The sequence below is a fragment of the Microtus pennsylvanicus genome, chromosome 5 (assembly GCF_037038515.1).
Source record: "Microtus pennsylvanicus isolate mMicPen1 chromosome 5, mMicPen1.hap1, whole genome shotgun sequence".
NCBI lineage: Eukaryota > Metazoa > Chordata > Mammalia > Rodentia > Cricetidae > Microtus > Microtus pennsylvanicus.
In genome coordinates this window covers 77,577,310-77,649,398 of record NC_134583.1, presented here as the reverse complement: position 1 = coordinate 77,649,398, position 72,089 = coordinate 77,577,310, and the positions used below count along the sequence as shown (strand labels likewise).

Sequence of the window (72,089 nt, the reverse complement as noted above, 5' to 3'; positions counted from 1 at the left end):
CAGACCAAGATACAGCTCGGACACCCAGTTATTATTCATGATTTTAGTGAAAGGGTTTGTGGACTTACTGTGTGTGTGTGTGTGTGTGTGTGTGTGTGTGTATGTGGAGAGAGAGGGGGGGGGGAACCAGAGATCAACATTGAATATCTTCCTCAGTCACTCCAACCTAGTTTTTGAGACAAGATAAACCTAGGGCATGCTGATTGGCTATGTTGGATAGGATCCTACTGCCTCAACCTCCTCAGTGCTGGGATTACTGGCTCATGCTTTCACACCCTACTTTTTATTAAAAATAGATTTTCTCCTTCACCTAATATATCCTGGTTAAGGTTTTCCTTTCCTCTATCCCTCCCTTTATGTCTCTCAGAAAACAAACAGGCTTTTAAGGGGTAATAATATAAAGACCTGTAGGGTAGTGGGTAGTGTGTGTGTGTGTGTGTGTGTGTAGTTAAGTTACATAATTTAAAGAAGAAAAAACAAGACGAGAAAATAAAAGGAAGAGCCGTAACATGACGTGAGACAGAAACCTCCAAAGATGCTACTGAGTTTACTTTCTGTTGGCTGTCTCCTGCTGGGCACACAGCTTACCCTTAAAGACAGCTGTTTCCCCAATAAGACTCCCTTGGAGGAAACTAAATTTCCATTGCTAGTGGCTCTCAATTAGAGGTTGCTTCTGGGTTAGGGATGAGGCATATGTCCGTTTAGCTGCAGGATCTCAGCTGGTGCAGATCCATGCAGGCCCCGTGAATGCTGCCTCGGTGAGCTCTGTGAGTTCCCATGTGTTTCAATGATGTTAATTTAGAGTTAGAGGGCCTTGTTTTCTTGGTATCCTCGGTTCCTCTAACCCTTACACCTTTTCTGCCTCCTTCTTAACAGAGTTCCCCGAGTCCTGAGGGGAGGGATTTGATGAAGACACTCCATTTAGGGACAAGTGTTTCAAGGTCTTTCCCTCTTGGCATAATGTCTGGCTCTGGGTCTCTGAATTTGTTCCCATCTGCTTCAGGAAGAAGCTTCTTTGATGACGGCTTAACAAGCCACTGATCTAAGAATATAACAGAGTGTCATTAAAAGTCATTTTATTGATACTTTAAAAAGAAAGAAAGAAAGAAAAAAGGACTGTAGTGTTTGGTTTTACCCTAGGTCCCTGGGCTATCTAGTCTCAGCTCACAGCTCTGTAGAGTTTTCATGTCACCTGTTAATCCGTTTGCAGTGAACCTGATGCTAGAGGAAGTTCTCTCTCTTCTCTCTCTCTCTCTCTCTCTCTCTCTCTCTGTGTGTGTGTGTGTGTGTGTGTGTGTGTGTGGTGGTAGTATACATATCTAAGCCTCGGGTCACTTACCTTGTTTTTTTTGGACAGAGTCATTCACTGGTCTGGAACTCAGAAATTAGACTAGGCTGCCTGGCCAGTGAAGCCCAGGCATTCTGCCTGGCTCCATTTCCTCGGTGTTGGGAGTATACTTGCATGCCGCCACACTTGTAGGTTTTATTCAGATTTTAGGGATCAAAACCCTGGTCTCATGTTTGCATGGGATGCTCTTTACCAATTGAGCTATTCCTGACCCTAGAAGTGGCATCCCCTGGTCGCTCCACTAAATTGCAAACCTGGAAGTCAGAAGACATGTACGCTGACATTTTTGTTCCATGCACCAAGCACCCAAAAATCCTGAAGGCTCCTGACAGCAATGCAGCTAGATGCCCATTGAGTTCCAGAGTCAGTAGGACTTAGGCATAGGATTCACAGCTCTTGCATGCCATGTGAACTCTAGTAGGTGGGTGGAACAGACTCCTTGACCATAATTCCCAAGCAGGACCGAGCCAGTAAGGCTGTAAAAGGCATTACCACTTTTGCCAAGATACGGAACAAAAGACATTGTGCAAAAGACTACTTAGTGATCCCAAGAGGTGTAAGTAGTTCATTCACAAGGGTTTTCTGTCAGGCCTTGGAGTCAGCTCTCTTCTGTTGCCTGAATTGAGTCAATTTCATCAAAATTGAAGAAGCAGTTGTGCATGTAGATATAGTCTCCGATGGCAAATTTAATAAAATCCAAATGTCACTTCTTGAGGGAATCAGACCACACCACCAATTTTATCTTTATTGCCAATTCAAGAGTGCGTACATTTTCTTTTTCTAAAAAAAAAATGGACGTCTTAGTTAGTTTATCTTCCTTGTCTTACGTAGCAAAGGAGTTAGGTCTCCTAGCCAAGGGCAAAGGAATAATCCCACCAACACCCTTGGGTGGAGCATAGCTTTAAGGGGAGCAGTTTCCACTATCTCATCTTTTAGTCTGATCCTGTGATGAATGTCAGTGTGTGAAGCCCTCTCTTAGGACAGGAGGCGTTGTCACAGAAGCCATTCGACATTTGCGTGTCATTTAGAGTACAGAGCAAAGCATTTCCCCAATGGACCAGCGAAGAATAGAGAAATGAAGTCACTGGTCCTCACTCCATCGTTGATGAAGCTACCCCTGTGTCACCGAGGACTCCCAGGACCCTGAAGCTTTACTGTTCTTCTTGCCAAGTTTTGGGCAGAATACAGAGGACAGCGCTGAACACAGACAGACCTGACTCCTTGCAAGTCAACGCTGCCCACCGTTGGCTGCTAGGGTAGCAGTCTCCCTCCTGCATAGCTTTGGGTCTCAGATGTTCCCTAACATCTGAGCCTTCGGGAGATTTTCCCATGGCCTTGCATGCTTCCTCTCACACTCTAAACGAGGCTTACCCACTAAACCATAATAGGGTTTTCGTGCTTTAAAGGCGATGTCCCCACACCATGAGTCAAGCGATCTTATCCTGGCTGTTTTCAGTATTTGTGGTTCGTAAATGAACTGGATATGCGGTAGGAAGGAATTACTAGATTTGTATCAAATTGTAGCTCTGGGACCCATCACCGTGTGATGCTACCTACTTCCCTCTTGCTTTGTTTATCACAGAGAGGAAAACTGAATTAGCAGAAACTGTTCCAACAAAGCGAAAAGGATCCTCAAGCCCCTACCTCTCTGACCTACTGATAGCCTGGTCTAACTCCATATTTTCTCTGAGATGTTTTACTAGATCATTTTCATTGTTAAATTTGGGTTGGATTAGAGACTTGTCACCCATCATTTATCCTGCTTGGAAGACAGTCATTTTTGCTTCCAATATAATAACCTTTGTCTTCACTGAGATCTTCTTTGATAAGTAAAAACACAGGCATTCCTTTGTCCCTTGCAGTTCTAATGTTAGCAACTGTGGTGACCAGCGAAAGAGTCCCCTGGGGCTGCCTTCCTAAGCCCCTGGGAACAAGACTGGTCATTCATAAATTGCCTTTTGATCAGTTACAATGGGAAGTAAGACACAAATCTTTGAAAAGAATTATTAGAATTTGAATAACATTTGCCCCAAACACCTAACGTGCGGCCCTCTGGCAGGCTTCAGATTAACAACTGCTTTTAAGCACAGAACTGGGAAGTGGGGACACCAGGTCAGGCTTCCCCTGCTACTCCACAGTGGTCCATGACTCTCTTCTGAACACCGCATCTCCCCAGTTTCATGAGAGAACCTTTCTGAGGGAAAAGACTGAAAAAAATGGAAAAAGAGATTCACCAAAATGATTTATGATAACCAATGTTTAGAAACTAGATAATTTTATAGTTGATTCAGCGGCTGATTTGGTCTTTGTAAGTGTGTGTCATTAAGGACAGGTTTAGTCATTTTCTTCCGGGCACAAGTGGCCCTTGGCAGCACGGTTGGGTATCCTCCCAGAGTGTGTGTGTGTGTGTGTGTGTGTGTGTGTGTGTGTGTGTGTGCAAAAGACACATGGTTGAGACCTTTAAAAATAAAATAAGCACACAACTGCAGGAGCTCTGTCACCCCCCGTGCTGATTGATCGCAACGCCAAACAGCTTTATTCTACTTAATAAGAAATTAGATCACAACGGGGATTTGCAGAAATTACCTTGAAATGTTTGTATGTTTGAATGATTGAGCAATTTGTACTAAAAATTACATTACCCAGGTTTGAATCTAAGCCTGTGAACAAATGCATGTTGGGCTAATCAGAATTCCAGAAGGAAAACCTTCCAGCTCTCAGCCAGGGTAGAGGGCAGGGACAGAACAGACCTCAGCTCTCTGTCCAGTCCTGTCTAGATGACCCTTCTAGCCACCCGTCTGGAAGGACAGCTACGCCGTTTGTTTGGGACTAATCAAATCTTAATACTCACCCCTGGATAAACTCAGAGCCTGGGACAGCAACCCCTTAATTATTCACCGAGGTTCTCTATTAAAACGCACTTTGCATACCAGTTTCAGAGACAATGTCTGGCCCACTGAAAGTCTTGTGCTTTGAATGCAGCTTTGGCCCTGAGAATTCCAGGCACCCACTCTTTTTCACTAGGAGGTAGAGACCTAGCCTCACGCCTGGCTACTCGAGCAACTCCCTAAAATCTTTTAAGTCAACCTTGTGTTGTAGTCAACGGGGGAGGATTGACCCCTAACCTCCCAACAACCGCTCGTTTCATTATTTATCTGAGGGAATCAGTCGGGTTTTGTTCTTCTACAAAAGTCCCTGACACTGGGATATTTTTAATAGCGGAAATTTTTCATTCTTGTCACTATGCCTTTTGAAAATACAGGTATTTTCATACATCGTGCGGCTAATGAGTGGAACTTCAGAACCCAACCTTTGCTCAGAACCTGTGGAAGGCGGCTGGCGAGGACCGCGGAAATTAATTATTGAGCTCCTTATTGTACGCGCCTTTCTGTTTGATATTCTCCAGCACAGACGGAATCAGACAATTAAATCGCTCCTCCCCCTGCTTAGCCACAGTGCTCCCCATCTCTTCTCCACTCCAGAGGCTGGTTCCAGTCTGTCCACAAAGGGCCCATGTGGGGAGATGGGGAGGCGGAGGCCATAGCCAAAAGACATGGTGCTTTCTCAAAGTGAGGATTTTTAAAAGGCCTCCGCAAATGTCCCTCTGGATGGTTGCTTTCTAAAACGACTTTCAGGCCCATTTGTTGCCAGCATCTCCCAGGGAGGATCCAAAGGCTGAAGCTGCTGTACTGTCTGCCCAGGGCCTCAGCTTGCCATCCACAGGGAGCTTTGAACCCTATCATTTCACCATCTCTTCCTGTTTCTCGGATAAATACAAAAGCTCTCCTAGTCACCAGTGAGGACAGCCAAGCCAATTAATTTGTTTTATTGGACAATAAAGCTGTCATTCTGTAAACTAGGGTGATTACATCTAAATCTGAGACAGTGTGTCAGCACGTCTGATCACATCTGATCACATGATCAGGAAGCCTGTGTGTGTGTGTGTGTGTGTGTGTGTGTGTGCGTGTGTGTGTGTGTGTGTGTTCCCCGCACCCTCACCCGCACGCATGCGCACCCTGGGATGGGGTAGTTGTTTTGTTTGAAGTGTGCCAGAGAAGAGAACAGGATGACTTCTTTAAGCTCAGAGAAAATGACACTTGAGTCCTTCCCCTCCAGGGTGCATTGATCACTCTGTTTAGGGATCATGTGTCCTCTGGAAGACTCAGAAAAGCCAGTGTTTGGCAGGTGCAGCCAGCCCTGAAGATTCATGGGCTGTGTCTATGGAGTCAATATTCCAAAGCCCTGTATCTACATTGGGCTTGTGCCCAACTTTCTGTTTGCATTATTCCCTAAACAAGCTAGGGTTACAACTGCATGGAGCCAGTTCTTGCAGGGCAATAAGGGGTGACTCTGGGAGTTTGAGGGGGGCGGGAGATGGAAAGGATACATGCATATATTTACATCAAGTTACATGTGATTCCTGTTGGGGCCTAGGGCTAACATCCACCGATATCAGGAGTGGACACCTAAGAACCCCACTAGGAATAGAGAACTCACTTTGATCAGGTGGAGGAAAGGGTCTGTGAGTCCCTCAAGGCCTGAGGACCTTGGAGCAGCCAGACTGCCCTGTTCTCATGGTCTGCAGAGGACACTTAGTGCCAGACTCTGTTATAGGGTCAGAAGTCAGAGTTCTGAGGTCAGAGACCAGTGTGCTTTGCCACCCACAGGGTCTCCCCCAGGATGAGTGAATGCTGAACTTTCTGGCTGGAAGCCCGAATTTCTTCATAATTCCATCAGGATGTGCCAATCAAGCCGGGGATTGGATTTCAGCAGAACACTCTTTTCTCATACTCTCCAGCTAGTTGGGAAGGGTTTTCAGATCAGAGATATTGCATTGCAGCGACACTCATGCCTACCGAGCAAGTGTAATGTACCGAGCAAGGAAAATGGCCGGTTCCCTAGGCAAATGCATGATGAACAAAGCTTGGAGGCCCGTGCACCAAGAGGGGTTTCCCCTGCTGTTGGGACCACACTTTCCTCGTTCTGTTGACTGCAGACATGCACAAGCTGGGTGATGCTCCTGCATCGCAGCTGACAGACCTCACTTTGCACCCTGCTGCTCTGTGGCTCCCAGGAGCAGCGTGGTGTGGATTTCTTAGCACACAGCACCCAGTGTCTGATGGAGGTGTGGGATTCTGGTAGTGCGCCCTAGCCCCTCTAGAGGACCACGCTCAATAAAACATCACATCCCTCCTTACCTCCATGACTCTTCTTCCACTGTCCCACAGTTCCTGTGAGAAGAACAAAGAATGCACTCCGGAGAGGCACAGGCTCAGTATCATGGAGACAGGCAATTCACACAAACCCTCACACACAATACTCCTTTTCATGCACAAACACAGGCAAAGCATATACACACCCAGACATTCCCACACCTGCTCCTGCACACGCTTTTGTAAGTGCACACTCACGGGTGGACCTACTCTGTCATCCACTGTGGGCTACTAACTTCATGCCCCTTCCCATGCTGCTCCCCTCCTACCCCACCCGGGGTTAGAAGAGATGCCAAGGTGCTGGAGCCTGAAAAGTGTCAGTGCGGATTCATTAGCGACTATAGGAATTCAGGGTGTGTCTTAGCACTGGGCACAAGAGCTAGGAGCTTGGAAAGACCTCAGTGTTGCCCGCCCCCCCAAACTCTAGGTAAGCTGGGGACCTCATTGATTGTGCTCCTGGTGTGGGGAAGGAGCCTGTAGCACTCCCAGCAGGAAGTCAGAGCTCTCAAAGTTCCTGACCTACAGCCCTTGCATGTCTCTCTCTGTAGGAGGAAGGGGAGAAGAAGGGATGGAGATTAGAAAGAGAAAATCAGAGAGCTACCAAAACTCTCCTGCTTCTACTGCTCCCAACATGCACACACACACACACACAATGCATATGCACATGTGAGTTTGCACACATGTGTATACACATGTATCGTCCAGGCAGGTGAAACAGTGATTTTTCTCTCCACATGGGACTACCATCTCCAGCTCATCTTTTCTGTGGAATGAAAGGCAACAGGGATCCTGTCGCTGGGTCAGAGAAAGAGCTGCCTCTCCCCTGCACGGATCACCTCTGTGAAGCATGGTTGCAGAAAGAAGGAGGGGCCGGAGATATTTCTTCTCCCGTGCTTCGCATCTGCCCAACTGTCACGCCCTCACCTAGGAAGACTATGTCTGACCCAGCCACCCTCCCTCTTGAGACCATCTGAGAATCTGAGATGATGGTCGCAGGGTTGACCCCATGCCCTCCAAGACCATGGCACGCTGGGGTCAGGAGCCTCAGCATGCTGGGTTGTCTTCCGCTGCCCTCGGACTCCTCTTCCCTAGATGCTTGTGGGACTATGCCGCCATCCGTAGCGCAGAGGGGATTCGGGTCTGTTGCCTCAGAGACTGTAGGCTTCAAGACGAGAGATCTGAACTGTCACTTTTCGTGGGGTGTGTTGGCTTCATGCATATTTAGCCACAGATCTAAGACTTGTATTTAAATGTATTACCTGGACACAAAGAATGACGAAAGGGAAAGTCCGAGCTGCACGCTGTTGTGATTGGCATGAAGAAAAGCGACTGCCTATCCACCTGCATTCAATTCTCTTCCCAGTGCGGCTGCAGATTCGGGCCCTCAGGACCACAGTTGAGCAGGGCAGGCCATTGTGCCCAGGGAAACCCCGTAGGATGGCCCAGTGCTAGCTGCCTTCATCCTGGGCAGCAGACCCTCCTCCCAGCCTGCTTCTGGATCCAGCGTCCTGTCACTGGGGTGAGAGGAGTTCGCTGATAGAAATATCAAGAAAAGAGGTGATGGAACAAATTGAGAAATTAAATTGTAATAAATTACTGAGGCCAGATGGTATTCTTCTGAGAGTTGTTGAGGAACGAGGAGCGAAATAGCAGGCAACTAATAAAAATATATAATTTAGCCTCTAAAGTGGCAGTGGTCACCAAAGCCTGGCCAGTCGCAGAGCTGGTGTTCCGGGGCAATCACAGGCCACCGATGGTGTGGGAGCCTTTTAATTATTTTTCTGTTGATGCCTCAAAGCCATGGCATATCCAGAAATGCCCCTGAGTTTGAGCGTTAATAACTCAGAAGCAATGATAAATGGTTGTGTGGAAACCACGCCAAATTATTTATGTTGGGAAGGAAAAACAAACAAAACAGTAACTAGGCAACTCCACAAAAGTTCCAACTGGAAAATATGTCCATGCCATGTATCCAACAAAGCTCGCAGCTGGACTTGTTGGGTTCTCAAGCCCCTACTCCCTAGTTTCCCACCAATAGTAGCCTCTGCTTCCGGCATCTCTGTCATAGTCTTATGCCTAATACCCTGGCCTGTTTTGAAAACCAAACACATTTTTAAAATCTTTAAAAGTAAAACAACAGGGCTTGGGAGAGGGTTCAGTGGGTAAATCATTTGGCACATCCAAGTGAGAGGACCTGAATCTGAGTCCAGGCACAGCTCAGAGATGGGAGGTAGAACTAGGAGAAAAAGAGAAAGACTGGAAAGCTCACAGGCCAGCCAGCATAGCTTACCCTATGTGGTGGACAGACGGAGCCTGTGTCAAACACGTGTGGATGCACAGCATATTTCTGGCACATGTGTTCCCATGTTCACACACACACACACACACACACACACACACACACACCACAGACACACACAGACAGAGAGATAGACAAACACGCACATATACACATACACTGGGCGAAAACATTTGTGGTAAATATGAGCAGACATTAACCTTAACGTACAAAAACATGGCATGAGTCAGGAAGAAATTCTTGATATTTCACTTAATAAATGGGCAAAAAAGATAAATAATTCACCAAAAAGAAAACACAGGCAACTAACAAGTAGGAGAAATACATGCTCCGTGCCAACTAGATACAGAACCATGGAAATGTGAGCAAAGTTAAAGATAAAATCCTCTACCTGCGGGGTTAAGAAATTCTGATGGGTGAACAAGGCGGCTAGTCATTTCACAGGATGCTGGGAAAATGTGTGTTTCCATGATCTTCAGGGCATACACTTGACAGGAAGTTCCATGAACCTTAAAACCCTTGTGCGACGTAAGTCACAATCTGGAGACAGCCAGAATACAAGCATGTGATTTCAAGGCAGTGATTTCTGCCTTTGTTCAGAACGGCCCATCATGAGAGCCTCTCCTGAGCTCTCTCTGAGCGTGGGTAACTAGGAAGTGAGGCCTCTCCAGTGCATGCCATATTAGTCAGCCTCTGAGACTGCTAAGGGCTGGGGAGATGGCTCCTTTAGGAAGCGCTTGCCCTGCAAGCATGAAGACCTGGTTTGGATTCCCAGGACCTATGCAAAGGTGCTCATAATTCCAGTGTTGGGATAGGGAGACAGGTGGATCCCTGAGGCTAGCCGGCTAGCAAGCCTAGCTTATTCATCATCAAGATCCAGGCAGGTGAGGGATCCTGTCTAATAAGAACTAAATTAAATTAAACTACTTTAAAAAAGTAAACTGTTCCTAAGGAATAACAGCTAAGGCTATCCTCTCGCCTCCGTACTTAAGAGGATGTACACGCATGTACACATACAACTTGCACATACACGATATTAAATAAAAACAGATTATAAGTCTGACATGTTGCGGATCTTGAAAGGTGTGAGCCGAAGCATCCATCGTGGATGTCCGTGGGTGGGTCCGTGTGTAGCCGAGCCTCACTTCCGTATAGTTTTCTTACTCTCAGCCTTGAATGTCAAGAGCGGGTCACTCTGGCTCTAAGAAAATCAATTTGACCAACCAACTCTGATGCCTTCATTTTCCACTTCCCAAAGCAACCTAAACCATATGTTTAATGAGGCTCTTCAACTCGGAGAGATTAAGCTGTTACCTAAGTCAGGAGCAAGTCAGCCATCACGCCTGCTTATTGCGTCTAATCGCGGCATCGGCTTCACCTTGCTGGCTTGATTTTTCCCTCCCATTTAGCAAATGCTTGCTAAATACCAGGTGTTCAAGTATGTTTTACAGCAGCGAGCCAAATATTAGCCAAATGGCACCAACCAGGGTCATCCCCCATCTATAGATGTGAACCGCACGTGGAAGCCTAGAGGGTCCGTGGGCAGGCCTATGTTGGCACATTTCTTGGCGCCTGATGGCTGTCTTCAGAACTGGGCCCTGCCATGTACCACATGCAGAGGATTCTGGGTCTCGAGCAGGGTGTGTGCTAACAGGCAAGAGTGCAAAGAAGAAAAAAAGTACAAATTATGCAAGATGTGCCCAATTTCACACAATCCTGAAAGTTTATTTGTATATTTTATGGGGGTGATACCCAGTCAAGAACAAGGGCATGTATCTCTCTGCTAGGAGACCCATGCCACTTCCTCTGTGCTTGGAACTTCTGAGTCAGGAGAGACAGGCCACAGGAGCAGAGCCCGGCTTAGGCGCCAAAGGTACGTCTAACCCACACTGTGAAAGAGACGCCCACCACACACAGCTCTCAAGTCAACGCTCTTCAGGGATTTTCCGAACGTGCTCTGCTTTGGATTAAGCAGGTCATTTGGGCTGGGGTCGTGGGGAGCATGCACACAGCCACCACAGATCTGAGCAATCTCCTGTGAGGTCTCTGTCCTGGACACAGCTCCACTCAGGACATGTGTCAGGACACTGGCAGCTGCAGACCGCCAGCTCCTGTCTGGCGGGTCGATTAGTACAGCCGTCAGGTGTCTTGCAACACAGGGCCTCTCCACCGCTGCCCTCGCATCTGATAGGTAAGCATACAACTAGTTAACTCCCTTCTTTCTTTCTCCTTTTCTCACCGACTCCGCTTGAGGCAATTACAGCAATCCTGCATTTGTCAATCACATCCATTCGCGCATGGTCTCCTGAAATAATTATCAGGTGAGTGGCATCTCTATGCCTGGAGAGCCGGCTCGGAAACCACAAGCCCCAGAGTATTAATTACTGAGCGCAAAAATTTGCAGAGAAGCAAGTCTTTTAATGGTAGAACTGACGTAACATGATTGTTTTGATTTTTTTTACTAACATGACAATCATTGCTGTCCCCCTGGTCATCACCACAGATCAGCGTGAATTATCTGGGGAGGCCATTACCAAGCCGGGTACCATTTGATAAAATGAGGCGCATGCTTCCTGGCGCGATGTTTGTTGATTTTCAGAACACAGCCAAGCCCGAGAGTCAACAACGGGAATGAAAGTGGACTCTGGCAAGCGGGCCAGAGGGGTGCTCTGGCGTGGCGGAGCGAGGCTTTGGTGGCTCCGATTTGCTGCAAGAAACACTTTAAAGAAGGTGTTTCTTCCTTTCTGGAGGCTTCCCTGTTCTTGGCAGCCCCGCTCCTGTTTCTGGGGAACACAGGGCATCAGCATTTTGTCGAGTTTAACGTTAAAGGCATGGTGCGCCTTTTCTGAGCTTCAGTTCACGTCATCAAAACACATGTGTTGCTTGGTGTGGTGAGGCAAGCCTGTAATCCCAGTACTTGGTGGCTGAGGCACACACACACATACACAAGCACACACACACACACACACACACACACACACACACACACACACACACACAAATCACTGCAAGTTCAAAGCTAGCCTGGACTACTATACAGAGAATTTCAGGTCAGACTGTACAATGAGACCTTAAAGTCAAAACAAAATCATGAAGATGCCTATGCCACCACACTCTGCCCTTGAATAGGAAGGAAGGAAGGAAGGAAGGAAGGAAGGAAGGAAGGAAGGAAGGAAGGAAGGAAGGAAGGAAGGAAGGAAGGAAGGAAGGGGACTTTGTTCTGGGTTGTATGCTGTCTTCTTGAACAGAAACCCACTCAACCGGCAGAGATAACACATCAAAAGAAGATCCCAGAACCTGTTCAGAGCATTGTGTGGGGGAGATGCTTGGAGGCTGGCTTCTGTTGTAATCAGTTTCCTCCTCTGACCTATACCTCATGTAAAATCTTTCCCCTTGCTTCTCATTCAGAGATTCTGTCTCCTCCCTCCCTCTATGTATTTCCTAGGCTTAGAATAGACTCTTATTCCCTAGATGCTAATCTCACATCCCAGAAAGTCTGGGTCCCATTTAACTGGTCCCCAGGGTACTTTCCCAAATATCCCAACTCCATGGCCTCTTTCAGTCCTGGGTTTTATCTTCTAGGGGGTCCATTACAAGGGTAAGATGCAAAGAACACTCTGGAATGTGCGAATGGGCAGTTCCTGGCCTCCTTGCATGTGACCGCCATGCTGTGAGCCATGTCCTCTGGAGCAGCATCGTTCTGTCAGCCTCTCGCCAGCCCCAGCTACCCAGAACCTTCTCCCTCCACGTGTGAATCACAACCGCAGTTTCTGCTAAAAGGAAAGGCACACTTTCTATTTTCTACCTCTCGTCTAGCTGTTAGAACATCAACACAATTTAAACTTTTATTGGTTGTTTGTGGAAGGTTTTTACTGGAGGACAATCTCTTGGTTCTGTGTGTTCATTATCTTCTAAGAGTCAGCCAGGCCCATCAACCGTGAAGCACCCTGTAAACTCCCCGGGCTCAGTGATGTCACCTAGTCAGCTAGAGTTAGGGTTTAATGGTCACCAGAAGTGCAGCTCTTCCCCAGGCAAAATACAGTGGCTTCTCTCAGTGTCAGTGGCTTCCACGGGTGGCTCATTTCTCATTAAAAGGTGAAATAGAAGCCAGAAGGGATGGCACGCATTCAGATGGAAAGGAAGGCACAGTAACTAAGTCGTGTCTTCTATTTTTTCTTTTCTGTCTGCAAAAGCTGAACTAGAAAAATCCACATCTTGCCCTATTTCAAACTCCCATGTAAACCCTGTCCAATGTAAATTCCGCAAGCACTGAATGCAAATCTGGGAGATTCTCTCCCAGCTGTAGTGGAAACACTGCCGAGTCGGAGGTCCTCAGAAGCTGGAGCCGCACATTCTACTCCATGGGCTCACACAGCCATCTTTGTGTGCTTGCTGGACTCTTGTCCATGCATACAGTAGGCTCTTACTGAATGACAAAGGGACTGTCACCCGCCAGCCCTATGAGGGCCCCAGAATCCCAGTGCCCTTCCTGCTGCCTTTCACCCTAACCTGAAAGGCGTTCTGTGGATGCTTTGTCTGGGTACCACAGTGTGTCCCAGTATCCCGGTCCCTTGGGCACACTGGTCCTATAGGGTTTCATAGGGGACATCATGTTAACACTGGCTGCAAGAGACAGTTCAGGCTCCCTTTGAGAAGGGACTATCACGGCTGCAGGTGCAATGATGATGTGACCGCCATACGTGCCGATGGCTCTACTTACCCTTGCTCTCCTCAGCTTCTCAGTCACAAAGCAGGACCTACATTCTACCCAAAATCAGCAAGGGTTTCATGACCCATCGAACCTGGGAAATAGTTGGTTAATAAAAAAGATAAAACTTAGGGACCTTTACAGGGTTTTACTCCGAGTCCAGAGCAGATGAATCACAGCACCGATCCACGAGAAAGGGACAGATGCCCGTAGCCAACACGTTAAGCCAGACCACACCTATGTGCAGCACCACTCGCATCATCAGTAGTCCATGGAGAAACTTCGGAAGTCGCTGTATCCGTGGAGCCTGCTGCCCGCAGAGTTCTTCAGAGCAGCTGTGCACAAGTCTTAGCATCTCCAGGGGGCACCACTGCACACTTCTCTGAGACTGGCTGAAGGGGCAGGCTGGGAAAGAGCAGAAGATGCCCAGACTCATGGAGACACAAAGAACAGCTTATCAAGAACTTCATAATGAGGATGGGTTTCTGTGAGAGTAAAGAAAATTCATTCATGTTGGAGCAAATAAGATGGAAAATTAATACCAACTGGTTCTTTTAAACTTTATTTTAGTAGCTCCTAAAGTTATCAAGTTACATAGGTATATAGGTGGTTCATATAACATACATTTGATGTAGGTGGGTCTTCTTTCTATGTGTTGCTTTCATTGGTTAATTAATAAAGAAACTGCTTGGCCTGATAGGTCAGAACATAAATGGGTGGAGTAGACAGAACAGAATGCTGGGAAGAAGGGAAATGAGTCAAACACCATAGCCCTCCTCTCCGAGATGGACGCAGGTTAGAATCTTCCCGGTAAGCCACCACTTCGTGGTGCTACACAAATGATTAGAAATGGGTTAATCAAGATGTGAGAATTAGCCAATAAGAGGCTGCAACTAATGGGCCAAGCAGTGTTTAAATGAATACAGTTTCCATGTAATTATTTTGGGGCATAAGCTAGCCAGGCAGCCGGGAGCCAGGCGGCAGGAGCAAAACCTGCAGCTCCTTCTACATACATTCATTCATTTATCCGTTCAGAGACAGGTTCTCTCTGTGTAGCTCAGGTTGGCCCAGAACTTCCAATGTAGTCCAGGCTGGTCTCAAACTCATGTTCCTCCTGCTTCTGTCTCTGGAGTGCTGGGATTATAGACATGTGCCTCTGTCCTACCTCATGTGTTTACTGGACAGCACTGGACAGCACTGGTTGTGAATATAAGCTTACTGTTTTCTGGCTCATCTATGACCTCACTCAGCTCAACCTAGAATAGGGAAACCCAGATCCTTTTTACCATTCTCCATATACACACAGCAGCAACCAGGCCCCTACAGGCACTGTCTTTCTAGCTAGCTTCCTGGGACTGTAGCCTCTCCACCCTGGGGAGGATTCAGTGGGAGCAATACACTTGTAAAAATGGGGTGCATGGTCTATCAGCATGCCAAGCCTCCTGGTGCTCAGGCTGTCTAAGCAATGGCCATGCAGAAGGCTGCAGGCAGGACAAAGACGTGCTTTCTCTAAGTGTGAACAGGCATACCTCCGTGTGGGTTCCTTTGAAACCTCCATCTGCAGATGTCCTTGGAAAGACACCTTTCAAAGTTCAAGCCTGCAGTTTCTAATCGTGGCAATGTGTCCGGGGGATTATTGCCAAGGGAGGTCTGGCCTGAGCATGGCCTTGTGGGAAAGAAGTCAAGGTTCTCTCTCTAATTCAGAATCTTGCCCTAACTAATGAAGACCAGGGTGAGAACAGATAGAGATGAAAGCAGAGGCTGGGACTTGCTGTAGGATGGCCCCAGGGTAATAAATCGTGGACAGCTCTTATGACCTTAAAGGATACTCAGTAGGCACTGTACACACTCCTGGCTCAGCCACATGACCTTGAGTGAGACAAGCAGCTCCTCCAATGGGGAGTGGGCCTTGGAAGGAAGCATTTTAGCCAGCTCTGTGTGGAGCTCATTATCAAACACAGCTCACACATGGGCTCGTAGCAGCACCATGGCTTGGAATTCTGTTAATTGTGCTGGTCTGCTTTGGGCTCTAGGCAGGCTTCTAAGCCTTCCCCATCCATCCTCTCTAGCCCCTCCAAGGAGGTTTGAGAACCCTCGGCTGGGACAACAGTCACATATGGCCCCCTTTCCCCAATTGAGTAGTGTCAGTGAACACCCTTCATCCAGCCATCCTCTGCATATTCTTTATCATCCACGGGGGCATGGCACCCCTCTCTGCAGATCTCTGGGAAAGTTTTTGGTATTGCTTTTTATAATCCGTGGGTCTCTTGGGACCCATAAGCATTTTCTCCAGGAAGACCAGCATGTTTTTCTTCAAACTCTTCTTCCATCCCTTGCAGTCTCTCATAGACTGACTTTTGCTCAACAATAAAGAACAATCAGAAGGGGCTCAGGGTGGCTCAGTCAATAAAGCACTTGCCTTGAAACCACGAGGACCTGAATTTAATCCTTAGAACCCATGCCATGAAAGCTTGGTGTGGTGGTGTGTGCTTGTACTACCAGCACCGGGATGGCAAAAACAAGAGGATTCCTATGGCTTATTAGCCAGTCTGTCTAGCCTAATTGGTGAGATCCAGGCCAATGAGAAAATCTGTACTGAAAGTAGTGGAAGACGCCAGAGGTTGTCCTCTGCCCTCCATATAAATGTATACAGACACACGCAGCAGCAGCTGCCTCCATGAGGGATGTGGGAACTACAAAGGCCTTCAAAGGGTGTGATTTCCAAATGGGAGGAAAGGTTCTGGCTCTCAAATACCTCCCAGCACTGCTCTGATGAGGAGAGGCTCTATGTGGCATTTGTGTGATATCGCACAGAGTCCCTAAAGCCTTACTTATCGTTACTGTATTCACTGTGCCTGACCCCGCGGAAGGAGCAGGCCCACAATCCGGACCACACTATCAAGAGCTTGGGTGGAATCCACTGGCCTTGAGCTTGCTCCTTTGACACCTGGTCCAGCCTGATGACCTGGGCACAGGTGCAGAGCTGAGTGTCCAAAGATCTGTGGCACTTCAAGATTACCCTTAAGCCCTTTGTCTGGAGTTTCTGAATAATGGGCTCTTCAGGCATCCCTTAGTGGTGCTCAGAGTAACTGTATTTTATCGTATTTCGTTTTAAAACTCGTTTAAAAAAAAAACGTATACAATTTGTTTCGGTCATATTCCTTCCCCTTCCCCAACTCCTCCCAGACACCCCCATGCCGTTTCATATTCTGTCTCCATTTTAAAAGGGGGAAAAAACATGCACACACCCTCCCAAATATAACAGGTGATAGATAGACAGACGGACAGATAGACAGACAGACAGATAGATAGATAGACAAAAAAACCCATGGAATCATTGTAATGGCCAACTCTTCCTGAGCAGCAGCCTGCCCTGGGGTGTGCTTAATGTTCCTAGTGTCAGTCCATTGAACAAAACTGACTTTCCCTCTTATGATGGCTACCCCAAACAGCTTCTCAGATGGGGATGGGACTTCGTGGCCATGTCCTCTTCTTTATACTGGGATTTTGTCTCGTGTGAGCCTATGTGGGTCTTGTGTGCATCATCCCAGTCTCTGTGAGATCAGATGATCACCAACTGTTGTTGTGCCTGGAAGAACGCTGTTTCCTTGGAGTCACCCACCACCTCTGACCCTTACAATCTTTCCATCGCCTCTTTCCTCTTGAATTCTTAAAGTGTGTGCTTAAAAAAGCTCTTCCTGGGTCAACTCTGTCCCCTTATTCTGTTTATCTAACTGCATGGCCTACCCTACAGTCAATCTTATTTTAGAACGAAGATAGACGAACGCCTCAGAGTCTATCTGGAAACCTTGAGGACCACTCTTAGAAGATTCTTGTGAGATGGACCACACCCTCTTCCCTTGGCCCCTGCAGCTACCAGCTTGGCGGAACGGTCCTCCAACAACTATAATCAGAAGGTCACATGCATTTGAACTTTGGAAACCTCCTATCCACATGAACCCTTCACAACTGAGCAGGATAAACCCTGTGGGGAAAGCAATCCCACCACTAGACAGAGAGGTAGGGCATGTTTTATTGAAGAAGTAGGGAGACAGCACCTCCCTGGGAGATGAGTACAGACAGGGGGAGTTTGGTTTGCCTTCAGGGACATATGTGAACTCCCTACCTTTTATTCTCATCTCCAGAATGTTCTCCTACCCAGGAGTCTTCAAGGCCAAAGGGATGGCCCTGTGAGGAAGGACTTCACCAACTGTCCTGTCTGAAGTGAGTGACATCCAGGTACAAACAGAAGCCCAGTTCCTTGCCACACCTATAGACTGGAATGGTTTCTTGCCTCCTGTGAACTGCTTTCCCAATAAGCCATTCTCAGAGGGCAAAACCTACTGTGTGCTTAAGAGTGGCACAAAGGAGAGGCCAAGATTTTCCGGGCATTCGGAACCAGAGGTTAACAGCCAAAAAGTCCCTTCCCTTTCTTTAAGTGATCCACCTGGTCTAGCCTGGGACAGAAGGCTGCCATAAGAGCTCAGGTTACCCTTCTGAGGTGCAACCCAAAAGTCTTTCCGTGAGTCGGTTCCTATTATGAACCTTCGAAGTGGGGCCTTGGAAAGGACACCTCGGAATCTGTTGCCTGGAGAAACAAAAGCAGTTTTCGCTATTGAAACTCATGCCCAAACCACAGGGATGACTCAGTGGGATGCAAATTCCCCCAAATGCACATTCACTGCTCTGCACCTATGTTAAGAAGGTGCCCTGTGCAATCGTGGCCACTGATTATGGACTGCCATAGACAAGCAGGCAAAGACAGTGCCCTAACTCAGGGCTTGGAAGAGCTTCCAAGCAATGTGTACACGTATGACATGAAGCATTGTGCAGGACTGAACAACGAGTAATGGAGCAACTCATAGGGGACTTTAAAGTCTCCAAGAGATTAAAAACAGACTAGCAGACATGGAACAAGAACAAGAAATTATGATAAAAGATAAGGGAGAGTATAAGACAAGAAGATACACTTGCAAAAATGAAACCAGTGGAGACTTTAAAAAAATAGGAGAGTAGATTATGTGTAGTTAATGAGATGCTGTTAATTAACTAAAAGAGGCAGGAAAATGGCAGGGGACTAGAGAGGCAAGATGTACAGAAAATAGTAGATGGCGATGTGGGGCTGGAGGAGGTAAGAAAGAAGGAATGATGAGAGAAAGGAGAAAAGGGGTAGGGAGAATGAGGGGACAGGGAGAAGGAGGAGGCAGGAAGAAGGGAAAGGAGAAGGGGAGTAGAGGGGACAGGGAGAAGGTGAGGGAGGGAGATAGGAGGAGAGAGGGAAGAAGGGAGAGGGGAACAAGTGGTAATGAAGGTTTTCTAGAACCAAAATGAGCTGGGTTTTAAACCACATCAAACACAGCAGGATTGAATTAAAAAAGAAAGAAAATCCCACACCTAAAGGCAGAACAATATAAGAGCAGAATGCCAGAAACAGCACAGATGCTCTACCAGTGAGGGCGGCAGAGTGTGTACCAGGCAGTGCACACACAGTGAGGGTGGCAGAGTGTGTACCAGGCAGCTCACAGTGAGGATGGCAGAGTGTGTACCAGGCAGCACACAGTGAGGATGGCAGAGTGTGTACCAGGCAGCTCACAGTGAGGATGGCAGAGTGTGTACCAGGCAGCTCACAGTGAGGGTGGCAGAGTGTGTACCAGGCAGCTCACACACAGTGAGGGTGGCAGAGTGTGTACCAGGCAGCACACACACAGTGAGGATGGCAGAGTGTGTACCAGGCAGTGCACACACAGTGAGGATGGCAGAGTGTGTACCAGGCAGCTCACAGTGAGGATGGCAGAGTGTGTACCAGGCAGCACACACACAGTGAGGATGGCAGAGTGTGTACCAGGCAGTGCACACACAGTGAGGATGGCAGAGTGTGTACCAGGCAGCACACACAGTGAGGATGGCAGAGTGTGTACCAGGCAGCACACACACAGTGAGGGTGGCAGAGTGTGTACCAGGCAGCACACACAGTGAGGATGGCAGAGTGTGTACCAGGCAGCACACACACAGTGAGGATGGCAGAGTGTGTACCAGGCAGCTCACACACAGTGAGGATGGCAGAGTGTGTACCAGGCAGCACACACACAGTGAGGATGGCAGAGTGTGTACCAGGCAGTGCACACACAGTGAGGATGGCAGAGTGTGTACCAGGCAGCTCACAGTGAGGATGGCAGAGTGTGTACCAGGCAGCACACACACAGTGAGGATGGCAGAGTGTGTACCAGGCAGTGCACACACAGTGAGGATGGCAGAGTGTGTACCAGGCAGCACACACAGTGAGGATGGCAGAGTGTGTACCAGGCAGCACACACACAGTGAGGGTGGCAGAGTGTGTACCAGGCAGCTCACAGTGAGGATGGCAGAGTGTGTACCAGGCAGTGCACACACAGTGAGGATGGCAGAGTGTGTACCAGGCAGCTCACAGTGAGGATGGCAGAGTGTGTACCAGGCAGCTCACAGTGAGGGTGGCAGAGTGTGTACCAGGCAGCTCACACACAGTGAGGGTGGCAGAGTGTGTACCAGGCAGCTCACAGTGAGGGTGGCAGAGTGTGTACCAGGCAGCTCACACACAGTGAGGGTGGCAGAGTGTGTACCAGGCAGCTCACAGTGAGGGTGGCAGAGTGTGTACCAGGCAGCTCACACACAGTGAGGGTGGCAGAGTGTGTACCAGGCAGCTCACAGTGAGGGTGGCAGAGTGTGTACCAGGCAGCTCACAGTGGGGTGGCAGAGTGTGTACCAGGCAGCTCACACACAGTGAGGGTGGCAGAGTGTGTACCAGGCAGCTCACACACAGTGAGGGTGGCAGAGTGTGTACCAGGCAGCACACGGTGAGGGTGGCAGAGTGTGTACCAGGCAGCACACACACAGTGAGGATGGCAGAGTGTGTACCAGGCAGCTCACACACAGTGAGGATGGCAGAGTGTGTACCAGGCAGCTCACACACAGTGAGGGTGGCAGAGTGTGTACCAGGCAGCTCACAGTGAGGGTGGCAGAGTGTGTACCAGGCAGCTCACACACAGTGAGGGTGGCAGAGTGTGTACCAGGCAGCTCACAGTGAGGGTGGCAGAGTGTGTACCAGGCAGCTCACAGTGGGGTGGCAGAGTGTGTACCAGGCAGCTCACACACAGTGAGGGTGGCAGAGTGTGTACCAGGCAGCTCACACACAGTGAGGGTGGCAGAGTGTGTACCAGGCAGCTCACAGTGAGGATGGCAGAGTGTGTACCAGGCAGCTCACAGTGAGGATGGCAGAGTGTGTACCAGGCAGCTCACAGTGAGGATGGCAGAGTGTGTACCAGGCAGCTCACAGTGAGGATGGCAGAGTGTGTACCAGTCAGCTCACACACAGTGAGGATGGCAGAGTGTGTACCAGGCAGCACACACACAGTGGGGTGGCAGAGTGTGTACCAGGCAGCTCACACACAGTGGGGTGGCAGAGTGTGTACCAGGCAGCTCACACACAGTGAGGATGGCAGAGTGTGTACCAGGCAGCTCACAGTGAGGGTGGCAGAGTGTGTACCAGGCAGCACACACAGTGAGGATGGCAGAGTGTGTACCAGGCAGCACACACAGTGAGGATGGCAGAGTGTGTACCAGGCAGCTCACAGTGAGGGTGGCAGAGTGTGTACCAGGCAGTGCACACACAGTGAGGATGGCAGAGTGTGTACCAGGCAGCTCACAGTGAGGGTGGCAGAGTGTGTACCAGGCAGCACACACAGTGAGGATGGCAGAGTGTGTACCAGGCAGTGCACACACAGTGAGGATGGCAGAGTGTGTACCAGGCAGCTCACAGTGAGGGTGGCAGAGTGTGTACCAGGCAGTGCACACACAGTGAGGATGGCAGAGTGTGTACCAGGCAGCTCACAGTGAGGGTGGCAGAGTGTGTACCAGGCAGCTCACAGTGAGGGTGGCAGAGTGTGTACCAGGCAGCTCACAGTGAGGATGGCAGAGTGTGTACCAGGCAGCTCACAGTGAGGGTGGCAGAGTGTGTACCAGGCAGCACACACAGTGAGGATGGCAGAGTGTGTACCAGGCAGTGCACACACAGTGAGGATGGCAGAGTGTGTACCAGGCAGCTCACAGTGAGGATGGCAGAGTGTGTACCAGGCAGCACACACAGTGAGGATGGCAGAGTGTGTACCAGGCAGCGCACACACAGTGAGGATGGCAGAGTGTGTACCAGGCAGCTCACACACAGTGAGGATGGCAGAGTGTGTACCAGGCAGCTCACAGTGAGGATGGCAGAGTGTGTACCAGGCAGCACACACAGTGAGGATGGCAGAGTGTGTACCAGGCAGCGCACACACAGTGAGGATGGCAGAGTGTGTACCAGGCAGCTCACAGTGAGGGTGGCAGAGTGTGTACCAGGCAGTGCACACACAGTGAGGATGGCAGAGTGTGTACCAGGCAGCACACACAGTGAGGATGGCAGAGTGTGTACCAGGCAGCTCACACACAGTGGGGTGGCAGAGTGTGTACCAGGCAGCTCACACACAGTGAGGATGGCAGAGTGTGTACCAGGCAGCTCACACACAGTGGGGTGGCAGAGTGTGTACCAGGCAGCTCACACACAGTGAGGATGGCAGAGTGTGTACCAGGCAGCTCACAGTGAGGGTGGCAGAGTGTGTACCAGGCAGCTCACACACAGTGGGGTGGCAGAGTGTGTACCAGGCAGCTCACAGTGAGGGTGGCAGAGTGTGTACCAGGCAGCACACACAGTGAGGGTGGCAGAGTGTGTACCAGGCAGCTCACAGTGAGGATGGCAGAGTGTGTACCAGGCAGCTCACAGTGAGGATGGCAGAGTGTGTACCAGGCAGCTCACAGTGAGGGTGGCAGAGTGTGTACCAGGCAGCTCACACACAGTGAGGGTGGCAGAGTGTGTACCAGGCAGCTCACACACAGTGAGGATGGCAGAGTGTGTACCAGGCAGCTCACAGTGAGGATGGCAGAGTGTGTACCAGGCAGCACACACACAGTGAGGGTGGCAGAGTGTGTACCAGGCAGCTCACAGTGAGGATGGCAGAGTGTGTACCAGGCAGCACACACACAGTGAGGATGGCAGAGTGTGTACCAGGCAGCACACACACAGTGAGGGTGGCAGAGTGTGTACCAGGCAGCTCACAGTGAGGGTGGCAGAGTGTGTACCAGGCAGCTCACAGTGAGGATGGCAGAGTGTGTACCAGGCAGCTCACAGTGAGGGTGGCAGAGTGTGTACCAGGCAGCTCACACACAGTGAGGGTGGCAGAGTGTGTACCAGGCAGCACACACACAGTGAGGATGGCAGAGTGTGTACCAGGCAGCACACACACAGTGAGGATGGCAGAGTGTGTACCAGGCAGCACACACACAGTGAGGGTGGCAGAGTGTGTACCAGGCAGCTCACAGTGAGGGTGGCAGAGTGTGTACCAGGCAGCACACACACGGTGAGGATGGCAGAGTGTGTACCAGGCAGCACACAGTGAGGGTGGCAGAGTGTGTACCAGGCAGCTCACAGTGAGGGTGGCAGAGTGTGTACCAGGCACTGCAGAGGCCAGAATACGTGATGTCATCTTCACGGTGCCAGGGCAAGTTCAGTCCGTAGGAACCCACACAGGTCTCATTATTCATTCACCATTAAAAATGTGGTATCTTCAGACAGATCAAGACTCAGAAAGTCCCCACTTTAAAAAGTACTGACAGACACATCAGAGCAAGAAAAACAATGAAAAAGAAAGTATGAGACATGTAGACTAAATGAGGAATAGCAATTAAAATAAAATAAAATAAAATGGTAGATACTTTGTAGGAAAAATCAAAGCTGACACTATTTCCATATTAATATGTCTGAATGTTTGCGTCTGTTTTATGAACTAAGGGCCATCTATTGAAGACCTTGGCCCCGGTGTGATCCTATTTGGAGAAGAGGCAGCTAGGGTAGCTATTTAGGTTTAGTGAGGTAAAAGTGGTGGGGTCACACTCCAATGGTAAGAGAAGATACCCGTGTGCACCTTGTCCCTCTGCAGGAGCACATCCAGGAAATCCTGGAGCACCTCACAAGTTGGCAGCCACCACAAGCCAGGAAGTGAGTCCTCACCAGGAGGCGATCTGCCTCACTATCATTCGACTGAGCTGGAAGAAAGACATGCCTGCTCCTCTGTGCCCTTAGCCCGCAGTGAGCTAACCGGGTCTGAGCTAACCGAGACAGTGTTCGTGAATCTTCTCACACTCACTCTACCAGGTAAGGTTGGGAGAAACCTAGGCACGAAGGCAGGCAAGCTGGGGGGGGGGGGCTTTATGCATCACCCTTAGTCTCAACTATGATAGGTCGATCTAAATTTTAAAGTATATTGTTAAAGTGTTAGAAAGAAATAGGAAGTTACCCACCCGACCGCCCCATCCCATGAAGAACAAAGAAGGCAAAATGCACAGAGATTGAGTGAACAGGAAGAAATGTGGCATTCTTTGACAGACACTTGGTGGAAGGCATATGACATACAGTGTCTGGGGCCGGTGAAATGCCTCAGGTCAAGGTGAAGGTGTTTGCTCTACAAACTTGATAACCTGAGTGTGATCCCTGAAACACATGTAAAGGTGGAAGGAGAGAACTGGCTCTACAAGGTTGTTCTCGACCTCCACAAGTGCACAGTGGCCTTTGGAGGCCCACCCATCCCTATATAAATAACAGATAAAATAAAAACTAGAAATGATGTGCTCCCTAGTGAGTATAATGTTAAAATACTAAATTATTGTGTAACCTTAAACAAACAATTTCACTTCTTTGGGGCTCAAGTTTAAAAGGCTTTTAATAGCAACTACATTTTAGGACTTAATGAGTTATGTATACGTGTGTGTGTGTGTGTGTGTGTGTGTGTGTGTGTGTGACTTTGCATGTCAGGGTAAGCGTGTGATATGGCTGTGTGCATTGAGGTATGTATATAAATAAATATATATGTGTGTGTGTGTGTGTGTGTGTGTGTGTGTGTCTATATCAGGATATATATTGATTTCTGTGATTTTATGTGTATATGTCAGGATATGTATGTATATATATGTATATATCAGGGTATGTGTGTGTATGTCAGTATATATGTGTGCATGTATATGTGTGTGCACGCACACACGTGCATGTACATGTGTATATCACTCAGATCTAGGTCACACAGGGCTCTGGGAAGCTTAATAGACACATCTGTAATCTCTTGCAAATTATGAGGACTAGCATTTTCAGATATGAGTGACACAACCAGGTGGAGAATGAGTCACTGAGAACACTTGTCTGGAGTCTGGAACAGAATGGGAGACAGTCATCAGGAACATCCTCAAAAGAGAGCTATGTGCTGGCGTGGTGGTGCATACGTGCAACTCCAGACCCTGGAAGAGGAGGTAGGATTGGGAGTCCAAGGTTCCTTAGCTACATAGTAAGTTTGAGGCCAGCCTAGGCTATACAGAACATGTGTGTGTGTGTGTGTGCGCGTGCACACACACACACACACACACACACAGTGGCGGGGAGATTGATATCTGTACCTCTTCAACAAATGAGCAGAGAACTGAAATTGTAGGAGGCTGGGTCTTACTGAGAAGACCCACAACCCACCCCCCATCATTGCACCCGCACCTGCACACAATTGTTCACTGGACAAAAGTATGTGCAGCGAGTTCAGACAGAAACAGAGTCAATAGTGTATCACAAGCATGAACACACTGAGAGATATACAGGATAAACAAAAACAAAAACCGGGTCAGGGGGGCGGAAGGACCTGCCTGACAGTGTCCTATTGACAATACTATTGGCTCTCAGAATAGCAACAAATGGGAAATGTGGAGATGGGGACCCTGACTAAGGAACGGGGCCTGCCGGTAGCAAATGTGCCCACATTCTGTCAGGAGCACTGCCCACAAGTGGCCTTCAGTCCCTACCTCTCATACCCTGGCTCTTGAAACAGTCACATACACCTCAGCATGGACTGGAGCCACCAGCCCTGATAAGAGAGGAATCCCGGTGTAGGCAGAGCACAGCAGGGAGCTTAGGAGGCACTGCCATCTGAGCAAGGGAAGTCCAAAGGAAACCTGGGACATGCTCCCTGAACGTAGTGCTCCCAAGGAACTAGGCAGAGCCTCGCTTGGCTCTAGGGTGACAGGCGACAGTCAGGACAGCAGGGAGGACCTGAATTCTGCTATGTGAGAAGGAAGGGGCAGAGCTCACAACACTTCTAATACAGCCAAATGTTGGTAACCGATAGGTTCTTAAGACAGCATCTGGCTTGCACCAGACAGGAGCTCAAGGCTCAAAGATCGTGCTGCATGTGTAAATGACAGCCCCCAAACCTTGATTTTATTTTTAATATTATATCTTCGTGTTTGTATATTCTACAGTATGATTCTACAGATGTGTGTGAAATCATGCACAACTGGAAGCCAAAGATCTCACTGAACCTGAAGCTAGGCCAGCAGCTCATAAACCCCAGAAACCCCCGTCTCCTTGACTTCAGTTACTAGCGTTGCAGGCATGCACCTGGCCACACCTGCCCTAATAAGTGGGTGCTGGGATTCAAACTCAGGTGTTCGTGTTTGAGCGGCCATCGCTCTCACTCATTGCACCGTCTCCCTGTCTCACAGTTCTGCTTTAAAGAGCACAGCCTCCCTTTTGTGCAATTAAAAAATCATTCCTGTTCATTGCTGAGTGGTAGTCTGCTGTATAGATAAATTCTGGTTTGCTTGATCCTTTACCTGTCGATAGACAATTGAGTTATTTTCTGCTTTGGGTCCTTGCATATAAAACTGAATTTTGAGATAAAAATGTGTGTGTGTGTGTGTGTGTGTGTGTGTGTGTGTGTGAGAGAGAGAGAGAGAGAGAGAGAGAGAGAGAGAAGAGAGAGAGAGAGAGAGAGAAGAGATAGATGTGTCTGTGTGAGAGAGGGATAATAGATAGGTGTGTGTTTGACAGAGAGAGAGAGAGAGAGAGAGAGAGAGAGAGAGAGAGAGAGAGAGAGAGAATGAATATATAGTAGCCCAGATACTTGCCCTGCTTATGACTGGCCAACAGTTCCCCTGACATGTCCTGACTGTATATACTTTGGCTCCTTGATGGCCTACTTGAGGCCCAATTAGCAGTGTTTCTCCAGTGACTATGGGACATTAACTCTTGATTGCAGCCTTGGATCAGACTCTTCCCCTTTTGAAACTGAGCAAAGTGGGGGTTTCTGCTGAAGGGAGTCATAGGAGGATTACCAGTGGTCATACATAATTTATGGGGCTTTTGTAGGGCCTTGAAAGAGGTCCTGGCATACTCTAGACACCGAATTAGATCTGTGAACTGAAAAGCTTCCGGGGGGGGGGGCGCTGGTTCCCTTCCAGGAGAGCCCCACTGCCACCCTTGACCAGATTGACTCAGTTTCTCCCTACTAAAGGCATCTATCTGAACTGCCAGCCTTGCCCATGCCAGCAGGACATTTGCTCACCAGGAGTCTGTTCTCACGGCGGTATCCCAGGCTGTCTGCTCTGCCTTTGCCAGCGAACCAGTCGGGAACCATCTAAGAACAGTCTCCCTGTGGAGCCTCAGTTCCAGTCAAGAACCAGGACAAGACCTGGGCTGACTCTTCCACCCGCCTGTGCGTGGTGCCCGGCTGAAACCACTGCAAACGGGACTGTGTGCCTTTAAGAATCAAAAACCAAAGCAGAGTGTGTTGCAACCCTGGTGGTTGCTAAGGCTCTCTCTTGCACTGCCCAAGTGTCTGGATCTCAGCTTCAGATGAGTGTGGCCTGCTGGGATTTGGGCTGCCAGTTTAATTAGTGTTCAGTAATTTCAATAATGAGAGACAAGTCATCCGGGCTTTTAGGTTGGTCTTCTGTTCAGCAGCAAATCAATAATCCACAGTTTTTCCCTCCTTTAAAGACAAGGAAGTGGCATGTGAGCTACATCAGATGAGAAAAATAAATGAGGAAGCGCTCGAGTCCCTCAGTAACTTGAGAGGCAATTGGTTTTAATGGTGTGGGCAGCCTCCCCAGCTTGTTGATGTTATTGAAGGAGCAAAGGTCATTAGGAACTGGAAAGAGGCTCTCGCATCCTTGCAGTAAACAGTTTGCCCTGGCTGTAACCATAGTGATTTGGGTAAATGAACACAGGTATACGGATTACTACCCTATTCCCCAGGCTGCCTGTATTATTGCCTCTGAAGATATAAAAACAATTGAGGCTAATTGTATGAGAGAGAGTTTATTACAAACACAAATGGAAAGAGAAAAAGATAAGCAGGCGTGTTCTTTCTGAGGTTCCCTGCCCGGCCCCTGTGCCTCCATGTGCCTTGTGTAACAGGCACTTCCTTGGCTTCTAACCCAAGGCTACTTACGGGTTTGTCCAGCCTGTCAGTGGGAAGATGCCCTCGGTGGCCCTGTGGATGGTTCTTTCTTGGCTTTGGAGAGCCTCCTCTAAATGGGCAGTCGCCGGGCTCTGAGGCGGGCGATCAGAACTCGGCAATTACTTGTTTGACTGCCGGTGGCTCCTCGGAGACGAGGCGCTTCAAAGCCCGGGAAAGACATTTATCTCAGTGACGAAGACATGGGGGTACAGCCTCTCCCCAGCCAGTGGCTGAGAAGTTCCCTGCATTATGGTGGGGACCCTGCCAGCTAGAGCTGCGGATTTTTTCTGTAAACTGGTGGGCTCTCTTTTGTTGCAGCTACAAAGAGGTTTCATAAGGTGTTGTGATTCGCGGTACACAAACCCATTAAAAAAACACCAGTGAAATCCCCAGCTGGGAAGGTCAAGCCTAATGAAGTGGGCTGTGGCGAGGAGTACCGCCGCACAGCATCCCTCATGTAGGCTCGAGGTGCTCCAAGTGAACAGCGCTTATAATTATGATCATCTGACACTTCCCATTCACCTCCGGTGCTATTTTTTTTTCCTCACCAGAGAACAGATTAATTGTGTATCAACTGATACACATAAAAAGGGTTTGATAGAAGGCTTAATAAAGTAACATTAAACAGGCAATCCCACTGAAATTCTAATGTGTGTATTCTTAATTAAATTCCCTGGCATGGTACAGCCATCCAGGTACATTCTGGTTGCTTCCGCACCCACCAAATGAGCCTGGAAGATGGTGGGAAGACAACTAGACAAAGAAGTCTCCCGTTCCTCCTTTACCTCTGCCCAAATGGGAGCAGGCTGAGCAGAGGATGAAGGAAGAGCACCTGGCCCGAGCGAGGCCTGGACTCTTGTTGGAATCTGTGCCTATGTCGGTTCTGGGGCTGGACTCCTAAAAACCAGTCCTGGGTTTTCCGTTACTGTTCAGGTGAGAGGGTGTAGACGAAGTCAAGTAAAGACGCTTCGAAGTGAAGACAATAAATGAGAGGAGGAAGGTAAGGATATTTTTATGAAGAGGAGGAGGAAGACGTGGGAAAGGAGGAAAAAGAAGGGTAGGAAAAAGAGGAGGAAGAGGAGGAGGAAGAGAAGAGGGTAGTTGTGAGGAGGAGGAGGAAGAGGAGGAGGAGGAGGAAAAGAGGAAACCAGAGGAAATACAGGGGGAGGGGAAGCAGAGGGGAGAGAAAGGTTACGGACTAGGAAAAGAAAAGAAAGAGAATTAGGAGACGCGTGCTCAGCAGTCCCGGACACATCCTAGAGAGTAACTGTTGAGCTGGAGCAGGATAAATATGTGTTTAAAAGCCACATGGAGAGGTAATGAGGCGACCTGATTCATTAACTGCCTTGAAGTAGTCCGCAAAACCTCTCCACTCCGTGCCGTGCCATTGCATCCACCCCACCAGCTGGCTTGGGCTGTGCTCTTTCCGTCTCCCAATGTTGCTGTCACAGGGAATTGGCAGCTTTCTCCCCACAGGCCCTCTAGGTCTACGTGGAACTAATCTGCTAAGTGGGAGAAGAAAGGCTAAGACAGGGCATGGGAGGTGTTGTGCTTGCGCCCAGAACACCACCTGGACGTGATCACAGCTTTGAGGGAAAAGGTGAAAGATACAGCTGAGATGTCCAGGTAGGGGAGTGGCGTCTGCTCATGCACGGGCTAGCCATATGCCCTGCCTTGCGGACAGCTTCCCTGTACATAGTTCAGGGGTTTTCCCTGCTGTCGGGAAGATCTGGGATGGAGGCACTGCCTAAAGTGCCTAAGAGGTCTGCGAGGACCTGAATGCAGCTTATGGGAAGAACATTCCAGAAATTTCTGTGCCTAACCTGGGCATAACACTGTTAAGTGGCACACTAGTTTAACAGCTGAACAATAATTGCAACCGGGCTCCACAGTGTGGAAGCTGTGAGGCCCCAGGGTGCCAAGACTCAGTTTCCCTAGAGAAGCTAATTATTCTCTTTCCTGGGTGACTCATCTTCTCTGGAACATGCCATGACTCTAGGTGCCACCTGACACCTAGAAGAGGCCACTTGCTGTCCATCCTGGATCCTATATGCTACTGGATTGAGGGGGGGGAGACAATAGACAGACCATACTCTAATGCCCCATAGCCATGAACACTATAGAAGGGAAGAAGACATGAGTTTGGAGTTCTTCTGCACCTGGGAGGACCCCTTCACCCGATGTTGAAAGGAAAAGCCTGACGAAGATGCTGAGGTTGGGGCCAAAGAAGGTCAAGGACAAAGAGCAGCAGCAGAAGAGATCTGGGCCTTCAGGGAGGCCAGGGCTGGGCAGCAGGAGAGGTGGAAACGGTGAGAACCTCTGCTGATGCATGACAGGGGACAGACCACACCAGCTCCACATTAGAAACCAGCAGAGCCTGCCAGGTGCATTGGTCTGAGACTAGGCTTGGCTGCATAGCGAGGTCCAGTCCAGCCTGGACTACGGAATGACACCCTGTCTCAAAAAAAAAAGCTGAAACAATACAATACAAAACAACAACAAAACCACAAGACAAGAGGCCAGCAGTGTATCCCTGGCTGCAGAGCTAAGACCCAGAGCTAAGGCAAGATGGTGACAAGAGAGTCAAGGGAGATGCCAGTGACCCTTGGGGATGGTTAGGGCTGGGCTGAAAATGAGAGCTGAAATTTGACCCTGACCCTGGCAGCAAGGACTCCTCTATAGAACTCTGAGAGAAACTCCTGGAAACCTCACTCCTCAAAAACATACGTGCCACTCTTTGAATGATGACTATGGCGACTTTTACTTTTCTGAGACAAAGCAAACATTGCTTCTCCCAGGTTCCCTTCCTTATCAGAAGCCGAGGAAAGCAGGTTGGCCTGTGTCCCCGATGGGCTGTCCCCAAGTGACCAGATGCTCAACTTCATGGAGAAAAAAAAATGAGCCGCCAAGAAGAACATTCATAGCAGCTAGCACAATCAGATAGGTGGAAAGGAACTCTAGGCTAAAAGGGCCCTGCCATGAGAAACCGACAAAAAAAACTAACCAGTTTAGTGAGTGGCTCTAACAATTCCATCAGCCAATGAAGAGATACCAATGGGATTGCTGCTGCTTCTGCCTTCTTATACTGCCAAGGCCCAAGGAGACAGGGGTGAGCAACAACCTGGTACCTATTGAACCCTTGGAATAGGAGACACTGTGCCTGGGTCTGTTCATATCCAAACCACATGAATCCTCCTGCAGCCTTGTAGGCAATATCATGACAGCCCCATTTTTAGATCAGGAAACCTCAGTACAGGAAGAGCTACCTCAGGTCTCCATACAGGGAGATGGTGGGGCCTTGACATTGAGGTTCCCCAGGAATTTTCTTAGATTGGCCCTGACTTGAAGCAGACAGAAACCTGTTGTCTGCCAACCATAGTAAAGGGGTTTGGTTTGGTTTTTAATGGGGCCTCACACACTCTTTCTACTTTTAGTTTGAGACAGGTGCTCATTAAATTTCTCAGGCTGTCCTTGAACTCACTCCTTACCCTATGCTGGCCTTGAACTGAGTAACTCTCCTATCTCAGTCTCCAGAATAGCTGGGATTACAGACCTGTGTCACCAGGCAATCAATTCACAGCAAAATCTGAAGCACAAAACAGAGAGTACATTGAAGGCCCCTAAGCACAAACTATGTTTAAGATGGTTGACGCTCTGTAGTGGTGGAAGTGATCAGGAAACGGTGATGGTTGCTTGGAGCTGACAAGACAGTCAGACTCTCCCAAGCCTCAGCTTCCACTTCCATGTGGCAGCCCAGGAGAGCTACTGGCACAGACTGGTTCTCCAGAGTTTAGGGTGAACTACAACAGGAGGTCACACAGGTTGGCTGGGCTCTCTCTGCTGGGAGTACAGACATCAGCATCTAGGAGGGGACCTCAGCGGAGATTAGAGCACTCAGGAGGGATTCTGGACAAGGATGGTTTTCACATGCAGTTGCCTTTCTAGTCTGACTGCCTCACTCTCCCACACTGAGCTCCTTGTCTTTCAGAGGGATATGGTAGAACCTTCTGCCTTTCCCCACAAGCTTAAGTCCCGTTTTCTTGGGAAGCAGAAAGACCACAGTTCGGGCCCCATTGGGAGCAGCAGCAGCACAGAGATCCATTCTGCAGGGACCTAATGTGTGCAATGCACCGTGCCTACTGTGTATGAGACGCATGCTCCTGAGAGCAAGGAAAGAGTACCCACTGTATTCATCTGAGGAATAACACTGTGTGCAGGGCACTGAGCCTGCTGTAAGGTGCGTGCGCCCACTGGGAATGAATACTAAGGACCCGCTATGGGTGAAACAGAGTATCTATTGTGTTCAGGGAAACATGTCTGCTGTGAATGAAGCCCTGGGCACAGTATCAGGGCGTAAAATACATGGCAAATGACTCTAGCTGGCATTCAGAGATCTCTCTGTCAGCACCTCCTAGCTCAGCTGACCTCTGAATGCTTTGCTCAGGAGGCTTACCTAACGTTTGCACCCTGGCTTTTTTCTTTGAAACAGGAAAAGCCAGGGGTATTTCCAGAAGGAATGCTTGAAGCTTAGAACGTGACCCTGATCTCACTGCTGCAGTGACAGGAGGGCCACGGGACAGGACAGGGTAATAGGAAGTGGGTTCTGCATTCTTGCCACAGCATGGTGAACAGAGCAGAGGAAGGGCCTCCCAGATTGCCCCTGCCAGACTTCAGTTCTCAGTCTCTTGTGATGGAGGAAGAGCATTGGTTAAGTAATAAAGAAACTGCTTGGCCTCATAGGTTAAAACATAGGTGGGAGGAGTAAACAGAACAGAATGCTGGGAGGAAGAGGAAGTGAGCTCAGAGGCCATGCTCCCCTCTCCCGGGCAGACGCCATGAAGCAAGCCACCAGGTCAGACATGCTGAATCTTTCCTGGTAAGACTGGTGCTACACAGATTACTAAAAATGAGTTAGGCAAAATATGAGAATTAGCCCATAAGAGGCTAGAGCTAGAGGGCCAAGCAGTGTTTAAATGAATACAATTTGGGTGTTGTTATTTCGGGTAAAGCTAGCCGGTGGTGGGAGCTGGGTGGCGGAATGAAACCCGCAGCTCCTTCAACACTCTTGTCCAAAATAACAGGTTTCAAAGAGGTGGTCTCTAAGGTATTTCTTTCGTAACAACCATTTTCCCCTTCTCCTCCCATTCCTCCTTGAGTTATCCTGGGCTATGGGCAGCAAGGTTCTCCTCAGAACAAGTCCAGAGTGAGTCCTATTGGTCTGGTCTCCAGCATGGGTTTGGCAGGAGCCCTGTGGAAGAGGAGACCAAGTGGGCAGGGGGAGGACAATGGGGAGCACTGACTCCCAGGGCACTTCTCTGTGGGCAATCTCCACCAAGTCCGTGGTTGCAGGCAGAGGGAAGCAACAAGACCTGTGGCCTGGTATTCAGGATGTGCCCAAGAGAATTCAGAAGCAGAGGCAAAGGTGGGGCCACAGCTGGAAGGGAAGGGCAAAAGTCATGCAGGCATTTAGAAAAGTGTCACTTTAAAATATGAGGGCACCTCCTCAGACTCCCAGACAGAGCCAGCCCCCTGCTGCTGTGGAAAGGGGCTAGTGGAAAAGGAAACCCACAAGTAGCCTGACTGAGACTCTAGGCCAGCCCAGAGAGCCTCATCTGTTTTTTTTTTTTTTAGAAAGGGAGAAAAGAGAGAACTGCTACTTTAAAGCTCCCCCATTCTGCACTCCCCCACACACCCCAACACATGAGGAAGAGCCTGTGCACGTTGGCATATGTGAGCACACACCCACATACACATAGGCAGAACTCACCTTCACACTTAGACTTGACATCAGGCCTGTTACCCTAGAAATAAGGAACCAGCAGGTCCCTACTTGAGCAGTGACTTCAGAGAGCAACAAAAGTCTAGCTTGTGATCATGAGTCTCAGAAAAACTGGCCCCCAGTGGGGTCAAACGATCAAGTTTCATAAGCTGACTTGGACCAAAGTCATGTGTGTGGCTCTTATGGCCCGAAATTGTTCTCCCCCACCACCACCAATATCTACTGAACAGAACAATGAGGCCCTTTGAAATCCCCCAGAGACTTACTATTAAAACCACAATTTACAACTGCACATATCATCTAATGTGTTAACCAGGTGTTCGCTGTTATTGTTTGAAACTCTACCTTGGTTTAAATCAAATGAAGAAAAGCCAAAAGTCCAATTAAAACCCACATTGCCTCTTTATCGAGGGGAGGTGAAAGACATTCATTACAGAGTTAATGGCAGAAGTCTCATAAAACGTTAGGCCATCCCTTTTTCTTCCACTTTCTGCTTTCTTGCTGAGGGTCTCACAGCTCGCTGGCATTTCCTGTTCTTAATGGGGGCGGGGTGGGGAAAGCATGCAAATAAATCTAAGAATTTCTGGCTTAATTGTCGTTGCATCTTGGACACTCTGGCTGGATCTGACAATTGAATGTTGTCACGGGGTATTAAGATCCTGCAGTGGGCCCATTTAGGTGATTATTTCATAGGCTGTCCCCTAATACCTTCCAGGCTCTGGCTGTATCCTCCCTGCCAACATGTGTCCATTGTATTTAATAGATCAATGACAACAAATTCATGTTGCTAAGCTAAGGGAGAAAAAAAAAGCAAACCCCACTGAAAGCCTCCCTGGACCCGCCTTTGCAGACACTGACCAACCAACACGGAATTCTGTTGTCTTTCCTCAGAGGTAATGACTTCCAGACTTAAAGTGCCTGTCTTTGTCTTTGGCCATTTTTCATATTCGATCTTGATCTTGAAAGTCATGTTCCATTGTGCCTGTGATTTTCTACTTAGATGTCATGGTCACCTCCCCTGCTGCCATTGTATCTTCTCTGGGTCTTGATCCTGGCTTTTCCCCTGTTCCCCACAGATGCTCTGCCCTCATTGGCAGCTTTTGCCTGCACTGCCTGGAAGTGTCTTGCCCAGTTCCTGTGGACTCGTCTTTTTATAAGACAACAGGATTTTTTTTTCTGGCCTCCTGGCTGCGGTGCTGAAATAAATAAGATAATCTGATAAATCAGATCCACTTTTCTCGTTTCGCAGAATTTGTGAAGCTGGGGGGGAGAGTGTCAGTTACAGCACATCTGTTCCCCTTTACGCCTTATTTAAGAAAATAATTCTTGCCAGATTTTTACCCACCCATAATAATTACACCATTTTTACAGATGTGGTTTTTAACAGCTTCATTCTGGCCCTGAAACTTTTATACAATTTGCAATGAATTTGCTTCTTGGCTTGCACTTGGTTATTACCTGGCAATAAAGAGAGGGGAGGTCAAGGAGTCTGTTGCCAGAGCTGCACCTTTGAAGGATGTTTCTCTAAGCCAAACTCTGAGAGTAGAAGCGGCTGCTGCCATCGCCACTGCTCTATTATCCTGAGAAGCACCACTCTTGGGGGCCAGGCACTTGAGCGCTGCCCTTGGCAGTCTCTCCCTCATTGTCTTCCTTTATCCTTTTCTCCTCCCTTCTGAGGCCTAGCCCAGAGACGGACCGCTCTGAGTTCCTGGATGCTGCCAAAGAAGCAGGGCTTTCCACAACACCCAGACTCACGCTGAGAGCCCAGGCAAATGCACCCCAGTGCTGGGCCTGACGCGGACTCTGAGAAGACACGGAAGCCACATGAGCAGTGCTAGTTCATGCCCTCACACTATGTACCGAGTGGAGTCACAAACAAAGCCAACTAGGAATCAGTGAGTTCAAGCAAAATTCACTGCTACAGGGGGATTCTGAGAGCAGGTAGGGGGTGCTTCATGGTGATGGGATGTCAGCTAGTGTCCACACACACACAAGAAAACAGTGAACTGTGGACAGAGTGTCTCCAGGCAAGGAGCTTACCAACCACCCTGTTGTTCGGTGGTCTTGTAAAAATCGGACAGTGATTGTGATTGTCCCCACGACAGGAGGGTCCACGGAAGAGTAGAAGCACTCAGCCATACGTGTCACGGTGCAGCCACACTGGAGAACAGGCCGTTCTCTTGTCTTCCCTGTGTATTGTATGTTCTGAGACATTCCAGCTCAAACCAGTATCAAAGGCCTCTGTGGCCACACAAACAGAGATCACAAAGCCCAGAACCCTCTATCCCCCAACCCCAGGGCATCTGATTGTCACCAACTTCCTGAGAGCCACCTGAAAACGAGGCCCAGGGCAAGCAGGCAAGACCTTGAGGCCAACAGATCATGGGCAGAGGAACCACTTATGGTACCTGGGCTAGCCCATGTTCCCTCTCCATGGCCACAGGGGTGATCCTGGGACAGCTGGTTAGCCTCAAAAGCTGCTCCCGGGCCACAGAGAGGCTTGGCTTTCTGGCTTCTGCTGTTTCTTCTCTGTCTGGCACCATATCAACACCAACACAAACACAAACACAAAAATTATTTGTTTTCTTGTTTTTTTTTCTTCTCCTAAAACAGAGCAAAAATCAAACAAACAAAGCTCACCACACAGCCAAGCTTTCCTGAGCTGAGGAAGATGGGGAGGAGGTGGCTGTCCTCACAGAGACGGGGAAAGGAGGATCAGAGTTAAAACTTTTTAATCCCCTTTCTTTCGAACCTATTTCTTGAGCCTGGCCATGGCTCCCAGCACACCTCCCATGCTGTGGAGTCCCATGCCATGGGCTGAGCCTCCCTCTGCTTATCTCCTCTCTTCCACAATGTCAACCCAACTCCTCTACTTTCTTAACATTACCCAATTCCAGAAATGTCTATCAGAGCCAGGTCAATAGCAGAATGAAGCTTCAAAATCAACTTCATCATCACATCCCCACCCATGGCTCCAACTAGGCTGGGAGTATTTGCCTTTTACAAGATAGGACAGAACACGGCAGTGCAAAACCATGTGACATGTCCGCAAGACCTGGGGCAGCCCAAAGAGTATGACCCTGGTCCTGTATAGACCCCTTGAGCGTTCCCTCTGCTAGGCAATCAGGACCTTAGTCCTGTTTAGACACCCTTAAGCATTCCCTCTGCTAGGCAATCAGGACCTTCCAAGAAGCAGATGGGTTTTCTCTTCAGAAGCTGCACATAGCAGGCCTGTAGAACTTTGCATGAAATTAATAATTTAAAACGCCACGGAGAAAGTTTCACCCTCCTCCCATAGGTGACTCCAGAGAGAGATGGGAGAAGGCAGTTGGATAAAGGCAGACTTCAGGGACCCTAGTCCTCTGAAGGAAAGGCCAGGGAAGCAGAGAGTGGGCAGCTAGGGGTGAGCGCAGATCCTCCTGAGTGCCCCCCCCTCCTCCTTCCTTCCCAGCCTGCCTCTGGCCTGGCTTTTGCAAAGATGTTAATTTTCAGTCTGCACTTGCCAAAGCGAGCAGCAAAGGCCAGGCGAGACCAGACAGTAAAGCCACCCTAATCCTAAAGCCTGTATTTTTGTCCCATTTTTTTTCCACTGAAAGGGACTAATTTAGAATTGAACATAACCAAGTTCCTGAATGGTTTCTGTTCTCAGAGCCCACTGAGGGCACAAGGACCCCAGAGTCAGGTGGAGTCCCTGGGAAGTCCCAGGATTTGACTTGTGGGTTCCCTAGACACTGGCCCAGGTCAGGATACCCCATGGCAAAGGGAAACACCTTGTGCTGCACCCAGGCTCTGGGCCGCATGTGCGTTCTTGTAGGTAGGGGTGTGGGGTGTGGTTGGGGAGCAACATCCCCTCCCCTCAATCTCTTGAGACAGAATGGAAGAAGCATCAGATAAGAGGAAAATGGGGATCCAACAGCCTGGGTCACATAACCTAAGGAGGAATTCTCTTCAAGGGCTTTCAGAGAACCCCAAACTGTGGAAGAAAGCTCATCTGGCCAGCCTTGGAGCCTGAGGTGAGGACGGCCCCTCCCGGCCCAGAGCCCCCAGCCTGTCGCTGACCACACACCGAGCCCCTGTATACACAGGACATCCTATTGCTGCCAAGCCCAGGTTGCTCCATTCGCTACTGTCCTGCATGCCAAAGGCTCAGCTAGAGGCCATGGTGCCTTCCTCCTAGGGCCTGTCTGGCTGTTATCCAACCCCCACCCAGACTGACTCTGCAGGGACTCCCTAGCTGCTGCTGGGGTGTTGAGGGGGGGGGTGCATGGGCCCTCAGGGGTCGCAGCAGCGGAAGGCCCACACAGGGCCTGGAGCACACGCACAGCCGGTGCCTCGCTCAGGGCTGGAGGGAAGCACAAGTTTGTCCGCTAATGAATTTAGATGATATTCAGCCTCTGCTGCTTAATTCACTCGGTGGCCTTGGCGTTGTCAACGCTGCGCACAGGGACCCCAAGTAAATCTCCTCGACTCGGTGTCAGAGTCGCCCCGACAACAGGCAGGCGCCCCGCAGGCCTCAGCGGCCACCGCCCCTAGCCTGGGCCTCGGCAGGGGCCGATGTCCCCAGTGGCCCCCAGCTCCCCGCCCGACAAGGCGAACAGCAGCGCAGGCTGGTGTTCCTGTGCCCTGCTCTGGGTGGTCTGGGCACTGGGGCTGCTTCTGAGCTCATTTGCCTGCAAACGCCCTCACCTTGTCAGCGCCAATAATTATCCAGTCTGCGCTCCTCAGCGCTGCCATTTCTTAAGATTGGATTAGATTGAAGAGGCTGAGGCCTGGCTCCTCTGTGCATTTTCTCAGTCAGTTAGCATAACCACTGGGGGCCTCGCCGAGGCCTACAGCACAGCTACACTAACTTTCTCTCCCCTTCCTTATTACGGAGCTTAATAACAGCAGGCAGTGTATTAATATGTAAGAGATCAAGAGATTATTGATTAGAGTCACTTGCCTAATATCCCCTGTCCGTCATGTAGTTCAGCAATTCTTTCATGATTTTTTGTGTCAGGCCATTTAAATATTCATGACCGGGTTGCTTTGTACCTCCACGGCTGAATTTCTAATTAATCTGTCAAAAGAAATACAATATGCCCGGCAGCCTTATTATTATAAGGGTCAGCTGAAACAGAGATGGCCTGGCAAGGCCTAAGGGGTAATTAATTATAACAATGCCGTGTTTACCTTGTGTGGTACCTGCGGCCTAAATGAGCGCTAAATTAGACTCAAGCCACTCCAGCGCGTGTTTGAAGCCTCCTGGATGTACCAGACTAGATCATAATGACGGAGGAGAGAGGAGAGGCTCGGCTATGTAACAACATAATCAGCAATTATAGCTGCGAAATGGGGAGAAGGGGGAATTTTATCTCATTAGAAAAAGCCCAAGCAGAAAGTTTTTTTTTTTTTCTGTCACCAGCTCTTTTCTTTAGAATTCAAATGATTCCACTCTAAAGGTGAGGGATCTCAAATCTAATTCCCGTGCAGAGAGCTGGTCTAATTAGTGGTATACTTTGGCTAAAATATGAATGACATTTGTTCCAGCTTGGAGCGGCCTATTAATAGCGGGTGTCAGAGAGACACATTAAGTGTATCATTCGTCTGTCAATTTATCTCTGTCATTATTGTTTCTTTATTTCCTCTGCCACATTATGGTCACTAATTTCTTCTCACTTTTATGAGATTCTTAATGTGGGCCTTTAATGAACTCCAAAAACTCATCCAAACTCTAAAATTAAAACACTAGGTCCCTGTCAGGGTAGCGCGGCAGAGTAGAACTTGAATAGTATCATTCTCCTGTCAATTTATTTCCATCATGATTTTTCTTTATTCCCTGCCACATTATGCCCACTAGTTTAATTCCATTTTTATGTGACTTGTTAATGTGAATTTTAGGTGGCTTTTAATCACCTCCAAATTTGTAGAATATCACAATAAATCATAACTGTACCCCCTCTTATGACAATTTATTTCTGTCATTATTTTTTATTTCTCCTTCCTTATTACAACCCCGTGTTTCATCTCCTACACCGTGACCTTTACATGGCTGCATTTTAAAAAGCGGCACACGGAAAGTTTGCTCTTTCTGGGGACCTGGAAGCAGGAGACGGTGAATGGGTTCTGGTTTTGTTCATTGGATGTGGGCCACAGGTGTGTTTTCCCGCCACCTTGAACTCTGCTCTTGGTTGGCAAGGGGCGTCTAGTGTTGAACAGTCAGAACAGAGACAGAATGGAACCAGGAGGATGATGGGTAAAAACTGGCACTTTAGATGGACATAGGCAGAGACAGGTGGTAAGATTCAGAGGGCAGCATTTGATTCCAACAATAAGAATCTAGTGGTTGTGAGCCTCAAGGAAGAGGATGCCTCTCCTGTACAGGCCTTTCCTGTACCTGTGGGTTCTGGGTTCCTTTGGCCAAGTCTGTATCTGAGTGCAGAGACTGGCCAAGGATTCGAATTTCTGCCCACCTCTTTGGTGTGGACTGAGTTAGGGTGTGTTTCACATCTCCAAAGGGTTGAAAAATAAATCAGAATAAGGGACATATTTTGGGACATGTAAAAACTACAGGGAATTCAAATTTTGGTCTCTACAAATAGATTTTATTAGAACACAGTGGCTATTCATTGATGTGTTAGCCATAGGAGCTTTCATGGTTAGGGAAAGAATTGAGTTGCTGCGATAAAAACCTAGCACTCTGCTTGTTGTCGAAATCCAATTCTCAAAGGGATGCTTGGCATTGTTTCTCTTCACCTCTTCAGACAGGATGCCACTCTAGCCCAGGCTGGCCAAGAGATCCCAATTCTCCTGTCTCGGCCTTCAAAGTTCTGGAAACCCAGGTCTGTGCTATGTGCCAGGTCTCTGAGAAGGTTCACAGCTCCTTCCAGGCTGGCTCACAGCCAGCTAAGTAGGGAGAAAGCCAATGCCTGCGACTGCAGTCAGGGTTATATTCTGGGAGACCAAATCAGTATTCTGGAGGGGCTTCACTCATTTATAATCTCAGAATTATTTTCTGTGTTTTATATCTGTGGGAAGCAGTACACGGGCATCAGGAACTTAAGAAATAGCGGAGTTGAAGGCATAACCCAGGCCTGATTAACTGTGTTCTACTCCACTGCGAAAAACTAAGATTTTAGTCTTGTAGATGGTAAAACAGCTCTGCTTAATGTGAATTGGTGTTTTGGACAGGGTTAGGAGCAGCAGGTCTTTAGGCTACCCGATGTTCAACATCACAAAGTTGTTAGTAGAGCAGACAGCATCCACCAAGGAGTTTGGTTGGCAATGGAAATTCTAAAATGTGTCCCTTAAAAGATACCCTTCTTCCAGGGAGCTCTGTTCTTACTCTGACCTTCAAATCAGTAAGGTAGATGATGCTTTTCCTGAATGAGTTTCAAATGTCCTTTTATCTGTAGGAATGGAAGGCTCTGAGTATAAATCTACCAGCCCCCTCCCATTCCATAGAACTCTTGTCTTCTAGGTGTGACTTACCGTGGCCTCTAAAATAGCAACAGTTCCCTTATCTCCAGGATCAAGACAGCTGAGTGAATGCTCCCCTCTATGCTGTGGTAGGTGATTCCCTGCTGCTGTAAGACTCTCAAGAATGGGGATGAACTCTTTTCCAGGATGCTGTCTCTATGCCCTGTGCTTGCCCATAGCTGTCTCACTTTCTCCCCTAGAAACCAAGACACCTGTCACCTATTCCAGCCACTTGGGGTGTAACCACAGAGCCTAGCTGCCCCAGAAAACATTATTTTCTCTCTCTTTCAAACACAAAGTAGTTTTATCTGTTGTGAATTATTGTGCTTCTTTGGTTCCCTCTCTACTGATAAAGAAAGTAATATACTCACTTATCAGGAAACAGAGGAAATTATCAAGAAGGAAATATTAAGTCCCTGCAGTCTCCTTCTCCAGACAACATGAATTCATTTTGGTTTCCTTCTTTGTTTATTCCCATTCCTAACTGAAGTCTGCTGGATAAAATTTAAATGATGTACTTGATATTTTACTGGACACATTCCATCAACATGGTTTTCAAAAAGCTGTTTATAACATTGGAATGACAAAACACTCCACACAGATTAGGGACAAAGAGCAAAGTTCTAACATGGCCAGAGAGACAAAACTGACATTATACTTAGTGACAAAAGACGGCGAACTTCCAAGGTTGAGCCCAAGAGGAAGATGTGCATACTTCCAGCTGTTGTCAACATCTTCAGCATCTCATTGGAGGTTCTAAGCCAGGTAGCCGGGCAAAGAAAACAAAGAGGTGGCTTCTAGATTGGAAATGAAGCAACGCTATCTCTACTTCGAAAGCAGAAGCTTCATCTGTGTTTCTAGTTCTTTTAAGAGAATTGAAGAATATTAGAATTAGTGACCAAAGTTTCAGGATACAAGACTGAGATGAAAGGCTGACAGTATTTTCACATCAGTGGTGCATTTTTGCGTATCATGTTTTGTTATATTTGTGTAACACACTAATGATCAACAGGCTAGAAACAAAATCAAAGGGCAATTCCATGTATAACACCATAAACAGAACATAACAAAAGAAACGGAAGACCCATATACTAAAAACTGGAGCTGTTCAGTGAACAATACTGAAGAAGGTCCAATAAAAAGACCAAACATGGCAAGGTAGTCTATGTCGAAAACCTGAACATGGAAAGAAGACTGATATTAGCCTAATGGAACTATAAAGTTGATGCAATACTTATCGATGCCACTGGATTTATTATTTTTCTCTTCTAGGATATTTTTTATTCTTTGGCAAGATTGTACCTGTATAGAATGCATCTTCTGCTCTCAGCCATCCCAACTCTCCATTTCCTACTCCCCCTGGATACCTACCAATTTGTTCTGCTCCCCACTTCGTGTGCTGTTTATTCTTGCAACCCACTGATTCCAGTTAGTGCTGTCTGCTGGAATGTTAACTCCTCTTGTTAGCCTGAACTTGTATGGGTTTTGTTTTTAATAACTGTACCTGCCGTGGGTTCACGAGTGTGATAGTCATGCTATGGCTGGCAGACAGCTTTTCTCAGCATTTTCCCCCATTCTCCCTATCTCATCTTATTTCCATCTCTTCCCTCCATGTTCCCTGAGCCTAGAGAGGTTGATAGACAGTCCATTAAAGGACACGCACACAACGATCACAATCAGCCTCTATTTGACTGATGCCCACTGCAGAAGTTTGAATGCTCAAGGTTGAGAACAGCACAGAATATGCACATAAGTATTCAGAAGGCAGTATGGCAACAAGTCCATTTAGTAGGTTCCTCCTTAGGACCTGACCTACAGGGCCATGGGCTTTTGGCCAGCTTTACAGAACCAGACAGGAATTCTTTATTGATTAGAAAGTAGTTGGAAACCATATATCCTTCATGCCACTACTGCATCAGTACCACTGAATTTCTTACAGAAATTAATAAACGAGTCAAGTCATGTGAAAATGCAGGGGATTCAGAATAGTTAACAGTCATAGAAGAAGAGCAATGTTGGAAGAATCACTCTTCCCCACTTCAAAGCTTAATGTAGACCCACAGTTGTCCAAATAGGTTGATACTGACATAAGGATGCACATAGATATCAATGAAATAGCATTGAGACTACAAAAAACAAACGCAACCATAAATGGTCAGCTGCTATTTCACCAAGAATGCTAAAACATTTCAGTGGAAAAGGGATAGATAGTCAAGAAATACTCCTCCAGGTAGATGTCTCACACCAGAGTAAAGTTGGACCACTGCTTCATAGGCTTTGCCAAGAATAACTCAAAAGGACTGAAGAGTAAAAACAAGGAGCTAAAACTACAAAACCACAAGAGGAGAACACAATTGCTCATTTTTATGGTATTGAATCAGGCAATAGTTTCTCAGATATGACACTGAAGGCATAAATGATACAAATAGATACTTTTCATTTTTATGAAAAAATACACTTTAAAGAGCAGTATTAGGAATGTGAAAATAAACATTCCCCAAGACATGAGAAAAACCAGTAGATCATATATCTTCTGAGGGCCTAGTCACTAAAATAAGTGAAGAAATTTTTCAGCTCACCAATCAAAATGCAAATAACCTAATTAAAATATGCTAAGAATTTGAATAGACCATTACCTAAGGAATATGTGAAAACAGTCCATAAGAGATGGGAAAGTGAGGTATGTTGGCTCATCTGATTCTAATACTAGGGGGGCTAAAGCAAGAAAATCCAAGCTGAGGCCAGCTGGGGCTATATAACTATGTTTTGCCTCAAAAACAAACAAATGGAAAACTAATAAAGACAAAATGAGTGAAAAAATTTAAACAAAGTAGACTTAGGCAACCATCAAAAGAAATAAAAGACACATGCTACAACATGGCCAAACCTTGACAATATCAGGTTAAGCGGAAGAAACATTCACACACAAAAAAAATGTGTCTTTATTTGAAATGCCCAGAATAGACAAATAGGAGATCAGTGATCGCCGTGCAGAGGACCAAATAGCAATGGCCACGAACGCATACAAAAGTAGGGAAAATGAAAAGAAAAATCGGACGCAGACAATGATGATAGTTAAAACTGCTTTTTAAACACACCCAAGCCATTGAACACACCCTGTAAAAGTGAATGACATGGTGTGTAAGGTTGCTCTCTAAATGACTATATGGAATTCATCATTATAAAAGCCTATATGTAGTTAATTATTATGAAACACTACATTCAGTTAATCATTATAAAAAGACAGTATGCAGTTAATCATGAAATAGCCCTGATCATTCACAACGTCTGTGAAGTTTTGCACCGTGTGAACGTTCATCCTCAGACTGAAGTGTCTCTCTTCACCATTAGCCTCATTCACAGGTCCTCTTCTGTCACACTCTGAGGAAGACACCCTATCCTTAGGGGTCCCTCAGCTCCCAAGTGGCTCCATTCAGCTGCTCCCTTGAATCAGTCATCCTGTCTTACCTACAGCCCCATGAGTGTGAGCCTCTTCCAGGGATATTCCTGTCGCGAAGTGCAGGGTTCTTATGAACACCTACCTGAATTTGAAAGACCACTGTGAGGGTAGAGAGGTACTAACTGGTGACTCTCTGACCCTAGGGATCTCTGTCTGACTGTAATCTCTGCTCAGAGATGTACTTTCAGGATGCTCAGGTGGTCTGAGCACACAAACCCCAAGCAGTGACAGAGGTAGGTATTGGGGGAAACGGAAATAATTTAAGAAGTACCAACACAAAGCTTCCTGAGGCTCCTGGGCCTGCCCTCTTTAGAGCCAGGTTAGTAATATGTATGGACCTACAGATACTCACACACTAAAATGTCTGTATGAACAGCTACATTTATTTTAGGCAGCAATGACTTAAGAGGAAGAAGGGAAGTCTTTCAGTCTCAGGCCCGTGAAGCTTGCTTCACAAAAACCCTGCCCGGGGCAAGATACTGACATTTAAGATGAGTCCAGCTACATAAAGTGAAACTTTTTACATTCAGCAAAACTCCCTATGAGCCACTAAGAGGCAGACGCAGAGGCCCAGGCCAGGCCTCGCAGGGTGTGGATGATGATTGTTGGGGTATGCTGAGATAGCTCCTAGTTCTATAGGTTCCCACACCAGTATCAGCCCTGGAGCGGAGAATATCCTTTCTTTTCCACATCACTAGGTACCATGGGGTCACTCTACATGATTCTGGACAAGCAACTGAAGATATACTGGTCTTATAAACATGTAAGTGTGTTCTAGAATCTTCTTTCAGGTTTGTCTCTCATCACCCTAACGCCATCTGTCGGGAATGGCGTGTTAGCTTTGTAAGAACAAGAATATGCTCTTCAAAGCTAGCTTCATGGTTCTTCTGATGATAAAGGGCTGCATGCCCTTTGTTAAACTATTAGTTTATGCAGACAAGTACTGCTAATTATTTTTTACAACTACAGCATTTATGATGTAGAGCTTATATGTGTTGACACAGACATGTAAGGCTGCGAACTTACTGTGACTTACACATGACTGTGAACTGTCAGTGTGCATCATCTCTTAATGGCTGCCTGGTTTGTATTTTGTGGATGTTTAACAAGTCAGCTAACCAGTTCTTACTATCCAGTGTTCCAGCTGTTTAAAACACTTTTATTTTGCAAGCAATAGGAAAGAACATTTTTATATTATATTGCATTAATTAATATATATTGTTAAGTTAAAGCAAAACTTAAAGAAAAGTGCAATATTAACATTTTTTCTATGTTTCAGTGGTTTTTTTTCCTATTTGTATCACGTTCTTCATGACAGTTTACCCATTTTCATGTATGGCATTTAACATTACAGATTATTTTTATTTTGTTTTGATACAGGATTTCTCTGTTTAACCCTGGCTGTCCTGGAATTCACTCTATATACCAGGTTGGCCTTGAACTCACAGAGATCTGCTTGCCTGGCCAGATTATTTTATTTTAATGTGGCATTTTTGTTTTGCAAGTAAAACCGAATCTTCATATCTTTATTTTTTTTTTTTTGCACTGACAAGCATACAGGGTACCTAAAGTACATTTTTCATTTCTGATCACGGGTGAATCTTAGCATCTTTCTGGGCCCTGGCTCCTCTTCCATTCACTTGGCCATTTCTAACGTGGAATATCACATCATCCTCTTCAGTGCCCTGGATAGACTTTCCTTTCTGATGCCAACAGTCCTGCTTTGGACTCACAGTCCCCAGTCCTTGGTTTATCTTTATTTAATTCTATTTTTGTTTTCTTTTGGCCACAGATTTATACATTAGCATGTATGTGTGTGTATATATATACACACATGTATTTGAGTCCCCCAATAACTATAACTTTCCATCTTTTTAAAATAATGCCAGCCTATAACTTAGTCTTAGAATTCTTTCTACTTCCCCAAGATCATTTGTTTGTTTATTTACTTATTTATTTTGTTTCATTTGGGACTTTACGCGTGTGTTGATGCTGGAACACTACAGGTCTGGAGTTACTTTTTACATATGTTATATGAGGAAGTAGAGTGGCTTTACCACAGAGGGGCCTTGGGAATACAAGAAATCCATACTGTTCCTGCAGTGTGGAGGACAGTGGGTTAGCTTTTGATTTCTCAAAGAAAATAAACAGCATCTTATTTTTGCACAGATCTAATTCTTTCACAAAATCACCACCCATGCAGTTAGAATTCGAGATCTCTTACATGGGTGAACCTGCCCCTTCCAGCCTGTCCTGAGCAGGACGGGGCCTCTCAAGCATGTCTGAGAGAAGCACTTGAGTTTCACACACTGGAAAATTGTCGTAATAAACTAACTTATGTTCCAGCAAGGCTCCTTCCTGCCATCTGCTTGAAACCCATCGCACACAAATATGCAGAGCACTCCTCTTGAGACTCGGCAAAGCCATGCTACGAATGTGAAAAGCTTTCCCAAGTATCAAGTGACCATACCCAAAGGCAGCGCCTTGTCAGCCACTGCAGACCTCTCCGAAGCAACCCTTACCTCCTGCCAAGCCTTACCTGCAGATCCCATCGTCCACCATTATACAATTTGGTTTTCACTCTGATTTGAAACCCGTCTTAAAGTGCATCCTGAGTTCACATATACACTGGGTATGTTTTCTGGAGACTTCTTTTTGCTCACTTGGTCTGTGTGTATTTTCATGATGACTTTACTTAATTAATTCTGCAGTTTGTATGATACACAAAGGGGTTCACTCTTCGCTATTATTCATGGGGTTTCCTTTTCCCCAGAAACTTTATGACTAAGTTTGTTTTTCACAGTGAATTGAGAAGTCACTGTAGCTCTAAAGCCTCCGTCTATCTCACCCCTGCTTCTTCATAACATACACAACAGACCAACCCTGGGGGATTTTATTGGGATAAAGTTCAGCATCAAAACAAAAAATACTTTGGGTAATATTATCATTTTTACAATATCAAGTCGTCCTGAAAACATGCCATCTCTCTCCACTTATTCAAATCTTTTTTATGTCCCTTATTAGGTTTTTATAGTTTTCTTCATATACTTTTCCTTTTAATTTCTTGGTGAGTATTCTTCGTTATTTTATGGGTTGATTTTGCAATTGTCAGTAGAATCCTATATCCACTTTATTATCAAAATGATCATCCTGGGTGTGAAAGAAAGCAATTTATTTATTTGCTTCAAACTGTGTGTGTCACTGAAATCTTAACTTGAATATTTCGAGGGATGCCTTCAAATTTTTAAAGTTTCCCAAGTAAACCGGCATTATTTTCGACAATCACAACCCATACATGCCTTATCTTACCTTTCTTCTGTTGCTCTGTTTGCATCCAGTTAGCACAACAGAGAAAGCGGAGCGTCCGTGAGTTCCCTGAGCATGTCTCCCCAACAAAACTGACTACACTCTACCCTCTGTAGCCTCATCTTTCTCTCCCACACCAAGGGGCCAAACACTGCCTGGCAGTAGAACGTACAGTGTGAGGGCTTACGTTGGCCCAGGAGAATATGAGCATCCTGTTTGTTGGGAGGGAGCAGAGGTCACAAAGGATCAGGAAGAGACTGCCTTGTTCCTTAAGGCCATCAGAGCTTAGGTCACCAGGCCCCATGATCCAACCCCGTAGTGAGCTCAGAATTTCCACACTGACAGCACTAAGGGGAAGTGGCACCTCCTTACTCCTTGGTGGGCATAGAGAAGAAGCAGGTAGTTACGAAGGGCTCTTGTGCCTATTGAGAACTCCTTCATATTCACTGCTGGCTACATTGATTCCATTGTCTCTATTCTCTCTGCCTCCACAAATCTATGAAGCACTTGTGCTTCACCTAATGCTAGGCCTAAGAACGCAGAATCAAAGTCAGGTTCTTTTGTCATATAAAGACGGTCTCCTTCAGTAGCCACCTTGAAGTTTGGCTGGGTGGGAGTACCTGCCTTGCCAGTGGTAGAGGAAAGATTGGTTGCTGACATATGGGCCGAACTCGACCCAACAGAGTGGTTGCAATTTCAGCAAGCAGGTGAGGGAGGGTGGCTTGGGATAGGATCTGGAGTATCAAAGCAGGGACCAGGGTGGTTGTTATCTAGGACTGAGGGAGGGTGTCAGGCAGGGTTCTCAGCAGAGAACCTTCTTATGTGTCTTCCCACAATGTGGCTGTACTTCTGAGCACATGCTGCAGTAGCTTTTCTAGGCACCTTCCCACAAGGGCATGACCTGAAAAGGTCGAAGGTTCTAGAAGTTGCTGTTTTGCAGTCTAACCTCAGCCATTCCCATATGTCACAAATCAATAGTTTTGCTGTTTGGAATTTCAGGTCCCTCAGCGATTGGGTGGTCTTTACTGTGGCATCTATAAAAGTCACAAATAAAACCAGACTGAGTTCTGAATGCTAACTTTTTGGGTTACCTCTTGAATTCTCTTGAAAGACCATATGTCAGGGTGCCAGGGAGGAGCCTGGAAGCTGGCAACACCCAGACCAACTGCCTGCTTTCTCTGTCCCCACACAGGCTGGTCTCTTAGGCATGGCTAAGGACCTCGAGCAGAACTAAAGCCTTTCCTGTTAAAGCACTGTTTCCCATTTGAATCACTTTTACACACATCACTTTGCCTCTAATTTAAAATGAATAATAGGCTTAGAACAGATAACAAAAGAGCATGAACCTCATAGGACAATACACATTGGGAAAGTTGTTCTAACATCACTAACAGAGTGACTAGAGACTGGCTAAGGCAGAGGGCTGTGTTTGCGGCACGGTTAGTTGGGGGACATCTCTTTTGGTATTCAAATAAGAAAAGTAAAATTTCTCCCATGCCCCCTTGAGTTTTTTGTTTTGCACTAATGGAAAGCAAAACACCTTAAAGAATGAAGCCCACGGGTGTGAAATTTTCAGGGGGATTTAAAAAAATTAATGTGCATTAATCTTGTAATATATGTGTGTATATATACACAATATAAAAAGCATATATATATATATGCATAAAGAGCAGCTCTTATTTTCCTCTTGTTATTTGTCCTCTTGTTTCATTTCTATCTTAATGGCAGTTCAGAATAGAAGAGTCCTGACTTTTGCCATCAAAGATTTAAAAAAAAAATTATTACAGTCAATGGAGAAGATCTTGGAAGAAAAAAGCCTGGAATTTTGTTTCATCAAACATAAAGCTGCTGACTCTCATAAATAGTTCTGCCGTGTGTGTGTGTGTGTGTGTGTGTGTGTGTGTGTGTGTGTGTGTGTATTTCCATGGGTTGAGAGGAAATAAAGACAAGAATATACTCATGAATGCAAGGAAAAGCAACCCATCTGGAAAAGCCCAGAACTAGGTAGACAGTCAGAGGAGGATAGCTTGACATCTTATGCACATTCTAGAAGCTTCTGGTCTTATATAGGATGGCATCCGCCGTGACTGTGGTAGACCCACCAAGATGCTGTAATTCAGCTGCCATCTACAGCCTAGCATGCTCCAGCCCACTTCCTTGTTTTTGTGTGTGCATGTGTGTGTGTGTGTGTGCATGTGTGTGTGTGTATTTCTAGAAAGAGGCTGGAGGCAGTGGGCAAAGTTGCCCAGGGCTGAGCTGCTGTCTCTGCTGGGCTTTCAAAAAAGTCTTGTCAGTTGGCTACTGACTTCCTAATGCACACTCTTCTAATTCTTAATTAGAGCAACATAGCTAATTAATAAGTTTTTTCCAATTATAAATTAACTTAGGATCAGAACTCCGGCTTTGCATGTAATTTCCTATAATCGCTAAAGCTACTGCAGAAACATGCCTCCTGCCAACCGTAACTTTTTTATTTAACACAGACAGATGAGTTCTCACTGGGTTTACGTTTTACAGCAAATTATCTCTGTTGGGATTTATGAAGAGAAATTAAAAAAAATATATCAGAGGCCTCCCCCACTTCTTCTATGTTCCCTCTCTTGTCTCTTTTCTTTCCCCACCCCCCTGCCAAATAGCATCCTTAAAGGCTCATTTCTCTTGGAGATTTAAAAGAGAACCTGCCTGAGAATTTTCATGTTATTGCAGGGGTAGGTAAAGAAGTCAGAACAGGTGATAATTCGTTTTTGTTCATAAGTGTTTCCACCTTTTCATGGTTCCTGCAAAAAAAAAATGATTTGGGAGGTGCTGGCATGCTGTTCGTTTATGGAATCTTAACGGAAGAGACACTTATCTCTTTAGTAATGAAGAAGCATAATTAAAGGTGGGCGCGTAGACCGGGCGCCGGCGCTGGCACTGTGTCACATCCTTGGCTGCCACAATTCCTCCGTGGTTTATCAAAGACTACCCCTTTAATATGGAGATTACACTTATGTACTTGTCTGAACTTGAAAGGCATTTTCCTAATTTACTTATTAATGAGATGTAAATCTATTTGTGTGGCACGTCACCAGCTTCACCCCCCCCCCACACACACACCCCCAAATCACTGCTACTACTTAACCGGTGATAAACCCTATGATTTAAATGAAAAATAATACATTTAGCTTTCCACACTCATTCTGTTAAAAATTGATATAGTCTATGTTAAATTTATTAATATTGCTCGCTGTCATTCAGTTTGCAGCTCCTGCTGAAATATGACTTGACAGCGGCCGCATTAAAGATGTATGCCATTGTATTCAACAAAGATTAATGAAGCCCGGTAAAAATAGCTGTAAAAGAGAAAGTGATCCGAATGTAAAATCGGTGAATTAAATGAGGCCGCGCATACCATTTGTTAATATGCATGAGGAGGGAGGCAGCGAATGAAACTGTCTGTATGCAAAGTTCATTTGAGAATGTTTCAATATCGCCTGGATAGCTCCCAACTATCGATGAGGCCTAATGGAGCCAAGCTTCCCTCCAGACAGGGTGTCCCCAGTCAGGGCCACAGCAGGTGGGGGGGGGAGACCTAGCATGGTGTCCTGCTGGTTTTCTAGAGCTCTGGGTCTGGCACATCCTTTTCTATAGCGTTTTCCTGGACTGACTCCTGTCTCCATGGAAGAAAATTGGACTTGGAATTTTTTTCTCTTGTTTAGGCTCCAAGTCCAAGTGCTGGTGAGGTGGATGGGAGTGGTACTTCTGACCTTAGAACTTTTCTTGGTCTCAGTTCCTTCCTTCCCAAATGACGAGTGAGTTTAGCACCCCACATTCGAAGCACTTGGGCACCATGAGAGGAGAGACGGACACGAGGCTGCATTATCCCTGTGTCTTGCAAAGCACCACCATCCCGGGATGTCACCTTGCTGAGACATGTTCAACATCCTCTGCATGTTGAGCCTGTGTTTGGGCTGGCATCCTCATGTTGAGTGATTGGGTGGCATGCTCTTTGCACTCTTTGGAGGGGCTGATTTATTTCCACGGCTCTCATTATAAAATACCGCTGGTGTCATACCCTGCCAGGTTAAGACTTGCAAATAAATTAGCGTTGACAGAAAACTGTAGGCAGTAATCATAATATAAACCCGGCATGTTTATCAATCCAGAAGGTGTTTTGATGGATTGAAGCCATTGAGGATAGGAATTTCTCCCCCGCCGTTTGCCTACACAGAGGTCAAAGGCTGTCCAGAAGGGGCTATCGAAAGGGTGTTTTGTTGTGGGATTTTCTCTGCGGTGGAGCGATTGCTGTTTGTTGTTTGCACGCATGTCAGTTTTCATTCCAACAGTGTAGAATAAGGCAGTATTTGCTGTTGTCACCTGCCTGCCAGCTGAGAGGCAGCAGCAGGGGGGGGTGCATGCAGATTGAGGGTGACATCCCATAGAAAGTGCCGCCTAGAGCACAAAATTTCCCAAAAGGGCGAATACAGGTGTTCTTGCTCAGAACAGTTTAGAGGGATCGCTGTTCAGCAGCTCAGCAAATGTCAGCCACCCTCAACAGGTATTGAAAACTCCAATTCTCCCCAGGCTGTGGCAAGGGTGTAGGATGTAAGGGCTGCGGTGTGAGTGGGATAGGAGGGCTAGCCCCAACAGAGGTTTCAACCGAAGGGACTTGGAAGTGCCTCCTTCTGTGCTGATGTCACCCCCAGGCCAATTTGGCCACTGTTGTAAGGAGAACTGACATAAGGACCTTTGTATCTTTGAATCAAAGCCCTAGGGGACAGACTGGGAGATGAATCTGGCAGTAAAGGCCTAGCTTTGCTAGCCCAGGGACCTTAGTTTGATCCTCAGAACCCACATAAAAATGCTTGGGATAAAGCTATGGTTTTCTAACCCCAGGGCTGAGAGGTGGAGGCAGGAGAATGGCTGGGCCAGCCTCGCCAATGGAAGACTTTGTCTCCAGATGCAGATGACACCTAAGGAATGACATGGGATGTTGACTCTGGCCTTCATACAGGCACACATATATGCATGTATATACACACATGTACATAAATGTTGACAAAGGTTTCGGTCCCACAAGGTCCCACAGCCATTCAGTCCCAAAGAAAATACACAGAAGTCTCCATTAATTATAAACTGAATGGCATAATAGCTCAGGCTTATTATTAACTCTTATAACTTATATTAGCCCATAATTCTTATCTGTGTTAGCCACATGGCTTGGTACCTTTTTCGGTGAGATAGTCACATCTTGCTTGCTCTGTGTCTGACTTCTGACTGTGTCTGGGTGATGACTGCAGAATGACTCTTTCCTCCTCCCAGAATTCCCGTCACCCTGCCTCTACTTCATGCCTGGTCACCTCACCTATATTTCCTGCCTGGCTACTGTCCAATCAGCGTTTATTTAAAGTACAAGTGATGGGGTATAGACCATTGTCCACAGCACATAAAGCACTCACACACAATAATATTTTGTAAAAGCCCTAAAGGGAAATAATGAAGAAAATTATTTAAAACAATCTTTTCAAATCTCAAGTCATTGGACTTCACACTTTCACTGAACTATGTCTAAAGGATCTCAGAATCTCTGCTAGTTCTGATTTGGACCATATTCCCCTTTTCCACTGTCCTATGGCCTATACATGATGGGTGCATAAGTGCCCCTCATCCTACACACTGTGGCATCAGGGACAAAGAAACTCTGAAGAAATGCCGCCAGGCTGTCCAGGAGAAAGACCCTGGCACTCCCAAAGCAGCGGCACATGGGATTATGGAACCTGGTGCTGTAAAGTTCTTTACTTATGTCTATTTCTTTCCTTATGTGTTTATCCCAAATCCTGGCTAAGTGGGCTTTTTGACATGGGGCCGTCTCCTAGGACAACAAAGACAGCCATGTAGAGAGAGAAATAGCATCAACGCTTAAAAAGTTCAGCTCAACTGTCCAGTTTTTCCAAATTCTCTAGTTATAGAGGACACTGCTTGAATAGATAGACTCATATGGGCCCAACCGCTCCCCGTCAAAGGGGTTCAAAGGCAGGCATGCTGAGGTGAGAATGCCCAACTGCTTTTAGTGCAATTCTCCAAAATACTCCTTTGACTGGTTCCCTGGGACATTGTCCAAACAGAGAAACCAAGGGCTTTTTCCTTCCACCAAGGGCAAAGAATCGAAACCTGCACACAATACCAATTGCTAGGTTTCTTTGACTCCTTGGTTCCGGTGATCCTCTTCAAGACAAACAACAAAAATCAAATGAGCACTCAACTGTTGTTCCTGTAACTAACTTCAGACCCATTAAGCAAAATAAGCTTATGTCATGTGGGTTGTCTTAATGAATTCAAACCAACAGCAGAGTTGACCCTGCTTCAGTAGTAAAAAGTACTGCACTTGGAAAGGGGGCAGCAGCAAGATGTTATCAGCTAGCATCTCAGAAGGATCTGCTTTGCCCAATCCATGTGGTTTGGTGGCTAGGACATTAACTAATGACCAAAAAGGGACACGTCTGCATGCCCGGCAGATGGTAAGTTAACCCAAGAGAACATCACATCTGAATTGCAAAAAAGCCTGGCAGAGCCCTCGCCCACATCGTGCCCAGGGCTGCCAGTCTGACCCCCAAGAGTGGCCATAGTTTCTCTGGTTTATTTCAAGTGGGATGGGCTGCTGGGGACTGTCACTTTCGGCATCAAGGGCCCCAGATCTTTTCATTAGAGCCTGGGAGGGAGGACAGGTCAGTGGCTGTCTCCAAGTGCTACGTCGCCTCTCTCACGTCTCATCTTTAATTTTAAAGCCATGAGGACAGAAAGGTAAAGTTGGTCTCTAAGAACCGGGCTGGCTTTCCAATGCTAAGCTCTGGGGCACTGCTGCTAATGAAGTCAAGAAAACACAGATAGAGCAGGGTCATAAAATACAAAGGACCCAGCCATAAGGCATTTGTGTCTTTGCACACCCAGCCCTCCATGGCCCCACGCAGCCAACAACAAGTCTCTGCCAAGATTAGGGACCAGGTTGCCAGATGCAGGACATGGGAGCCTTGTCCTGGAAGATGACCATCTGGACAATGGGCACTGCTCAGACAATAGGCTACCATGCTTCTCTGCTAACTCTGCAGGGACAGCTGAATAGTGGCCAGGATCTGCAGACTGCCAGGCTCCTCAGGAGCCTGTGGAATAATCAGACTCTGGCTTTGCCTCAGAAAGGTTTCCTGAGTGTAAACAAACATCCTGCAATCAAAAGAACAAGGGCCAATTGAGAGAGATACTTTCCTTTGCTCTGAAATAGAGAATAAATTTGTTACCACCTTTATAAGTAACCATCCTGTTTACTCTCTTAATGATTCATTATGCTAATTATAAACCTGGCAACATTCACACTGGATTGTCACCTGCAAAGGTATGGGAATCCAGGTCTGCTTATGAATAGCTCAGGGAGCTCGGGAGGAAAGCATTAATTGGACAATGCAAAAATGACAGACATACGTGCCTCGGGTGTTGGAATTCCTAAGATTTAGCTTTTCACTATTTTTACATTTATTTCTCTTCTTTTTGAGATAGAATATTCTTCATTGGTTCTACTTACGTATTTGTTTCCAAATATTTACAGTCTTTGAATTTCAGAAACTAAAACAGTGACAATGTTTAAAAGCAATCATTTTGGTATGTGATCAATGGGTATAAGCCGTGTGTTAATAATTAAAGTCATGAATCAGGTAGTATGTGTAGCCAGGAGCATCAGAGATGGACATTGTTTTAATCCCCAAAGCAAAATTTTAAAGAAGAAAAGAAAGGGAGGTGGACAGAGAAGGAGGAAAGGGAGGTAGGGGAAAGAAAGGAAGGAAAGGGAAGGAAAAGGAAGGGAGGGGAAGGGGAGGGGAGGGAAGGAAAGGGAAAGGGAGGGGAGGGGAAGGGGAGGGGAGGGAAGGGGAGGGAGCGGAAAGTAAGGGAAGGGAAGGGAAGGGAAGGGAAGGAGAGGGAGGGGAAAGGAAGGGGAGGGGAGGGAAAAGTAAGGGAAGGGAAGGGGAGGGAAGGGGAGGAAAGGGAAGGGAAGGTCTAGAAGTGGCTGGAAGCTGCCACAGGCAGGACTTTTAGGAATGGCGGTTGGAACAGGCCATTAACTTGTCTGTCTAGCTGATTGTATACTTATTTTTTTTAAAAAAATCTTTTCCATATTTTTCCCTAAAGATGGCATGAGGGAAAAGCATGTTTCAAAGTGACATGTTCTATGCAGCTTATAGTACCTGCTTATATAGAAGCTGATCCATTGTTTACAGAAAGGCTTTCCCCCTCATTGGATCTCTTTTCTCCCTTGTGGTAATGTGGAATTTCACTGTCTTCCCGAAGCTTGCTCTCACTGGTGAAGGGACTACAACTGGGACTCAAACACAAAGCAAAAGTTTCCAGTAGGCACCATTGTACCTAGAACAGTATCTACCATTGCTAATATAATGAGAAATTAATTCAATAAAACAGAGATAGCAGGGTCACCTCCAGCAGGCCTAGTCTGGAATTGTTGCCTCTGGGTGACCAGTTAAGCTATTCCATACTCTGTCCCCACAAAACTGTGACACCCACTTAGGTCAGGAAAAACATCTCATCTCAGTCCCTAATACCCAAAACTTTCATTGGATTCTGGAACATAGATCCAGGTAAGGTTATATGAGTTAGATTCTTTTAACAGATAGCTTTAATTGTCAACTGAACACAATCTAGACTCACTTAAGAGAGTCTTGAGGAGAAATTTTCTACATTGGGTTAGTTTGTGGGTGTGTTTATGGGGCATTGTCTTAATTAAGCTCATTGACACAGCCCACTGTGGGTGGCACCATTCCCTAGGCAAGGAGTACTAAAGTGTATGGGGGGAGACAAAGCTGATCACAGGTAAGCTAACAGCCCTGTTGTATACATTCATCTATTTGTGCTCTGAACCACGGATGTCACATCCTTAGCTTCTTGGAGCTCCTGCCTTTGTGACTTCTCTGCTATGATGGACTTTAACATAGAAGCATAAGTCAAATAAACCTGTTTCCCCGGGGCTGGAGAGATGGCTCAGTGGTTAAGAGCACTGACTGCTCTTCTGAAGGTCCTGAGTTCAATTCCCAGCAACCCACCTGGTGGCTCACAACCATCTGTAATGAGACCTGGCGCTCTCTTCTGGCCCTCAGGCATACATGGAGGCTGAACACTGTGTACATAATAAATAAATAAATCTTAAAAAAAACCTGTTTCCCCTAAGTTCATCATTTGTCGGGGTATTTTACCACAGCAGTGGAAATGAAAACAGGCTACTTTTCAATTCTAAAAGAAGTCAGTGGCAAAACTGGTGCCCTCAACTGCATTCAGATCTGGAAGTTCAAAGTGTGAGGGGGTAGACTATTACAAATGCTAAGTCAATTGGGTCACTGATAGAAGCGATGTTTGTTGGGCAGCTACAATGCATTGTATTTCATCTGTGTCATCTCGTCGGACTCTCGAAATAAGCTGATCAAAAATGCTGATCTTAGCCCCGTGGCATGTGCGGCTTTTCTGTTAGAAATATTTAATTATATTAAAGTGTTCTGCCAACCATACTTCAGCCTTTGACCTTTCCAGATCACTTTTTAAAAATACAAACAATGTAAACTAACTTAGTAACTCCAGAAAAGCAGAAGGTGAAGCTATTTGGTAGAAAATTATTGACAGATAATTTTGTGGAGGAGAAAAGTCACAGGGCAAATGATATTTATCACGAGTGTGAATCTTGCTTGGGAGAAGTTAGCAATAAAAGACAAGGCATGTCCATCACGACATCCTGGTAACACTCAGTATGGAAGATGAAGGGAGCAGGAGCAGGCAGAAGGCAGTACTCAATGCTGGGTTTCCTAGTCTCGGGGACACTGTTAGATCCTGTCTACAACCCTGATGTATAGGAGGCTGTCAACAAATGCTTGATGAATGAGTAGACACTGGTCCCAAGTCTGTAACCACAGTGCTCTGCTGTAGGCTCCCTGACCTCTCCAGGAAGGCTTTTTCTTGATGTCCCATCTTTCTCCCACTTGCATACATTAGGTGTCCAGGTGAATGACATGGCTGGTGGCCTCCACACACTGTGGTCACATGCCCATATCTAGCAGCTGAATGTTTTCACTGGGGCATCTCTTGCCCAATAATAATTTCTCTTCCCATGAATTTGAAAGCTACCTACCATGAAATGGAACCCACAAGGACCCCAGTAGTGAAGAGAAGTCCATAAGATTCCTAACCTGACTTCTTGCCAACTTTGAACTTGCCCACTCTGGTCAGAAGACTGGGCTACTGCTTGCTTACAACCATACTCTCTATATCTGACTTTGCCAGCACCCATGCCCCAGTTACCACTTGTGGGCAATAGGAGACAAGACCCTTGACTGCACTGTTATGTAAAGTAGAAACATGTCACTTTTATACTGCATATATACTGCTGAGAAAAGCCCAGACTCTTTCCCTTCCCAAGGAAGTCCAGAGTCACTTCAAGAGTAGGGATGAAAAATGAACTGACTGCATTTACGCTGGACATTTTCTTCGAGAAAACTCTGGTGTCTAAAGCTTGGAGTAATTGCAATGCTGTCTTATGGATGTTTTTGATTCATGAAGCTCTGTCCTGATTACTGCTGGATCCTTCCCCAGGAGGACACCCATCTATACTTTTCACAGCTGAGGTCGCTAGGACTCAGAGCTGGTCAGGGATGGGTCTGATGTCACACAGCCGGGATGAGCAGGGCTGGAAGCTAAGCTGGTTCTAGTTGCCAGACTTCTACAGCAGAAAGAAGGAGGAGGAGGAAGCCATTCAATTCCTCGGTTGACAACGGCATCTCTCTCCTGGAAGGACTGGACATTTGGCTATAGACCCTCCCCCTCCCAAAAAAAAAACCAAAGAGCACATTCAGCCCACCCAGCCAGGTGTGTTCCTTAGGCATCGCCATTCTCCTTTGAAACTTTTCGAGGAGTGTGACCTCTTGGAGTGTTAGGAGCTGGCTGGGGTTTTATAAGTTCCTTTGGGACACGAAGGATGTCTCTTCACCACCTCCAAGCCCTCCTGATCTGTTTCAAATCTCACTTCTTTTGTGGGAAGTTCACAATTAAAAAAAATTCCAGAAGAAGGGGGAAAGCTAAAAGGACCTCTTTTACTGAAAGTAAAAACTGGTAAAGGAATTTCTGATTTCCACATTGAGTTGAGGTTTTGTTGAATAGGGGACCTCGGCTCCATGGGTGAGAGAGTGCTGATGAGCTCATAGCATGAGAGGAGGCCAGCCCCTGATATGTCTTGATCACGCCACACAGAGTCCCAGCCTCACATTTTACAACAAAGAACATTCAGGGCTCCCAAATTCCAAATGAAGTGAATTTAATGGTCCGAGTTCAGTCTCCAGGGCAAGCACGGTAGTTACTCAAGTCCAACCTTTGGCAGGTTTTTGTTGATAATAGACTTAAAGGAATTTTCTTCTAGAGAAGGAGACAGATCTACTGCAGGGACAAGGGCAGCAGAGCCATTCACCTGTCCCAGCAGGTTTCCCCCATCGTGTTGACGTGGAGGTAGGTGATGAAAGGCTCCTTGCTCTACATTAAAAGGAGCTTATCCGGGGGGCTTACCTGCCACAGCATCCACCACGGGTCTTTGCTTAAAGACTTACAGCAAAGCACTTACAGTTCCCACCCGTGGCATTTGCAGCTCGGTGTAATTTATTGAATATCGTCCAAAGAGCAAACACGGGGTTTATCTGGTGGCGTTTTAGTTGGGTGGTAAATGTTTGCCATGTGCCAAGAATAGAAGGAAAGGGTGAGATTGTGACATGAAGAGAGGGTGAAGAAAAGGAGAGGGGCAGAGATGGAAAACCGTAGGAAGAGAAGCAGGAGAGAGCTAAGTTCCTGGGGCTTGGACAATACCAGGCAGCTGCTTTGCATGCACAGCAGCGTCTGTCCCGTCTCCAGACTCAGTTCCCTCAGCTCACCAATGTTCAGAATGGGCACATGTACGTTTGCTGGCTTGCCTCAGCAGCCTGATCCTCCCTCCTTCACTGGGATCCCCTAACTCAGAGAGAAGTCACAGCAAGAGTCTGTGGCTCACATTTGTAGACAGACCAGGGATTTGGGGGAGAGAAGTAACAATGGTATTGGGGGAGGGGTTACTGAGAGCACCTTGACTTATAAACAAGATCCAAGATTTGATAGTGTTGTGATCTCTGGGTGCGCAGCACCACCAGGCATCTGGGAAAATAAATGCAAGTTCAAAGCAGAGCGATATGCTGCTCTATAGGTACCGGGATGGCTCGCACAGACAAGTGGTAGTGGCACCGAATGCTAGACTGCTATCCAGGAACCAGGGCACTCATCCCCACAGGGGGGAACGCAAAATGACGTAGCCGCTCAGGTAAGCAGTGTCCGGGTTTCTTCGAAACCAAATGTACAGTCGCTTTACCACCCAGCAGCTTCTCTCATGCTCCTTTCCCACAAGGAGGCAAAGACTTGGATTGGCACAAAAATGTGTGCCCAAAACTTAAGCTATCCTTCAACAAGGGAGTGGTTAAACAAAGAATGGAGCAGGGAATACTATTCAGCAAACAAAAAAGGAATAAATTATAGGCACAGGAAAACAGTTTGGATAGATCTCAAGGAACTTGTGCTAAAATGTGAAAAAAAATCTCAGTACGTTGCATCTGAGTGGCTTCATTTCTATGACATTCTAGAAATAATGAAGTTATAGAAATGAGGAGAGTGGTATAGCGTGAATCTGATTGATCTAATAGTAAAAACCAGGAGTCCGATATTAGGGGGTGAAAGCTGAAAGATCAGAGAAGCAGAGCAGCCAACCACTAGTTCTTACCTCTGTGAAATCCTCAGATCGAATGGGGTGTCCTGTCTCTACAAGTCCTCACTCAGACTTGCACTCCTGACTCCTCCCGCCTTATTTTCCCCTCCCTGCCCAGCCGTATTCTTTCCTGTCTCCACCTCCCTAGTATTAGAATTAAAGCATGTGACTACCAAGTGTTGGGGTTAAAGGTGTGAGTCACCATCACCTGGCTTTGTTTCTTTTTGAGAATGGATCAATCTAGAGTAGACCAGGCTAGCCTTGAACTCTCAGAGATCATTCTGCCTCTGACTTCTGAGTGCTGGGATTAAAGGTATGTACCACCACTGCCAGGTCTCTATGGCTAACTGGTGGCTTTGCTCCACACTCTGATCTTCAGGCAATCTTTATTTGTTATAGCACAAACAAAACATCACCACAGAGTGGGGTGCTGGGGTTAAAGATGGAGAGCAATTTCAGAACAGAGTCCAGAAGCCTTCTGACGTATCGCTGAAGAAGTGGTCAGCTGACTCCTGACCTGGTGTGGTTTCTTAGATGTTCAGATGCACTGGGGATACTGAATTTCATGGATAACAGATGTAAGAAGGGCTCCCCCACCCCACCCTCGAACACACCTTTTTTTTCCAGGAGAGAAGAGGTAAAAACCCCCCATTGTGAAATTACTGTTCTTGGAGCATAAGAAAAGAAGACATCAGCAAGGGTCCTTGTAGGGAGATTTCTGTGCCTCGGAGACATGGGGAAAGGAGTCATGACTCAGTGGTAGAGCACTTGCTCAGCAGCACTTGCTCAGCATTCATAAGGCCCTGGGTTCCATTCCAGAACTGTAAAGCATAACAAATAAATAATAACTAAGTGGTATGTATCTTCGGACCTGAGAACGCAGCTTGGTCCTAAGCAATAGCCTAACACACATGAGGACCCGAGCATGATCCCCAGCACCACAAGGCAATGAATTCTGAATAAACTCCGGTAATTCTCATTTGCCTTGTGCCTTTCCTCCTGACTTGACAATTTCCATAGTCACCTCTCTTTGTTCAAGTCAGTGATGAAGAACTCAGGCTTGGCTTCTCCTTGGAATCTTCTTTTCCTGGTTACTGTCAGTTGTGAAAAGACAGATGGAACTAGAGATGACCACGTTAAGTGAAGAAGGCCAAACTCAGAGAGGCAAGTACCATGTGTTTCTTTCTTTCACATGTGGTATCTAGGCATGAAAGTAGAGGGGTGATCTTTGGAAAGATGAGGAAATCCAGCAGGGGTGGATAGAGGATGGGGGAAAGGAATGGGAGAATGGGCATGATCAAAACATGTCAAATACATTTATCAGAATGTCACAATGAAACGTTATCTTTTACTAATAAGGTACAACTTCTCTTGCAAAAAGGAATTCAGGCCTAAGTCTGAGGAAGACACCGGTAGGTAAAGTTTTGCCTCCTCTGAGGGGAGATATGAGAGAAAGGTCATATGAGATCCCCAGACATTGTTATGCAGCCAGCCTGAATGGACAATGGATGTGAAGAAAGGAGAGGGAAGAAGAGAGAAAGAAAGACTGAGAGAAAGAGAGAAAGGGGAACAGGGGGAGGAAGGTGAAGAGGAAGAAGATAGGAAAGGAGGGAGGGGAAAGGAAGGGGAGAAGAGGAAATGGGAGGAAGGGCATGGTGGGGAGGGGAGGGCAAGGGAAGGGAGGAAATGGAAGGGATAGGAGGGTAGAGAAGGGAAGGGGAGGAGAGGGGAGGGAAGAGGCAGGGAAGGAAAGGGAGATGGAAGAGAAGGGAGGGCAGAGAAGGGAAAGGAAGCAGTAAAATGTAGCAGAAGTCAAACTAGAGATGCCCAGCCCCTTTGGCTGGAATAAACCTTGTATACTGAGGTCTCTTTGTTTATGGTACAGTAATGACCTCACCTAATACATCTACCTGTGTGCCATGTAATAATCATCAAAAAAGCATTCTTAATCACTAAAGCAGGTCATTTATAACTGGTGTCTCTTTGCCCAGTCAGCAATGGAGTCCACTGTCCCAGTTTCAATACCCTGTGCCACATGCTTCAGGTGCAGAAAGGAGGCCGGGGACACAATGTGTGAGACACCTGCCACCTGCCACCTGTGCTTCCCCGCTCATATGAACCCAAGAGCAAATACGTTCCAGTTGGTGGCAAAACTCTGGAAAATGTAAAAGTTAAGGAGAAAAAAGGTCTTGATCTGCTTGCTGACTGTAGCTACTTGTGTTTTAAACTCAATCTCAAGAACAGAAAGTTCTGGCCTGGTGAGGTGGCTCAGTGAAGGAAGGAGCTTGGGGCCATCTGACAACCTAAGTTGAATTCCTAGAAGATGGTGGCAGGAGAAAAAAATTGCCACAAGTTTTCCTCTGACCTTGTGTTCCATGGCATATACACATGCAAGAAAAGTAGTCAGGTAGGTTGATAGATAGGTAGATAGATAGTTAGGTAGGTAGGTAGGTAGATAGATAGATAGATAGATAGATAGATAGATAGACAGACAGATGATAGATAGATAGATAGATAGATAGATAGATAGATAGATAACAAATTTAAAAGGACTGAAACTGCACTTTTCAAACCACAACACTAGAAAACTTTGATTACCCTGGAGCAAAGTAGATGCCTCTCTGTGAACCAGTGTCTGCTTCAGTTGGTGATGCCCACAAAATTAAAATTAATTATAAAGAACATACTATAGATGCTGGGTGTGGTGGCATAGGTCTACAACCGCAGCACTTGAGAAATAGAGGCAGAAGGGTAAGAGTCAAAAGTCATCCTTGATCACATAAAAAGTTTGAGGTCAGTATGAGTTACACAAGACAGTCTCACCAAAAAAAAAAAAAAATCAGAATACACAAGTGTGTTTAAATACGCAGATTATTGACCTCTTTTGTTTTTAATTTACTCAATTCTACTCTGCATTTAAATTTCCCAAGACCCAATATGCTCGTGTTAGCATATTAAATATTGAGTCTGAAGATTCTCCTGGAAGTCAAATGTGCTGTTTAGAAAAGTACTTTGTAAACCCTAAAGCCTGCGCGTCCAGATGTGAGGGATTCTGCCGCAGCCACTCCTGGAGAGCGGAGAAGGTTCTAAAGGGCAGCGTTTTTGAGCGCCTCTGAGCTTTGCCAGTTTTAGGTCTGAGAAGACGGGCGTCCTGGGGATCGGCTGATGGCGGCCTGGTCCTGAGTCTCCAGCAGGTCACATCAGAGCACTGGGCTCAGTCACCAGCTGGTGTTTTCTCTAGACTTTGACATCCAACCTTCTTGTCAACTCCAAGATAGAGTCACAGCTTCTGGATTGCTTTGTGCATGTGCTGAGCCCGTACCGCAGACATGGGCCTTGCTGGGTTTGTTTAGAGACAGTTATAGCCAAGGTCAGTATCTCTGCATGTGTGGTGTCCATTAGTCCAGTGGGTGCCAAGGTCAAGGGCAGGATGCCAGCCAAGGACAGACATCTGACTGCATAGGCTGCATCTTAACAGGTCAGGGAGATGGGCTCCCCTTAGATTCCAGGCAGAAGCCCTTAGGAGTGCTGGTTCTCCATCACAGGATCAGTGAACACAAAGCCAACAGCAGCCACTCTGCCCTCAAATCCAGACCACAGCAGCTCAGAGACAGGTCTTCAGCACAGAGTGGCAACTAGGCTGGCTTTCACTTTCCCACTGAGCATAGCAAGCACATTCTTGAGAACATAAAGCTGCTGCAAACAGTCTCAGCAAGTACACACCACGCAAACGGTGCACCTTGGGCTTCTGTGCAAGCATAAGGAGGCCTTTTTACTCTCTCTTGCTTCCCATACGTCCCATTGCCGGAAGTAAGGATATAGACGGTCAACTCCACACCCCGTCAATCTGAGGAGTTTAGGGTCCTCAGCTCAGACCAACCCAGAAAAGAATTTCAGGACTAGCCAGTATGAAGCAGAGTTATCATTTTAATATAGACTTTAAGCATGAGAGATAGGACCAAGACAGGCACTTAGGGAAAGGAAGCAAGATACATTCAAGAGAGAGAATGAGTGTTGGATTCTTTCAGAGAGAATCACAGAGAGTAAGACATACCCAAGTATGGGGCCTGACTCTTCAAGAGAGAGTTGCAATTAATTGTCTTAGTAATAGCCATATAGATCAGTGGTTCTCAACCTTCCTAATGCTATGACCCTTTAATAAAGTTCCTCATGTTGTGGGGACCCCCAACCATAAAATTATTTTTATTGCTTCTTTATAACTGCATTTTTGTTGTGATGTTGGTTTGGTTTGGTTTGGTTTTTTGAGACAGGGTTTTTCTGTGTAACAGCTCTGACTGGCCAGGAACTCACTTTGTAAACCAGACTGGCCTAGAACTCATAGAGATCCACCTGCCTCTGCCTCCCGAGTGCTGGGATTAAAGGCATGTGCCACCACCTCTTGGCTCATAACTGTGTTATGAATCATAACGTAAGTATTTTTTTTAAGATAGAGGTTTGGCAAAGAGGTTACTAGGACCTCCCCCCCCCTTGGTAAGCAAAATTATAGAGTAGCTCCATAGGTGACTTGGATGAAATTATAATCTTATTATATAAAACCAAGGTCACAAGGGGTGTTCTTTCTCTGTAAATGGAACCTCTGGGGAGATTTCTAGAAGGGAGAAAGACATATAAAAGCCATAAGCAGGTAGTTGCTCACAGTTCTGGGGCCTTCGCTACTTTATTGTCAGAGTCATCAACCAGATTCCCAGACCAGGGGCTTCTCTCCCCTCTCAGGTTCCCAAGATTTCCCCTGTCTTTCTATCCTGCCTCCAAATGATGTCATGGTAGAACCTCTCCAAAATATCAGAAACAAATGTGGAAACACACTGGTCATGGAGGAAGAAAGGGGAAATACAGAGGTGAGAGGAGAGACGCTGCCACACGCTCAGGCGGGATATGAAGCCCAGTGAAGCAAGAGATCACACGTGTGTGAAGAGCTGATGAGTGTGTCTCTGTTTCATGAAAAGAAGCACCACCCTAGCAGAGAAGGGCATCTTCGTAGCAGAAACCCACGAGCAACCCCAAGCCCCAAAGGCTGGGCATGGTGTAGTCTAATTGCCATGTGTTCCATGTAGGGTTCATACTGAGAGAGCCCTCTCTGCTTTGATGACCACAGGCTGCTCAACGTTTGCATTTTCGGGGGGAAATGAATATATCTTTTTTTTTTCTGCCTGTGGTCCCATCTGAATAATAGCTATTAATAGCACCGGAAGGTTACAGAGGTTTTCTCTGGAAACAGACACACAATTCCCTGGCTCTTTGCCATGTAAAATGAATATCGGACTTATGGGGTGGGATAAACACATTTCAAATACCCTTCCAGCTCTCTTGTGCAGTGGCATTTCCTTACAGTAGACTAACTTTGAGAAGACCAAGGCAATGCTCGTGTGTGTGTGTGTGTGTGTGTGTGTGCGCGCGCGCGCTTGCCCATTTGTAATGAAGAACTTTCATTGGCAGAGAAATTTGTGACATGTGGGGTTCTCTCCTGGGTCCCAGTCCAAACCAAGACACTGCCAGACTGTGGGCTGTGGGTCCTCATGTGGTGACTCCAATGAGAAGACAGAAAGCAGGGCAGGTCTGCCAACCCAGCACCCATGCCTCCTCTCCCTTGCAGGAATGTGCTTAGGCCATGCAGGTGCACCTCCCCCCCACCACCGCTGGCAGCCATGTGCCCTCATTGCAAGGAACCCCAAAGAGCAGCCAGCTGCAGGAGGCACCCTTTTGACATTCACCCTTGATCTGTTTTCCAAACTTCACAACAAAACTTCAAGAAAAAACTATTAGCAGCAAATTAGATATTCAGGTGGAAGCCTAGAATTATTTTTCAGGACAGAGGGCTCAATTTCCTGCTCTCAGGTGTATGATTAAAATCAATTAAATCACTCTTCCAATGTCAGCCGCAAGATTCTCCTGACAAATGAAATTATGCGGGGGAAGTGTTCTCTCCCACTTCAGCCCCTTCTCAGCCTCGCTCTCACACAGGAGATCACAATGCTTAGCTGGGGGATTGCTGGGATATTTTCCATAAGAACAGGAACAATCCCGGGACCCCTAGGTAAGCAGTTGAGGAGGTCTCAGGTGGCCAGATTTGATGGCCGCTGCACATGGAAATAGACTCACAGCTGAAGGATGGAAGCGCTACAAGGGGAAATTCAGGCATGGGGGGAGCCGAGGCAGACTTCTTTACATAAATTAATGTTTTCTTGGCAGGGAGATGAACAAGCCCTTCGAATTCGGGATGTAACCTCTGCGTGTCTCTTTTTACGCGTAAGACAATCCTCCTCGCTTCTTTTCCTACCGAGAAAATGCTGTCTTACCAGCCCCGGAGGACAATGGTGGATTTGAAACCAATGGCTGTGCACGCTGATACCTGTTCATCCTTTGAGAAGGCTTTGTTTGGCTAGCACCGTATAGCCAGGCCAGGAGCTCTTTCTTTGCAAGGAAAAACACAGAAAGCAGAACATGCTGGGGCAATCAATGGCAGAGGGACAAAGAGGAGTTCCGATGTAGCTCCGTGCTCCCTTCAGCAAACTATTTACCTCTTAATTTGTTAAAAGCATATGGGTTTAGATGTGACTTCTGCCTCAGAGACATTTGTCAATACTATATGGTCATTTTCTTTGACTTAGTTTTTCCTCACTGATGGTTGAACAAATGTTTGCTTCATTCCAGAAGTGTCCCTGTCTCCCTGGCTGCCACCTCTCTCTGTTTCCTGTCCTACACACATGGCTGTTTTTGGTCCCCTCCAGCAGAGGGTACCCAGAACCCCTGAGTAACAGAACACACCCCCTTTGGTGTTCGTAGCCAGTTCCTGGCAATTTGAGTAGCACATCCCAAGTCTGAGTCCAGTCCTTCTTCATGCAGAGACTTTGGTAATACTGTCTTCATCAGCCTTGATAGAGCTTTACCTAGGGATCCCCAGCCTTTACAATGCTCCCCACAAAGCTGTCTTCACTGTCTCCTGCCCCCTGACACTATCACCAGGGTAGTTGGCAACATCCTCCTGTGCAAGCTCCACACATCCCCATGGAATATTCTCTGTTCTCTCCTCAAAACTGGACTTTAGCTCAAGAAGACATCAATGCATAGAATTGTGGGTGACAAAACTAGTTCTAGAGTCAGCCTGTGTGTGTCCCCCACCTCTAAATTCATTGACTTTCTTTACTTGGTCTCCTTTTGGCTCCTTCTGTTTACGGCAGCCCATGCTACCTGCCTGTCTACAAGGTCCACATGAAATTAACAAAACCTTATTCAGGGCTCACTGTGGGGTGGTTTCTCACCAGTATTATTAGAGCTGGGCATCCCACCCTCCTCCATGCCCTCTCAGTCAGCAGGGTATATCCATAGATTCTAAAAGGATGCATCTCATAAACACAGGGTGAGCAGCAAACGGCTATTCAAAGGAGGCCAAGATGACCCACGATGACTTGGATCTGGACCCGCAACACTCCGACCTCTCTGTAATCATTGGGCTTCTCATCAATCAGCCTGTGCAGGATTCCCCACGTTGGCATGGCTCCTTCCCTGAGCTTCAGTTCACAGAGGAAATCTGAGCTTACCTCAGGTGTGGCTCTCAGGAGCCACTGACCTTGGTTTTTCAGACAGTCTCTCATAAACCTGGACCCCACCAATCAGGCTAGAATGACTGACTGGCTGGAGAGCCTCAGGGATCCTCCTGCCTGTCTCTGGTATTGGGATTAACGTGTGTACAGGTCCTTTTAATTGGGTGTTCCAGGTCTCATATTTGCATAGCAAACATTTTGTACCTGAACTGTTTTACTAGCTCCAAAGCAACTCGATGTTTTTTTAAAGATTCATTTATTTAAAAAATTAAAATAATTAAATAAATAAATAAAATGTATTCTGCCCACACGCCAGAAGAGGACACCAGATCTCATTACAGATGGTTGTGAGCCACCATGTGGTTGCTGGGAATTGAACTCAGGACCTCTGGAAGAGCAACCAGTGCTCTTAACCACTGAGCCATCTCTCTAGCCTGCAACTCAATGTTTGCATGTGAGCAACTGTTCATAGGTTCGGAATGGCTTTGAGATCTCATCCTCTTGGGGGGGCTACGCATCCTGAATCTTGGTCTATGGCAAAGTCTAGAACTTCCTGAAGGTTGAAGTTTCAATGATGAAGATGGATGTCACAATCCCATTCCCATAACTGATGAGAATCATCACATCTCTCATATTTTTACCTGACTGACAGATTCAAGGTTGTTTCACGTGTTGAGTGATGCTTCAGCCATGCTCCATAGAGTGAGCATGGGATTAGATGTGGAATTCTTTTCTGATATTCTTTAGACATCAAGATTTAAAAAAATAAATTAATGAATATTGTTCTTCTTTGACCTGGTCATTTGACAAGTTACACTGAGAGATTCTGTAACAAGAATAAAACTCAATAGGATATTAATGCTAGTCTATTTATATAAGTTTTGGGGCTTCCGTCCTCTCTTTGAGTGTATTGTCATCTTATTAGTTTAACTTAAAATTTAATTCTTGGAGAATTTCGATAGCCATAATCAAAGGCAAAATAGTCAGTCAGTATGGTTCTCAGTGTGTGTGTGTGTTGGGAAAAATTTGTGTGTGCATAGGTGTCTATACATGTGGGGGTACATGTGTATGCGGTGTAGCGGCGTAAATGAAGGCAGACAGAAATTATAATAATATATTCAGCTTTAATTGGCTAAAGACTTACAGAACCCATTGTTCCAGTGGAGAACAGGAAAGCAGAAGGGGTGGGGGAGATCACACCAGCAATATTTATTAGTAAAAAATACCCTCAGGTGACCCCACCCTTCAAGCAAGGTGATTGGCTGGGGCTACCCCTACATTGTGGTATGGAGGTGTAGTGATGTGTGTGTGTGTGCGCGCGCTATGGATGACTATGTGTACTTGTGTACACACAAGTACATGTGTGTGAGGATCAGATGAATGTGTGAAGTGTGTGTATCTGTGGTACTGTGTGGTGGGTGAGTATAGCAAGGTGTGTATGCATGTGTGTGTACATTTTAGGATTTGGGTATTATGGTTTATTATAAAGAGGATCTAGAAGTTACCTGAGATGTGAAATATCTTATGTAGCAGCAGGAGAGGTGATGTTACTTCCATGGGATCCAACATCTAGCATAGGCCATGCCTGAGGCCTAATAGTTCTAGAAGCTGACAGAGCAGAAGAGGGTCCTAATGATCAGAATTACTCAATTGTGGGGTACATTCAGGGCCTTCAGTAAAGCCTGGAGCTTCTGCAGTGGGGAGATAGAGATGTGGGGTACATGTCAGGACTTCAGGAAAGGCTGGGGCTTCTGCCCCATAAGAGATGGTTTTACTGACTAGTGGGAATTGTCCCATTCTGAGCCTGATCCCTGAGGTGGGACTTTCCTCCAATCCTGTATCAGGTTATTCTGGTCCAAGCACAGAAAGGGATGATGGTGACCATGGAATCTTCCTGTTTTGTCAAAACTCCAGTTACCTCATGGAATATAGCAGGGTCTCAGGCTGCCTCTGTGTGGGATAGCCTGTGTACTTCATTTAACCCACACAGCACCTTTTTGGCTTCTCTCTTTATTCTTTGCTGTCCCACATAGGATTTGGCTAGTTTTATGAGACTACTTTCCAGATGCCCCTTGCAGCATGTTTTTGCCCCCAATCAGTTCTTCCCTTTTGTTTTCTGCATTACTAATCTCTATTTTTATTTGATGTGGGATTCCCCTCTGTATGCTGTGAATACCATTGATTAATAAAGGAACTGTTCTGGGCCTATAACAGAGCTACACAGGAACAGAGCTAGGCAGGGAAAACTAAACTGAATGCTGGGAGAAAGGAGGCGGTGGGATGGAGAAGCCATGGAGTCACTGCCAGAGACAGACGTGCTGAAACTTTGCTGGTAGACCATGACCTTGTGGTGATGCACAGATTAATTAAATGGAGGTGGGTTAAACTAAGATGTAAGAGTTAGCAAATAAGAAGTTAGAGTTAATGAACCAAGCAGTGATTTAATTAATATAGTTTCTGTGTGATTATTTTGGGGCTAAGTGGCCAGGAACCAACAAGCAGCCTCTCGTAACATTTATTTTCTTCAATGTTTTGTACTTTTGATTGTGCTCTTTTAGAGGCATAGTAATGTGCACAGAGATGCAAAGGATGTTGGCTTTTGGCCATGCCCACTCCTAATTGTGACCTTTTTCTGAAATTGCCATTCTGGGAATTGAGCCACCATGACTGTGAGTTCTGTGACCTTTAATGCTGAGGTCACAGGTCCTAGATATTGGCTGTATTTCTCTTGATTTTTACATGAGCTACTCTTCCCTTTGCTGCAGCAGAATGACTGATAGATAAAACTTTTAGAAGCTTTATTTTAACACAGGGGTTCAAGAGAAACAGTCCATCGTGACTGGAAGGTATAGTGACTTAAGTAGGTCATCACCTAGCAGCAGGAGCTTATAGCTGCTTTTTTCCCCCATGGCAACAACCAGGAAGCAGATACTATCAGAACAAGAAACAAGATGTCCTTCAAGTCCAGCATTTGAAGGCAAAGTCATCAATGTAGGTATAATGCCCTCGGATTCCAGAGGCTCCTGAACGGTGGTGCCACCTGCTGGCGACTGAGTGTTTAAATACATCTGCCTGTGGGAGACATTTCACAACCAAATCCTAAGGTTTTTGACTTGCATATATATAAACACACACATATTTTATCCATAAACAATAAATAGATTTATGTTCTGAAGTTTGGATGAATGACAAAATCTACTGAATATTCTTTTATACCTGGCCCTTCAACATTTTGATATCAAAGTTTGGACAACAGCTTTTATTTGTTCTAATTCATATATCAGCCACTTAGATAACAATACAATATCAATCTTGATATTCCTCTGTTGAGAGTATTAAAGTGTGTTCTGGTTTTTAGCACAGGAGGAGAGTGGTCTACTTAACATCATGCCTATAGCAATGCCTTCCTTCCCACCTGAGAGGAGTTCTCTGGGATATTCACAGCAATCAGGATTGCTGGACATAGAACCACGCCCTCCCTCAGCCCTCCTGAGTGCAGTGTTACCAACCTGCTCTCAGCACGATTCCCATCATGGTCATTCACAATGGTGCTTGTGCAGAGAGTGGACAGCAGGTCTCTTACCATCTACACCATGATGCTTTCAACAGAGAAGGCCATCTCTAGACACTTAGATGAAAATCAGACACCTGGGTGCTCTTTGCTGAGCCAGGCCAAGTGCCAGGCATTCACCCTAGGATCCCACTTCTCTCATTTGCATAAACACTATTGCCAGATGTTTATATCTTTTCCATCTAAAGAGGGAGGGTGTGTTTCACTAGTTCGTATCTCCTTGGTCCCCAGTGACGTGGACAATTTTATTTGATTT

General features: G+C 46.6%; 1 long non-coding RNA gene across 2 annotated transcripts; it reads left to right on the top strand.

Annotated features, from left to right (window-relative positions):
• The first annotated feature begins 17,711 nt into the window (after window positions 1–17,711).
• Window positions 17,712–24,715, top strand: LOC142850989 (uncharacterized). Of its 2 annotated transcripts, none has more exons than XR_012910729.1 (3): window positions 17,712–17,792; window positions 23,570–23,784; window positions 24,695–24,715. It is a non-coding gene; the product is annotated as an uncharacterized LOC142850989 (long non-coding RNA). The 2 variants fall into 2 exon arrangements; XR_012910728.1 differs by lacking the exon at window positions 24,695–24,715 and adding an exon at window positions 23,903–24,003.
• The last annotated feature ends 47,374 nt before the right edge of the window (window positions 24,716–72,089 follow it).